This window comes from Manihot esculenta, chromosome 4 (genome assembly GCF_001659605.2).
Source record: "Manihot esculenta cultivar AM560-2 chromosome 4, M.esculenta_v8, whole genome shotgun sequence".
Classification (NCBI taxonomy): Eukaryota; Viridiplantae; Streptophyta; class Magnoliopsida; order Malpighiales; family Euphorbiaceae; genus Manihot; species Manihot esculenta.
In genome coordinates this window covers 7,289,774-7,361,862 of record NC_035164.2, presented here as the reverse complement: position 1 = coordinate 7,361,862, position 72,089 = coordinate 7,289,774, and the positions used below count along the sequence as shown (strand labels likewise).

Sequence of the window (72,089 nt, the reverse complement as noted above, 5' to 3'; positions counted from 1 at the left end):
CATTTGCTTCCCTGTAAATTTTTACCATCTTGACTTCCCAACTTCTATTGATAAAATCACGACAATTCCTCACCAAATTAGCAACTTTTAAAACTCCTGCACTTCTACCTGCAAGTAAATCTAACGCGAGTTGAGAATCCGTTTGAACTTCAATCTTCTTCCACCTGAATCCCATGCTAATATTAAAGCATAATATATTCCCCATAGCTCAGCTTCCATTGCTCCACAATTGCCCAAAAACCGTTGAAAGCCCAAAAGTCATCTACTTTCATTGTTTCGAAAACAACCTGCACAACTTGCCCTTCCTGCTGACAACATTGTACTACCATCGAAATTCACTGCCACCCAGCCTGTTTCTGGCGGCTTCCACCCAACATACTTCAAAGACCGGCCTCTCGGTCCAGACCCAGCCTGCATCAAAAACCTCCATACATGAACATATTCTTTTGCTCAAAGCTGAATAAAGGACGCATCAATAGTATCCTGGTCATTATTCTCATTAAAAACCAACAAGTTTCTTCGCTTCCATAACCACCAAACAGCCGAACTAAAAAGCACATCCCATGGTATTCCATTAGCCAATAACCCTACTTTTTTTATATTAGCAGATAGTTATAAAGGCATTCAAAATATCAAAAAATGGAGAAACAAAATTGGTAGGTAAAAGGGAATTCCAAATTTGTTTCACATGTTGGCAATCTCGTAGAGCATGTAAAACAGATTCATTTGCAACTCCACAAGGAGGACATAAATCATAATCAATTAATTGATATATATTTAACATAAGAAGATTAAATAAGTAATTATGCTAAATTATATAAATTAAGGATGCCTTCTTTTTTATTGTGATTTTTTTTATTTGATAAAAATTTGAAAACATGTTCAGTGTTTTGTTTTTATTTTTACTACTTATTAGAAAGTATTTTTAAAATTAAAAAATTACAAATCGAAATTACAAATATTAGTTTTCTGGTTAGAAATTTTATCAAATCATTATATTTTTTTATAATTCTTATTAAATTATTATTAATAATTTTAAAATTTTATTTTCATCAATAAAATTTATTTTTTAATATATGTTCATTTAAGTAATTTACAAAATATATTTTTATTTCATCATTATAAGAAAAATTAACTATTTAATTTTTATACTATGAAAAATTCATTAATTAGTTTATTAATTTTGAAAAATAAATTAAATATTATTCAAAATTTTAATAAATTTATTAATTATTTTATTAATTTTAATTTTTAAATATTTTACTATTTAGTTTTTATAATATAAAAAAATTATTAATTGATTTTTCAGTTATATAAAAATATTTGTTAATTATTTTTTTATATTATCGGTATTTTAAGTTTTTTTTAAAAAAAATTTATTATTTAATTTAAGTGATATAATAAAATTTATTAGTTAATTTCTTAATTTTTAAAAATATATAATAAAAAAATAATAAATTAAGAAAAATCTAGAACAAAAGCATTCTTTTTCTTATAATTTTATAATTTTATAGCAACAAAGGTTAATACTTAACTTTTAAGTAGGGGTAAATATTAAGAAAGTTAAAAGTTAATCTATTCTGTTAATAGCATTTAAATGATATGTGTAATCGTAAATTTTTGAAATAAAAAATTGAACCGAAGCGAATTAAAATAAATAAAAAATTAAATTAAAATTTTAAATTAATTTGATTCGATTGATTTTTTTGATTTGAACCGAATACTGCATACTTTTTTAGTCACAAGATACATCAATATCAATTTCCTTCTTTCTAAATCAGTTTTTAAAGGCAAGATACCCTTAAAACCCCTCCACAAAAAAAATTTTAACTTTCGACGGGTTCTGGAGTCTCCACAAATGTTTCCAAATAAAAGGAGTTGAGCTAGCTTCATGTTCTCTAAGAGATTTAAGATGGTGTAGTGCCCAGATTTATCAATATACCTCCCATACTTATTAAAATGTCAAATTCTCTTATTCTGCTTGGAGCTATTGAATAGAATTCTGCACCATTGAATCCCCTTTATTACTCCAATAATTTGGATAAAAAGCTGGGTTCATGCTATCTGGGACATGAGTCTTATGTAGATGCATTTGAAAAATAGCATTTTTAAATTCTTATGCAGAAGCAGCAAAGTTGGCATAGCCTCAGAAGAAACTTTTGAATCAATAACATGCAAAAAGGATCATAGGAACCCATAGAATCTGAGAATAAACAATGAAAATAGTCAGCCACAACTTTACCCATGCCCTGCTTATCTCAACACCATCGTTCCCCAGAATCCTAGAGTGTTTCGATAAAATTTATTTGTCGTCTCACTGATGCCTGAACCTGGAAAAATGGGTATTGTGATCACCCTCCTTAAGCGAAAAATTCTTTGCCCATTGTTTCCGAACAATCTCCTCCTCTGCCAGAACTCTATGCAAATCCTGTTTCAACCCATACTCTGCATGAGTTGAAATATCATCTTCTTGCCCCTAATCACAGCAAAGTCGCTCTCAATTCACTTACCCTCTCTTTGGAATAAAAAATTTTGCAAGAATTCGTTTTAATTGATTTCCTTTTCTACGATTCTCTTATTTGAAATGAAAAAATAATTCAATTCTTTTTAACTTAAATGTTTTTTTTTTTAAGTGATAAATTCTTATATAATTTTATAAGAATTCATTTAAATTCTTCCCTTATAAAATAAATTCCACAGAGATTTAATGTGTTCCTGAAAAAAACCTCTAACCGTTTTTTTCGATGGAGACTGGTTAAACTCAATTTATATTTTTTTTAAACATAATAATTTTAATTTTTTTTTTAATTTCTATCTTTAACAAATTAAAATTAATATTAACTTCCTTTTTCGCCACACAAGGCTATTTAGCTAGGGTGTATAAAATAAGATTATTTGTAAATTATAAATTATAAGGGTCTATATTTTATAACATTTTATGGTATGAAGTTTTTTTTATCAATATTATAGATGAAAGTTTAAAAAATTCTGATATTACAGTCATAAAAATATAAATTTACAATTTGAAATTACAGATAAAATTTTTTTATGAAAATTGAAAATATTTAAGATATAATTTCAGAAATTTAGATATTTATTTAAATATATTATATCTAACATTTATAAAAGGAAAAGTTCCTCTTTAAACCCTTAAGTAATTAATCAAAATTTTTATATCCATAAAATTATCCATTTAGACCCTTAAATTTTTAAAAATTACATAAAAAAAAGTCCAAAATCTTCGGGATAAGGCGCATAACATGATAGTCTATGTTCCAACAAAAAGTCTATATTCAAAAAAAATATATTAAAAAGAATAACAAATATCATGATAATCATTAAGTTTAATATTATATTTTAATAATTAAATTTATAAATAAACTATATTAATCTGTATTATTATAAATGGATACAATAATTTTACAAAATTCATAAAATAAATAAAATATTATTTAAAATTTTAAATTTATTAAACAATAGATTAAAAAATCATTTACATTCAATTAAAATTATAAATAATTTATATTTTTTATTTTTTTCATTAATTAAAAATCAAAATTTAATCCCATAATATCCTTTAAAAAATTTTAAAACATGGTTCAAAACTATACAACTATTACAATAATATATATAATAAAAATAATGATGTAACTGTATGTATTGCAATTGGTCAATTTATAAGAAAAATAAAACACGTGCAAACATTTTAATACTCAAGTTAATAAATTAAAGGAAAAAATGAGTGCAATGAATTGTTTTGGACTCGAGAGTATTTATGTAAAAATGCGTATCTTAATTTATATATTCATAAGTTTTTAACTCCTTAAATTATTAAAAATACAAAAAAATCTAAAATCTAACACCTACTTAAAAAAATAAAATCCTTAATAAATGTCATAATAATCATTTAAATCTCTGAATAAATAATTTTAATATTACATTTTAATTATTTAGTTTATAAATATTTTATATTAATTTATATTGTTATAAATGAATAGAGTAATTTTATAAAATTTATAAAATAAATAGAATATTATTTAAAAGTTTTAGAAAAATTAACATTTAAATTTAAATAGTAAATTAAAAGATGTTTTACATAAATCAAAACCATAAAGGATTTTTTTATTTTCTTATTAACTAAATAAATTTTAATATTAAAAAATCTCTTAAAAATTTTTAACATGTTTTTTAAAAAAATCCAATTATTACAATATGATATATAATAAAAATAATAAAATATATTAAAAATTTAAATATAATTTTCTTATATTTAATAGGATTTAAATAATATTATAAATTAATTGAGAAAATATTTTATAATTTTTATTAGCTTTAATGACTTTAACAATTCTTATATTTTTATAGTTTCTATAGTTAAGTTTTATTAAGAAAATATTAATTAGTTTCTTATAAATTAATAAATTTTTTAAATTTTTAAATGAGATGTTAATATTAAAATTGATATTTAATTAAAGAAAAAATAAAAGGTAATTTGATTTTTTTAAAACTAAATTATTCTTTTATATTTTATAATAATTTTAAATTTAAATATTTATAAATTTCTATGATTTTTATTTATTTTATAAAACTATTATTTTTATTTATTAACAATATAAATATAAATATGAATAAGTATATTTATAAACTAGATAATAAAATTTAAAAATTAAATTTATTTATTCAATAAAGATTTTTTTTTACTGTTAAATTATTTTTTAGGAGGTTAAATCTTTAATTTTTTAATTTTTAAACGAAGAATTAGCAGTATTACGGATTAAATAGCTATTTTTAAAAATTTTAAATAGTTATTAAATAATTTTTAATTAATTTTTAATTAATTTTTCACAGTTTAAAAGGCTTTTTTTTTTCTTTATTAAAATATAAAATTGATATTAAAAAATCAATGTAAAACACATTAAGACATTTTTTTCTGAAAGTCAATCATTTTAGAAATTTGCTATTACTTACCTATTAATCATTTTGTAATTTGAAATTACTTATAACTAATAGCTTGTTAATCTTAGAGTCAATTGGACGCTGCCACTTATTAAAAAATTGTCCAAGTAGAGAAATGGATAATCCATGTAGAAACACAATATAATATTTAGAGGTTAATTAGTTTTTACTTTAAAAAGTTTATTATTAGAAATAAATAATATATTATCGAAAAAAATACACTTTAATTATTTATATTTTCATACTTTTACACTTTATAATTTTTATTGCATTTCAGTGTATTAATTTTCGCCACTGTTAACAATTTGAAAATCTAATAGCTAACGGTATTAGATATATTGGTATGGTATGCCAATATTATCGCCATGTCTAACGTGGCGTGCTGATGTCATTATCATGTCTGATATGAAATGCTGATGTCATTACCACATTATCAATTTCTTAAGTGTAAAAATTTAAAAGTATAAATATTTGAATTGCAAATAAAATAAAATTTTAACTCTTAATAATAAAAGTGTATAACTTTCAAAATGTATAAAAAAAATAATAAAATAAAAAAGAGAGTGAGAAAGAAAGAGGGAGAAGAGAGAGAGATATATAGTGAGATAGAGAGGGAGAAAGAGACAATTACAAAAAAAAATAATAATAAATCTCTCTTCTCTTGTACCTGTTTATCTTACTTTGTATTTTTTTTTTATCAAAATTCTTCATTTATTCCTATAGATAAATGTTAGGAGAAGATAATTGAATAGAGATACTGTAAAATTAGTAAGAGAAAAAACTAAATAAAAAAGTAAAGTGAGATAGATAGATACAAGAGAAAAGAGAGTAAATTTTTTGCCCTTGCCCCCAACTCCCTCTCTATCTCACTACTTTATCTTCTCTCATTCTCTCCCTCTCTTCCTTATTTTCTTATTTTTTTTCATACATTTCGAAAATTACACACTTTTACCATTAAAATTGAAACTTAATTTTATTTGTAATTTAAACACTTATACTTTTAAATTTTTGCATTTAAGTCATAAAGAGAAAAGTTGATGACATGGTGATGACGTTAACATTCTACGTCAGACAGACGTGATAATAATGTCATCATACCACATCAGACGTTGTAATGATGTCAACATGTCACATCAGTATATCTAATATCGTCGAACAATAAATGCTCAAATGTCTGACGGTACAAAAGTTCAGATCTTGAAATACAACTAAAGTTACTTTAGTCACTAAGATGCAAAAGCGCAAAAATATAGATAACTAAAGTGTATTTTTTCCTATTTATTTTATAGATTAATATATTTTTCCTTCAATGTAGTTTAATTCTACTAACTTCTTGTATACATTGTACAGTTACCTTACTACAGGCCTTAATGGTCTCTTAAGCCTTATTCTACGTAAATAGATTCAAATGAGAGATCAAATAAGGCTCGACTACGGCCCGGGTACTAGTGGCTCGGCGGTTATCAAGGGCCCTTTACCTGCTCATTAGTTATTCTATGATTATAGTCAATGTTCTGTATGAAAAGTTTCTATGAAGTCATGAGCTCAAGAACAATATCGTTCTTCTCAGAGCAAGAAAGGTGAAACTCAGGTTGAGGATAGCCATAGTGGCGTGGTTGCCTGCCTCTGATTCGAAACGGAAACCGGACGGCTGGGCCGTAGATCCCACATCTCATTCTGTTGCAATCTTCAAAACATAATCCATGATCTGCAAGGAATACAATCAACCAAAACAAGGAAGTCAAAGAAACTTTCATTTCTTTTCAATTACTCTGCCATTGCTTTCTACAATCTGTTTTTTGAAATTAGATATCCACAATCTTATTTGCTCGCTTTTGCTTCTTAGCCGAAGCTACCAAAGAATATTTTCTTTTAATTTATAATCTTTTAAAAATGTTTGAATTATAAAATTAAATAAGTTTGCCATTTCAAAAAAAAATTAAATAAGTTTTAGTTAATATTAATTAAAATAATTATTAATATTAAATTTTGAGCTTTATTATCTAATAAAAAATTATAATAATACAAACATAAATTTATAAATACATCTAAGTATTCATGTCTAATAAGACTTAAATAAATAATACTACAATAAAAGCTAACTTATTTCTGAGATAAAGATTAGTACTGGAATTAAATTAAATAGATTAAATTATTGCTTACCATAAAATTAAATATTTGTATTCTATTACTTATTTGAAAAACAGGAGAAGGAATGGTTTCTTGGTATTAAGATTTCCTTAAGTTTGAATAAATATGCACCAATTTGGAATAAACAAATTTAGAAAAATTCAAATTAAATAGCAAATTAATATATCATACAATTGATTATAAAATTTAACAATAAGTTTATTAAAAATAATATAATCTTATTAATAAATAATTATCAATTAATTAAATACAAATATGTAAGAACTTATGGATAATAGATGGAGGGCTTGATAACTTAGAATAGCAAGTTAAAATGTGATGATATGAGATTCAAAAGAGGGTAGAGTAAGGGCATGTGTGCGTAAACTTAGTTTTGTTTGCCCTCCCTCCTCTTCTTATTCCTTTTCTTTATTGTCTTCTAGTGACGTATTACCATCGTCCTATGCCTCTATAGCTTGTCATGTTTACATGAGATCATACATATGGACATACTGCTCCCCTTCTCATTGTGAGATGGCCATTTAATATCTCTCAATATCATGCGAATACGATCTCAGAAACTCGGGGTCCGCTGCTTCGCGCATCTATTACCTCTGATGAAGTAGACCTCTTTCTCATGGACCTGTTTCTTGTTGAGTCTGGTTCACTTGAATCAAGTCCGGGCTGTAAGCTGACAGCTGGGCCTACCTATTGAACTGGGGTGGACTACGTATAGATTTTTCAGCATGGACCTATTAACACAGGCTCAACCGCAGCTCGAATGTAAGAGTCCAGTGGTTATTAGTCTAACGGTTATCAAAATGATTTATATTAAAATAGAATTAAAATTAAGTATTTTGTTAAAATAAATTAAGATTGAGTGACAGAAATAAAAAGAATTCAAAATTAAATTACTATAGATGAAAATTATCTATTGTTCATATGACTTTTCTTTTCATTCTCTTTTCTCATTCTAAGGGATAAACGGTGTTGATAGAGACTTACCGAGAAAGATGGCATGTTTGAAAAGTCACGATGACTAATTATAAGGAGATGGCCAATTTCTCTCTCACAGTGTAGGTCTTTCTATTGGAGGGATGCTATACACGTTTTTCTTAGAGAAACTCTTTAAAAGAAGGGTAAACTGTAATTTAGTCCATCTAGTTTAGTGAAATGCAACCTTTCGTCCCTCTGTTTTAAAAAACCTTTAATTTAGTCACTGTGATTTTTAAAAACTATGCCATTGGTCCCTCCTGTTAGATTTTCAGTTAAACCACCGTTAATTTTAATTAAAAGACTAAAATATATATTCTCTCTCCTTCCTCTTCCTCTTCTTCTTCTTCTTCTTCTCCTTCCCGATCTCCTTCTTCTTCTTCTTCTTCTTCTTCTTCTCTTTTCCTCCTCCTCCTCCTCCTCCTCCTCCTCCTCTGTTTTAAAAAACCTTTCGTCCCTCCTCTTCCCAATCATACAATCTTCCACAAAGTCTCTGATTGTTCGCCATCCTCTCACTGTTGATACTTCGAGTTTTACCAAAGGTCACATCCTTGATAGGGTGGTGGTCAAAGATGCTATCGCTTACGGTGGCAGTGGAGACATTGACAGTGAATCACAGAGAAAGAGTGGAGACACAGACAGCAATTTTACATCTGAGGATGAAGACCTAGACAATCCTTTTGAGCTTGCAGTGGATAATGAAGGAGATAATGATGATTTTGTAGAAGAGGGTATGAACAATCCTATTGGGCTTCTTGTGGATAGAAATGCGAATGATTTCCCATCTGGGAACGGGATGCACAACAATGGGACTTCTTCGCTGGAAAGTATTGAAAATCAAGAAAGTGATTCTATAATGGAATTTACCAGTGAAAGCAAGCATGAATTTCCTCTTGATCAAAATGGAAAACTAAATGATGAAATTTCAATAGACAATAATCTGCCACTGAAAGATTTGCAGCGCATAAAAGTTGGTGTTAAATCCTATCCACTAGAATCAAAGGTGGTAACTTCATCAAAAAACATCAGTTATTCGAGATCAAATGAAAATTCCTCTATTGGTTCTGCTATCCTGAAAGATGACTTTGCAACTTCAAAAAATGATTCTGCAAAGATGGTTAAACATGCAAGGAAAAAGATGAGATGTGAGATGCCTCCAAATTCAGTGACATCAATAGATGAGATGAACCGAATAAGCTAATGAAAGCAACAACCTAACGGAAGGAGAAGAAGAAGATCGGGAAAGAGAAGAAGAAGGAGAAGAAGAGGAAGAGGAAGGAGAGAGAATGGGTATTTTAGTCTTTTAATTAAAATTAACGGTGATTTAACTGAAAATCTAACGGGAGGGACCAATGGCATAGTTTTTAAAAATCACAGTGACTAAATTAAAGGTTTTTTAAAACAGAGGGACGAAAGGTTGCATTTCACTAAACTAGAGGGACTAAATTACAGTTTATCCTTAAAAGAAATATGTTGATTTTTTTTATAAAGTAGCCATCAAGAATCAATGTGAATTCATGTGAGAAATCAATCCAAAAAGAGATACTTCTATTGGAGATACAAGTATCTCTCTTTTTTCATTGAGTCTCTCATCTCATGTGGCATTACTAGAATCACAAGAGAGACTCAAAAGGGTCTCTCCTTTATTGGAGACTATCTTATACAGTTCTATCCCTTTCAGCGGGCACTTGACATAATATATATATTTGTTTGAGGGATGATTTAGCTAAATTTCTTTTAGTTTTAATATATTTACTTTAATTTTCTCATTTAATTGTCTAAATAGTAACAAATATATTTTTACACTTAATTTTTTATTTTTATAGTTAAAATGTTTTTTTCTTTTATTTTTTTATAAGTTTTGTTTAAAATAATTCATTTTATCAAAAAATAATTTAAATAATTTTTTTTAATTATGTATGATTTATATTTTCTTTTAAAGTGAGATATTTTTAAACTAAAAGAAATTAAATTACTAAAATCAATTTAATTGAATTTTTAGAGAATTATTAATTTCAAACAAGTGTATGTACTTGACTAGCTAACTGAGACGTAGACGGGTGTGGTGGTGAAGACTTGATGACTTCCTGCAAGTGATGAGTAATGGCAAGTTTGAAACGTCAAACTGGGCCAATTTACTCCATTATTACAATTAGGGCTCCTAAATTGAATGAAAAATCTCACAACTTTAAATAACATAGGGATAAATAGTGGTCCAATAAGTTCAATTTAGTTAATTTGTTAGTATCAAATATGCTACGTAGGGATAAATAATTAGATCTCCTAGTAGGCTAGGATTTCATTTAATTTAAATAACTTTGAGTTTACTTAACAATTTTTTTTTTTAACTGAAAATTGAGATTGGAGAGTAGAACCTGAGACTTCATTTACTCAGATACACTTACCACCAGACTAAACCTGTAAGTGCACTTAACAAATTATTATAAATTAAATTAGATAGATAACATAATTTATCAATCACATCTCAGATCAATTAGGGACAAATCTTTGTCTTTATCATATTTTATATATTATGTTTAAACTCTTATCCTAAACTTACATGATCATGAGTTTATCCATCCAAATCGAGTAATTTAGTTAAATAGAACCATTGTTCAAAAATATCAAATATTTCATAGAATTAAACATATTCAACTGAAATTAATTTTGAATTTGCCTAACAAGTTAATAAAAATCGAAGTCTAATTTTACGCTATAACAATAGGTGATACGTGCTCTTAACATTTACTTAAAATTTTAATTAGAGATTTTAATCCTAAGATTTTTATTAAACTCTCATGCATAGACATTATTATTGTATAGCATACATATCACATACATAAACATACACCCCTAACATGTCATTCTAATTGGATGTTTATGAACATTTTAAATTCTTTGGAGACATAAAGGGAACTTGATGGTTTTAAAATATAGGTGGCAACTTCTTTAATCTTCAAAAGTCCAAAAGACTCCTCAAATGCTTCATGTAATTTTCAATATCTCCTTTTCTAATTCTAGATGCTCTCAAAAGGGTTTCTGTTAGGGAGGCACATACTATCATAATATATCCTTTTATACTAAAATCTTAGAATTTCAATATAATAATATTTATTTATTTATTTAACTAATTAAATAAGTAAATTATAACTATAATCCAGAACTTTATTAAACGAGATATATAAATCTTAGACAATTTTAATTAAATCCATACTTAATTAATTATATCAACATCATAATACTTTCAAATTACAATTTTATTTCAATCTCAATTTATATGTACTTAAGTCATACTTATTTAACTTCTCATTTTATTTTCACATGCAATTCTTTATGGGTGTGACCCATCAGATTTCAAATATATTGACAACAAAATATAATTAACTAATTAATTAATTTGAAGGTCAAGAACATAGTTTAACAATATGTTAAATTAAACTATCTAAATATTTGAAATATCAAAAAGTGGTTTTACTTAACAAAATGTTTTGACTTAACCTTTTAGTGTATGGCTTTTAAGTGTAATTAATATCTTTCATTAGAAATATCCCAATTTAACATTTAATGCATGGAACATGTCTGCGATATTCAATTATATTAGTTCTCATTTATTAGTTGTTGACCTATTAAAACAGCCGGGCCCGAATTGGTCCAAATAACTTTTGAACCCACTTTCCACTTGGCCCAAAATGGTTAACCCAAGTTATTTAGTAGTTTCGTGCTAGCTATTATATTCAATTTCAATTCCTTATCATCTCCCGATGTGGGAAGGATTTGCGCCGCAAATCCGCAAGCAAGTAGGTCACTGTTACACTCGGTCCCGTTAAATTTGCAACGTCCTCGTTGTAACTGAATCGATTACAATTGTTATCCATGACCGAACCCTTGGGTATTGTGGTTCGCTAGTGTCTCGGGCGGCTCCACCTCGTCTCTCATGGGTAGCCCTTTCCTCGCAGGCCCACTAGCTCTGCACAATTTGTCTGACCCAGGGTGGCTCTGATACCAATTGAAACAGCCGGGCCCGAACTGGCCCAAATAACTTTTGAACCCACTTTCCACTTGGCCCAAAATGGTTAACCCAAATTATTTAGTAGTTTCGTGCTAGCTATTATATTCAATTTCAATTCCTTATCATCTCCCGATGTGGGAAGGATTTGCGCCGCAAATCCGCAAGCAAGCAGGTCACCGTTACACCTATTGAATGAAATTTCAAATCTCATTTGCTTATTTCATTCTACCTTACGCAATGATTTCATGATTAATGCTAACAGAGGACAAATGGGACATTCTCTAATTTAACCTAGGGTGATGAAATCTATCTCAATCACATAAACACATTTATATAGTTTATAATACATCCAATTCATTCCCATTTATTACTTATGAACTAAGTAACTTGTAAGATGAATCATAACATAAAAGTCCCTATATAAGATTATTTATTGATTTCAAGTCAAAATATCACTTACACAACTATCACTTGAGTAATCCATATACACAGGTTATTTCCATATGGATTTCTCATGTTGGTCTGTTCAGTGCACTTATTTATGAAATAAGCACTTACATATTAATTCTAGATATTTCATATATTTTAACTTATGAGATCAGTTTTTTCCTCTAAAAAAAATAACATAGTATGTACCCGTCTCAACGGTTCTAATTATTATCAAATCATAATAAGAATATCGATTAGGAATATTTGGAGATATTATAACTTAAATGCAATTGAAATTTCACGATTATAACCACATTATAATTTGTTTTGCACATTAATATAGTCTCATTGATTTTATCTTTACTCGAAATTGAATTAAATTAACACTAAAAATAAATAACAGTTTTTATAAAATGTATTTAAATACTTAAACTACATGAATAATAATATCAAATTACAATCAACAGGGCATATTACTAATAAGATTTCCTTAAATTGGAATAAATATGCACTAATTTGAAATAAAAAAAATTTAGAAAATTTCAAATTAAATAGCAAATTAATATATCATATAATTTATTATAAATTTAACAATAAATTTATTAAAAATAATATAATCTTATTAATAAATAATTATCAATTAATTAAATACAAATAATGTAAGAACCAAGGGATAATTGATAGAGGGAAATTTGCTATAGCAAGTCAGAATGATTTCTGTTGAAATAGAATTAAAATTAAGTGATTTTATTGAAATAAATTAAGATTGAGTGACTGAAATGAAAAGAACTCAAAATTGAATGACTATAAATAAAAATTTTATTTATTGTTCATATGACTTTTCTCCTTCGTTTCCTTTCCCATCCTAAAGGATAAGCATTATTGGTGGTGAGTTCTTGAAAGAGATCGCATAAATGGATTAGTTTTTAACCTATGACTAATTATAAGAAGATAACCAATCTCTCGTAGTGTGGATCTCTCACTATTAGAGGTAGGCTACACACATCTTTCTTGGAGAGACAAGCCTTTCTAAGAAAAATACGTTTATTTTTTATACGTAGATTTTTTTTATAAAGTAACCATTACCTTTTAATATGGGATCATATGAGAGATCAATCTATGAAGAGAGACACAAATAAAAATGAGTAAATTTTTTTAGGGATGATTTAGCTAAATTTCTTTTAATTTTAATTTGTTTACTTTGATTTCTCATCTAATTACCTAAATGATAACAAATATATTTTTGATACTGAATTTCTTATTTTCATTATTAAAATGTTTTTTGGCTTTTATTTTTTATTAGTTTTATTTAAAATAATTTATTTTGTCAAAAAATAATTTAAACATTTTTTTAATTATATATGATTTATATTTTCTTCTACACAAATATCTTTACTTTTTTCTTAATTTGGAATTGAGAATTAATAGAATCTAAGACTTTATTCAAATGGAGTGCAAATATCTTTACTTTATTAGTTTGTGGAATTAGGTAAATATTTAATAAATGTTGAAAGCAACTATGATAAATGAGTTTGATGACTTCTCCCAAGTAATGAGAGAGACTGCAAATTTGAAACGTCAAAGGTAAACCAGTTTGCAAAGTGATGAATGATGAAGAGCCACCCCTCCCATCGAGAAATTTACTTCAATAATTTATTATTTATTTATTTTTAGGTTATTAATGCATAAAAAAAAAGTCTATTTGTTTGGGAGTATCGGTCTTGCCTCTCTGGTAAGTTTTCTAGGGTTTTTTAAGGCTTCTTTATGGCAACTAAAGATGATGCGGTTTCTATAGAGATGGCGGGTCTTTCAATCGACGGCGACGCGGAGGGTGACGACGACCTGGTCTTCAGAATTAATGATGGTGTACTCGACCAGGATGACCTGTGGTTGTGTCTGGTGGGCGGTTCTTAACAAGTCGACCTATCAACTTCAATGCGATGGAGCACACCTTGGCGGCGCTTTAGCAGCCATTTGAGCAAGTCCCTATTCGTCGGGAGGAGGGTGATCGGTATGTATTTCAGTTCTATCATTCATTCGATGTGCAGAGGGTTCTGGATATGCGTCCATGTACATTCAACAATCATCTCCTCGTTCTTGAGAAGCTGGAAGGTTTCTCCCACCCTTCTGAGGTTCCTCTTACCCATGTCCCCTTCTAGATTCAGATGCATGGTTTGCTGTCGGGGTTCTTTTTTGAACGAGTGGTGACTCGCATAGGGAATGAATTAGGTGGCTTCATGGCATCTGATCCTTACAATTTCCTGGGTCCTCGGAGGGCTTACGTTCGGCTCCATTACAAGGATGACCTTTCTTCTCCCATTCACAAATCCTTGAGAATGCGCAAGAGTGATGGAGCATGGTTTACTGCAACCTTTGTTTATGAGAGGGCGCCTAGCTTTTGTTTCATTTGTGGATTGTTTGATCATACAGAGAAATTTTGCAGGGAGCTTCTGAAGTTTGGGAATGCGCTAGTGGTTCAAAAATTTAGGCTGAAATTATGTGCTAATCATCGATGCCCTCAGAGTCATGGCAGCCGATGGCTTAAAGGAGGAGGAGGGGAGAATAGCATGCAAGGTCAGTTGAGTTTTAGTTCTGGTAATTCCACTGATAGCGGACTGAATCTGCCTCCAAATGTGGGGGTCTGTAATGATCATGATATGGAAGGGGGTCAAGAGGATCTTGCTATTGGGAAGGATAAAGCTATGGGCTTGGAAGTTGGTGTAACTATTGTTGATCCTAAACAGTGAAGTACGAGACCCGATCATAAGAAGGTCAATGGGGAGAGGTCCACTATGGTACACGGTTCAAGCAGTGCAGGTAGTAATCAGTCAAAAAATAGAGTAGCAGCGGGTCCTGTGATTCAGGCCCACCGATCACAATGAGTTGTATTAGTTGAAATTGTCGTGGGCTTGGCAACCCACGAGCAGTTCAGGCTCTGAAAGAGATGCTCAGGGTTAAGAAGCCGAACTTTCTTTTCTTAATTGAAACTTTATGTGATTCTGCTAGGGTGAATGAGATAAAAGATTTGTTGGGTTTTGATGATTTTTTCAGTGTGAATAGTTTGGGTCGTAGCGGAGGGCTGGCTTTATTGTGGAGGTCAGTTTCTTCTATCTCTCTCTTAAGTTCATCGCAACATCATATTGACACAGAAATCTGCATGGATGGTGTTGGTTCTTGGCGCTTGACAGGGTATTATGGTGAAGCTAACCGTGGCTCTCGCCACTTGTCTTGGCAGAGACTACATATGCTAGCATCTCATCTTGAATCGCCCTAGGTGTGTTTGGGTGACTTAAATGATATTCTTTCTCCATCTGAGAAGCGAGGTGGTCGACCTCAACCCCCACGCTTGATCAATGGGTTTCAAAAGGCTCTTTGTAATTCTGGTCTTATTGATTTTCCTATGACAGGATACCCATTCACGTGGGAGCATAGCAGAAATAGTGGTAGTTAGGTGGAATCTAAGTTGGATCGTGTTCTTACTAATGCTCAATGGCGTGCCAGGTTCTCTAATTCTTCAGCTGAAGTGATGGGTTTCTCTACGTCTGACCACCTGCCTATCCTACTTGTAGTTAAATATTTTGTGGAACAGCGTCATGCTCACCAGTTCCGTTTTGAGAATACGTGGCTTTGTGAGGCCGGTTGCCGGAACCTAATTTCTGATATTTGGCAGTTTTCTTCAGACATGGATGCTACGGGTAAGCTTGAGGCCTGTCGTTCTGCTCTCAAATCTTGGGGTATAAATCTTCGTCTTCAGCACAAAGCGGAGATGGATGAGTGTCTTGCTGTCATGTCCCGTTTACACGGCTCTCACCTACAGGAACATATAACTGAGTTTATACGAGCTAAAGCCCGCTTCTTTCACCTCCTAAACCTCCGTGAGATATTCTGGAAGCAGCAGGCCAAGCAATTTTGGCTTAAGGAGGGTGATGCTAATACTCATTTTTTCCACCAGTTTGCCAGTGCTCGAAAAAGGAAAAACACGATTGTCAAACTGCTGGATGATTCAAATGTATGGCGGGAAAAGAATTTGGGGCTGGAGGGTGTGATGACTTATTACTTTATGACTCATTTTACTTCCCACGGTTGTAATTCTGAACATGTACTGCAGACGTTGGTATCACAAGATCAGAATGCTTCTCTCTTAGTGTCATACAGTTGTGATGAGGGAAGGTCTGCAGCCTTTTCCATGAAAATTGATAAATCCCCTGGGCTAGATGGTTTCAATCTTGGTTTTTTCCAGCAGTATTGGAATATTATTGGAGATGATGTATCTAGTTTTTGCATTGATTGTCTGCATTTTAGGTCTATTCCTCTGAAGCTGAATGAGACGGCTTTAGTTCTGATTCCAAAGAAGTTTGTGCCTGAGCGAATGAGTGACTTGCATCCTATAGCCCTCTGTAATGTGGTCTATAAGATCATCACTAAGATGATAGTTAATCGGCTTAAGTCCTTTCTACCCACCATCATCTCGGAGAGTCAGAGTGCTTTTATTGCTGGTCGAAGTATTCAGGATAATATAATCTTAGCTTTTGAGGCCTTGCATGGTTTTAAAGTGCATCAAAGGAAGAAAGAATTCTTTGGGGCCCTTAAAATGGGTTCCTTCGGGATATGCTTCTTCGGCTGGGTTTTGCACAACAATGGGTTGCTTTGCTGTTCTCTTGTATCTCCACTGTTCGTTATTGGATCCTGCATGATAGCAAGGAGTTAGGCCCTATTGTTCCTATAAGGGGGTTTAGGCAAGGAGACCCATTATCGCTATATTTGTTTATTCTTTGTGTTGAGGGGCTTTCCCATCTCCTGCAAACTTGTATGAGCCATGAAAGCCTTCATGGATATAAGGTTTCTCGGGGTGGCCCGCAAATTTCTCACCTTTTTTTCGCGGATGATAGCCTGATCTTCTTCAGAGCAAATGTTCAGGAAACTTTGAAACTCAATCATATCCTTTGCATGTATGAAAATGCGTTTAGACAGGTGGTTAACTTTCAAAAATCATCTATCTCCTTTAGTAGGTACACTCCTGTGGCTCTTTGGAACTCTGTTTGCTCAGTGCTTCAGGTTGAGGAGAAATCAGATTTTTAAAATTATTTAGGACTTCCTTCTCATGTTAGGAATAATAAGAGGGAAGTGTTCAGTTTTGTTAAGGATAGATTGTAAAAAAGGCTGAATTCATGGAAGCATCAGGCGCTGTCTCAAGCAGGTAAGGAGGTTCTCTTGAAAACAGTCCTCCAAGCTTTGCCGAACTATGTGATGAGCTTATTTTTACTTTCTCAGACTCTTTGTGATGATCTGCAGTGCATGATGACTAGATATTGGCGGAGTAAGGGGGTGGATCAAAATCGGGGTATTCACTGGCTGGGTTGGCACAGAATGGTAAAGCACAAATCTGATGGCGGGCTAGGGTTCAAAATTCTTCATAAGTTTAACTTGGCCATGCTTGGGAAGTAGGGCTGGCACATTACCACCAAGCCTCAGTCCTTAGTGGCCCGTGTCCTTAAGGCCCGCTATTTTTTGACAAAGTCTTTCTTTGAAGCTCCTTTGGAAAGTAACCCTAGCTTCTTGTGGTGCAATATATGGGAAACTCGGGGTCTGATTCGAGCTGGGGCTTACTGGAGAATTGGGAATGGGGGGTCAGTTTCAGTTTGGGGGTAGCCCTGGTTGAGAGAGCTGCCTGAGTCTTTGGTTTCCACAATCCCTCCTCTGAAATGTGCTGGAGTGTTGTTTCAGATCTCATAATTAACCACAGATGGAATGAGAGTTTAATTGCACAAATGTTCAACGAAAGAGACAGAAGTTGTATTTTGAACATCCCTCTTAGTCTTTCATCGTGTTTTGATGCGTAGTGCTGGAAATTCGAGTCCAAAGGTCACTATTCGGTTAAGAGTGCATATAGGTTCCTAGATGATGGCTTTCGACATAGGGAAGGGAGCGAGATATGGAAAAGTTTTTGGAAAGCTAAAGTTCCCCCAAAAGTGCTTAATTTTTACTGGCGGGCTCTAGTTAATGTTGTCCCTTGCCTCTCATCGCTTCAGTCCAAGAGAGTCCCGGTTGATCCTTCATGCTCGTTGTGTCATGCAGCCCCTGAGAATGTCTTGCATATTCTGATTCAGTGCCCTTTTGCCCACAGCTGCTGGTTAAGCTCGCCGTTGGATTGGCCTGCGCCTTCTGCATCCTCTTTAAATGAGTGGTTTTCTTTAGCATTCTCTTCTGCTTCTGTGGAAAATGCCTCCTTTATGCTAATGATCTTATGGGCTTTGTAGCAAAACAGGAACAATGTTGTATGAAGGGTCAGGGTCAGACTGCGAGTGATGTGTTCTTCATGACTCTGAATTTTTTGCAGCAGTGAAAAGCAACCCTTGTCGATTCCTCAATAAGCACCATTGGCTCGCCCGGTCTAGTCTACTCCGCCGCACAGTTGGATGAAGGCGAACATTGACGCCTCTTTAAGCTTGCAACGAGGTTTGGTAGGGTTCGGTTGTGTAATTTGGAATGATGATGGGAGTTTTGTGGCTGCTAGAGCAGGCTCTTTTTATACCCAGATGGATGCAAAGTGTGCTGAAGCTATGGCATTTCGGGAAGCATTGAGCTGGATTAAAGAGTGTGGATGGTATCGAGTCCTTTTCGAATTGGATGCTCAGGTACTTGTGATGTCAGTTAATTATGTTTTGTTGGATGATTTATCGTCTTTTGGCCTTTTGGTGCAAGATTGTAAACTGCTTCTATCTAGTTATGAGAAAGCAAAGTGTGTTTTTGTTCATAGATCTGCGAATAATATCGTTCATGTTCTAGCAGCATCAACTCATTCTGAATCAGATCAAGAAATTTGGGTTGATGTCTCTCCTCCTCACATTATTTCTCCGTTCTTTTTGAATTAACGAAGTTTTCTTATTTTTTCAAAAAAAAAAAAATTCATTTATTTTGTGGGGATTAGTGGGAGAGACAAAAATCCTAGAGAAAGAGAAAAAAATTCTAGAATAAGACAATTGACTCACCTTCTCAGAAAAATTCTATTTCTATTTGCTATCGCTCTGCATTTACCGGTCGAACAAATGGTCGACTCTTGAAAATTTGTTCACTCCCTTATCTTTTCCCTCCTTATTCAATTTATAAGAATTTAATTATATTTTTTTTTCTCAAAATTTTATTCTACTTAAAGAGGGAATGTTAATCCAATTTTAAGTTAAAAATAATAGTTAACATTTTGTTATGTGATGTATAACCTATGTAGTTTTTGGAAATCTATTTTAATGGAATATTTCTTCAGTTTTGAATTAAAAATTTGATAAGAATTTAATTTAATTATTTTTTTATTTAAAATAATTTTTCATAATTTTATTAAATTTTTTTTTTTATAAAATTATTTATACTAGACGGTCGGATTACAAATATATTTAGAATGAAATGACAAAAATTATAAGAATATTATAGGTTGTTTGTATGAACTTCCCCTTCATTTCCTTTTCTCATTCTAAGGAATAGCATTGTCGGTACGCAGTGACTTTATAAGAGTGACTGGTGTTCAAAAAGTCAAAGTGAGCCAATTTTCAATCGATCACTAATGACTTATGTTGAACTATCCACTCCAGCGGGACACTTGAGTAAAAGAAAAAGAAGACATAGAAATATATAATATAATTTAGAGTTAATATATAATAAAATTTAGAGTAAATGATAAAAAATTTTACTTTTTTATTATTTGTAATTAAATTTTATCTTTTTTATATTTCATTAATTAAATTTATATTTTTATATTTATTTTAATTACATTTAAATTTCAGAATTTTTATTAAAAATTAATTAAATTATCATATTATTTGATATATCATTATCATGTCAGTAAAATTTATAATACAATTAGTTAAAATTTTAAAATTTATAGTTTAATTAATAAATTTTTAAGTTTAAAGTATAATTATAAATTTTTTTAAATATAGTGAGTTTTTTTATTATTTCTCATAAAATTAAAATTTATAATATTAAAAAATAATTTATATTGTTATTATAAATTTTTTAGTGTTATCAATAATTTAGTGTATTAATTTATTCCGATTAATTTCAAATCAACCCACTTCTTTATTTTTTTAAATCTATACTAATTATTATTATAGTAGTTAAAAAAAAAGTGTATAATCAACCACATATATAAATTATATTTCCTAATTTAAAATATAAAATTGGTTAAAATTATATTTCACAAGATTTAGTTTTAGAATATAAAATAATAAAATAATTTTTTTGAACGGAAAATTAAAGATTGAAAGAGTAAAATATGAAATTTTTCAAATTTACTCAAATGTACTTACCGTCAAGTGAGTGCAAAATAATAAAATAATTATAATTATTTTTAATAAATTTTTTAAATAGTAATTTTTTTACTTTCAACCCATTATTAATTATACTTTTTTAAATTATAATAATAATCGGTGTGAATTTCAAAAAAAAACAATTTAAAACGTAAGTTAATTCGAAATTACATTTGTACTAAATTATTGATGAAATTAAAAATTTTATAATAATAATAATAATAATAATATAAATGATCTTTAATATTATAAATTTTAATTTGAAAAAAAATAATTAAAAAAAATCATAATTTTCAAAAAAATTTATAATTGTACCTTGAATTTTAAAAATTTACTAACTAAATTCTAAACTTTTAAGTTTTAATCAATTGTTGTTGACGTGGTAATTATTTTAGCCTCTAATGAAAAATTTGACACTGAGATACAATTGAATTAAATATAAAAGTTTGGAGTTTAATTAGTGAAATGTAAAAAAATAGGGTGAAATTGTAAAAATAGAAAAAAATAGATTTTTTTGGCTATTAACTCTAAAATTTATATAAAATTTAAATAAAATCAATTTATTTTTATTTTTTATACTGTAATGAGCCTATATAAGATTTATCAAAAAAATATTTAAGCTCGAAATTAAATATTTCGATTATTATAGTCATGTGAATCCTTCCATGTAAAAAAAAAAAAAGAGGTACTCTTATTTTTAAATATTTACAAATTTAGTCTTATAGCATTTACATGAATTTAAAAAATTTAAGATAAATTTTAGTACAATGTATTTTCAGATTTTTAGTATCAGAGTCTAAACTTTTTTGTTATAAACGAGAATATATACTTTCTATTTTCAATATCACAAAAATAATTAACTAAATATATTAAGTTTTATTGGTGTAGCATGATGATGTTACCTCTATTTGAATATGTAACGTTGATGTAGCATGCATTTTATTATAATGTGGCATGCCACATTATCTTCATATGATATCACATCATTTTGGATGATGATGTGGATTTACAGGTAAGCTCCATTATCGCTAATTGTCATATGGTTTTTTGATAAAAAAAAAAATATCCTCAATCACCTACAAAATAAAGTGTAAATTTTGAACGTTAAAAATATTAAAATTTTAAAATATAAAAAAATAAAAAAAATTAAGAGAGAAGAAAAGACACGATAATGAAGGATTCATGCAAATAGAGAGATAAAAAATATAAGATAATAGACAAATAGAGAGAGTATGATAAAAAAAAGGAGACTTAAATAAATTTTTTGGAAATAATTACTAAAAAAATATTGTACTTTATAATTTTTACCATTCTACTCTATACTTTAAAATATTCAATTTATACATGCACTTTTAAATTTTTACTAATTGTACCAAACCATTAAAACTTCCATTAATCACTAACAAAATTTACTATGCTATGGTGCAAGTTATCACAATATAATATAAAAATTTATTTAAAAATTGTATAATAATTGATGTCATAATAGATTATATAGAGAATCATGTAAAATGTCACATCATTAACGAAACTGATGTATATAATATATCATGTCATCGTTAAAATAATGTTATTATTTCACATCAACCGTAAATATATTCGACTGAATTTGAGAGATTTTTAATTTTTTATTGTTTTTAACCATATTATCCCTTATAATTTTATTAAAAAAATTAAAAATAAATAAAAAGTATTTTTTTTTCATTTAAAAAAATAAAAAATAAAAATATTTTTCTTGTTATTTTTTCTCAGTAATAAATTTAATTAAACTTTTATATTTTGCTAAGGAATAAATAAGTTTTGATATAATATAATATTATTTTTTAATAATAAAATATTATCTTTTGAAATTTTTATTTTTTAATTAACATAAAAATTAAAAAATATATAAAAATAGTAAATAATTTTTTAAATTTTATTATATAAAAAAAATATTTTTATTATTAAAAATAATATTATATTAGATGATTACTTATTTAGCCCCGAATAAGTATACCGGATTTAATTGATAAAAAATTTAAATTGATTTTATTTGATCATTAAATAGAAATACATGAATTTCATTGGACTTATATTTTTTTTTTCATTTAAAGCTCTATTTTAGAAAAATTTACTAGTTATTTTTTTTAATTTTAAAAATACATTAAATTTCTGAATTTTTAAAATTCTAATAATTAGTATCTTCGTTAATTTTAATCGTTAATATTATTAAAAAAATATAAACTCAATATGGAGAGATTAATTAATTATCAGTTTTCTTATAAAATTAAGAGATTAACTAATAAATTTTTTTAAGTTATAGAGACTAAATAATAAAACATTTAGCGGTTAAAACTAACAAAAAATTATATAATAAATTTTAAAAAAATCAGAAATATTTTAATATATTTTTTAAAATTGAAAAATGAGTTTTCTCATAATTTAGATACTAAATAATAATTTTTTTAAAATAATTATTAATAATAAATTTTTAAATCAAATGTAAAATACTCTCTTAATTTTTTTGTTTTATTTACTTTTAAAAATAAAAATAAATAAACGATATAAAATATTTTACCTTTATTATTCTCTCTTACTTTTAGTTGGGTGAAAATAAAACAAACCAACAATTCAGATAAATAACCCACAACGTCTATGTTGTATTGATTTTTTTATACAACGTAGAATTAATCGTTCGTTAGTTTTAGCCGTCAAGTGTTTCATTATGTAGTTTGCATAGTATAAAAAAAAATTAATTAGTTAATCTCTTAATTTTATAAAAATATTTACTAAATAATTATTTCATATGAAAAAATATTTTAAATTTTTTTATAATATTTAATTTTACAGTTAAAATTTAATGAAAGAATTAATTAATAAATTTTTTTAAAAATTATATAATATTTTAATATATTTTTTAAAAATTAAAAAATTAATTATTAAAATTTTTATATTATAAAAATTAAATAGTAAATTTTAATTTTTAAATTATTTAGTAAACATAGAAAGCAGTGATAATGAGTTTGATGACTTCTTGCAAGTAACGAGAGAGACTGCAAATTTGAAACGTCAAAAGTGGACCAGCAATCGCAAGGGATGACTGATGAAGTGCCACCCCTTCCAACGGGAAGTTTACTCCAATAATTTACTAATCTGATCGATTATAATCTCAATAAAAATTTGGAAAATACTAAAATTCTAAATCAATAAAAAAACTATTTTTTTAATTATTTTAAAAAATTCACTTAAATTATAAAAAATATATATTTAAATTGAAAAAGGAAAAAACACATACACACTAAAACTTTTGAGTCACATCCTAATAATTAATCTTTAATCTTTTCGTAACAAGGAACAATGAAATATTAGGCTTAGCATTCGGGGAAAAAAAAAAAGAAATATTAGGCTTAGCTAGTGATCCTCTTGGAAGAAATACTGAAAGACTAGGAATAGGATCGTCAAAGTCGCAAAGACGGAGACAGCGAAGCAGAAGCCGTAGGCCATGGACTGGCTAAGATGTAGACAGCAGTAATGGTGATAAGCATATTGATGACTTCTTGAAGTCTTTGAAATGTCAAAAATGGACCATTTTGCAAGTGAATGGCACTGTGTCTGTGTGTCTACCAACAATAGATTAATGGGGCTTTTTGTAAAATAAAGTTAAAAAAAAAAATATTTCCTAAATTCTGGTTTGCGGAAAAATTTTTTCCAAACCAGGGTGAATAAGGCCTTTACCGCATTTTATAAGTGCGGTAGGTTTTACCGCACTTATAAAAAACCGCACTTATAAAATGCGTTAGAGAGTAAAATTAATTTTTTTTAAAATAAAAAAATTCTACCGCACTTTTGAAGTGCGGTAGAATTTTTAATAAATTTTTTAAAAAATCTACCGCACTTCAAAAGTGCGGTAAAGGCTGCACCTAGCAGATAGGGCAGAGACAAGACCCGTCTCTGCCCCGTCAGTGTGCAGCGTTCTACCGCACTTTACAAGTGCGGTAGAATCTCTGCCAGGTGCAGTCTCTACACCTGCAGAGAAACTGTCCTCTACTGCACTTTAAAAGTGCGGTAGAGGACCCATCTTCTTCCACGGTCATCCCCGGTCATCTTCCCCGATGATCCCCGCTCCCCATTCTTCTTCCTACTCCACCCCTATAAAACCCATCTTCTTCCCCATCTCCATCCCGCTCCCATCTCCATCCCTGCTCCCATCTCCATCCCGCTCCCATCTCCATCCCGCTCTTCCATCTCCATCCCGCTCCCATCTTCCCGCTCTTCCATCTCCATCCCGCTCCCATCTCCATCCCTGCACCCATCTCCATCCCGCTCCCATCTCCATCCCGCTCCATACGCCACTTTCCTGCTCCACCTTCCTGCCCTGCCAGTTCTTCCCTCCCTGCTCCATATTTGTTGCTGCATTTTTTTTTTAATTCCAAGTTTAAGTGCTTCTTGATTTTCTCTGCACAACTCATCTCACCAAATTTTCAACAAAAAAGTATGTTTTATATTAATTTTTTTTATAAAATTTAGATAAATAAAAATTTATTAATAAATGTAAATGTTGTATTTTGTAGTTTTTTCTATTCGGATACAGCCTTCGTGTACGCGTGAAATTTGGGATTAATTTTCATACAAGTAAGTAATTAAATATTATTTATAAAAATATGATATATTTTATTTATTTAATTAATTTGTAAAATATTTATATTGTTGAAAAAATTATATTGTGTATGTAATTAATAGTAAAAAATGTATAGTTGTATTTATTTAAAATTATTAAAAGTAATATGAGAAAATGAGAAAAAAATAATTTTGATTTATAGTAATGTGATAAATAAAAAAGAAATGTATGAAAAAATATGGTGGTTTGTGGGGAAATAAATTTATATTATTCATAATAAATATGAAAATTTAATTTTTTAAAAAAATAATTTACATAATTTGTTGTGAGCTTAATTGTAGGAATTAAGGTAGTATTAAAGTATGAAAAAATTTATAAATGTAAATGTTGTAAATTTTTTGTGTAGGAAAAATATTAGAAAATTAGAAAAAATTATTTAGTTAGATTTATTTTATTTAAAAAATTAATGAAATAAAATGTAGTTATTTAAGAAATTTAATATATGTAGGGTCTTGGATAAAAAATATAGGGATTAAAATATGAAAAATTTATAAATATAAATTTTGTTGTGAATTTTCAGTGTATAGAAAATATTAGGAAATGGATAAAAAATTATTTAGTTAGATATATTTGATTTAAAATTTTAAAGTAATATTATGTGAGGAAATAAATTTATATTATTTATAATAAATATGAAATTTTAGTATTTTAAAAATTAATGTAATATACATAGGTTGTTGTGATTAAAATTGTAGGGATTAAGGTAGTATTAAAGTAGGAAAAAATTTATAAATGTAAATGTTGTTGTAAATTTTTTGTGTAGGGAAAATATTAGAAAATTAGAAAAAATTTATAAATGTAATATGTATTTTCGGCTAGACATTTTGTGGATATTCCTTCATCTAGCCTAGGCACACAACCATTCTCTGCAACTTTGTACAGTACACATCGGGGTAGCAGTAATCCACTTTTGCATCCGATGATATCTATTTACCATCGCATTATACTGCAACACGAGATCCGAGCTCGGTAGCTTCTGATCTTAATATTAATCCTGCTGCTGCTGAAGGTGAGGGTACAAGTGGTGACCGTCGGCCATATAGAACTTGACGTCCACATGAACGAAGGGAACGTCCATGTGGCACAGGAAGACATTTGGGACATCATTAGCATTACTTTTTTATTTTATCATTTATAATTATATTATTTTATTTTTATTACATTCCATAATTTTAATTATTTATATATTTTTTTTCATTTTTATGATTCTTAAATATTTTTTATTTATTTATAAATATAATTTTAATAAAAATAATAAATTATATGAATAAATGTAAAATATAAAATATTATATTTAAATAAATATAATTATAATGTTATATATATATATATATAATTTTAATTATTAAAATAAATTTTTATATGATTATTATTATTATATTAAATTTTAATTATATTAAATAATTAATATTAATATTATTTTTATAATTATCTATAAATTTTATATATAAATAAATAAATATAATTAATATAATATATTTAATAATAAATCCTAATATTGCATGGTAATACGTAATGAAGAATTACTTAAATTGAAAATATAATTAATATAATATATTTAATAAACCCTACTATTCATTACGCATTACCGCACTTTAAAATGCGGTAATATGTAAATTGATAAATTAATTTAATTTTTAATTTTTTAATTATTAAAAATTAAAAAAACTTTCAATTATTATAAAATTTAACATTCTATCGCATTTTTAGCTTGCGGTAGAATTTTATTTTAATTGTTAAAATTAAATTTAAATAAACTTCTACTGCACTTTAAATATGCGGTAAAATTTTATTTTTTTTAAAAAAAATTATTTCTTAAAAAATTCACCTTCTACTGCATTTTATAAGTGCGATAAGCTTTACTGTATTTATAAAATGCTTCACCCTGGTTCAGGAAAATTTTTTCCACGAACCCGGATTTAAGACATATTTTTGTTTTTTAACTTTATTTTGAAAAAAGCCCAGATTAATGGCTATAGGCTATAGCCGCCATATGAATTTTTCATGAAAAATCAACACAGAGACAGTCTCATTCTCTGTCTACCTTGATTCCTCCATGATTGGAGACATTGTAATCTTTGTTTTCATGCTCATCTCCCAAACTTGCAACGGAAGTGATTCAAGTCACTGTGCATCTTCTTCATGTGGGAATAACCACAACATCAGTTACCCTTTTCGATTACAAACTGATCCTAAGAATTGCGGAGACCATAGATATGAGCTTTCTTGTCAAAACAATTTGACGGTGTTAAATCTTAACGGTGGAAGATACTATGTTCAGTCCATCGATTACGATAACTTCACTATCGGACTGGTGGACGCCGGCGTCCATCCAGACAATTGCTCCTCCATTCCTCGTTTTCCATTTATATACGATCTGTCGAAAAGATATTCCACTTATATATACCGATGGTCAGAATCAGAAGAATACAAAAGGGCGGATTTATCGCAGCAGATTATGTTCATAAAGTGTCAAAATCCAGTGAAGTCTCCTCCTTACGTGGGAACAGCTCCTTGTCTTAACTCATCTTATGTAAATATAGGAGACATGAAGGCAAACGATTTGATGGAGTTGTGCAGCGTGGAGATGATTAGTTTGTTTCCATTATTTCCGGCAAAGAAGAACATGTCGTTTCTTGAAATTCACAGGCAACTTGCATTTGGGTTTCAGCTTTCCTGGCACAGAATCTACTGTGAAAAATGTCATCCTTATGATTGCTATCTGGACAGCAGAAAAGGCATTCAATGCTTTTACCGGCCGTGTAAGTAATGCTTTCATCCATTTTATCATTAATAGTTGTTTACATTCACACACAAATTTATTTGATTAATAAATCACTCTGATAGTCTTTTTCCCTTTTCTTAATAATATATTCTTTCTCCACCATTCTAATTATATTTAATACAAAAATATAAAACATTTTTCATATTTTATTATGTTTGAAGTTGTAGAAAAATTATCACTGGAAAATATCTTTTCTAATAAAGATGACTGTAAAATTTTGAAAATCTTATTAATACTGAAAATTTAAATGAATAGTGTGGAATTTAGGTGCTGCAAATATTACTATTTTGTTACAGGATGATGACAAAATTTTCTTGTCTTTCCAACTAATTAATTCAATTACAGGCTAATTAAGTCTTTCTTCGTTTGTTAATAATTTTAATTCAAATATTTTGTTAATTTTTTTTAGTACAAGAGATATACATTAGGATATTTTTATCTTTTTTTATTGTCTCAACATAAAATAGAAATGAAATCTCCTTTTATTATTTTTCTCAATAAAAAATTTCGAGAAATGAAATTAATAAAAAATTTTGAATTCGAATTTTGTATATAGATAACTTTTAAATCCAAATGCTTTATCTCTTTAATGAGCATATTCAGCATAAATTCAGATTAGTCGAGTTAATAATTTTAATTATATAAAATTATCATATAATAATTTTTTTTTAATTATTTATGATTATATTTCAATTTTAAAGTTAACAATAATTTTTATTATCTTGTTTTATTTAAGTTAATTAAATAAATATTAATAAATTTAGTAATATTATGTTATAAAATAATAAGTTATTATTTATATTATTAATCATTATATTAAAAATTTTAAGTGAATAATAATTTCATTATCTAAATTAATTTAAAATTAGTAAATAATTATTTTAATTTTAAAATATATGTAAATAGTAAAATAGATATTTTGAGACAAGATTTTTAAAAGAAATTTTAATTTTAATAATATTAAATTGATAGATAAGTGTTTTAACTTAAAGCATTAATTATAAGAATAATAAAGTGATAATAATAAATGATAATAGTAATTTTATATTTACTTAAAAATATTAAAATAATAGTTATAACATTAAATTATAAAATAAAAAGTTTAAATTTATAACATTATAATTATAAGATAATAAAGTAAAATTTTAATATATATATATATATATAATCAAAATCAATAAATTTAATAATATTAATTTTATTTTTTGAAAAAAAATAGGATAATAAAATATTAAAATAATAGTATAGTTTATATCAGCACAAATTATTTTTAATGTGTTAAATTAAATTTCAAAATAATCAGGATAATTTATTTATTATTTTTATTATTTTTTATACATTTCTTTATTTTAAAATTTTTTAACATAATATTTTAATTTATAAATATTAATTATTTTTAATATGATTTATTTTGTTACTTTTATAGTTAATTTGCAAATGATATTATTAATATGTAAAAAATAATAATATTTTTGTATTATTTATATTATTATTTATATTTATCGATTATATTTTTGTATTATTCATGATATCAATAACTATTTAAAAATTATTTTATATAAAAAATATAAAAAATATAGATATATAAAAAATTACAACTATATATAATAAATATTATAATGTGTAAGGCACGTTGACTAATATTGATAAGATAAATTAGCTTTTAAACCGCAAATGAAAAATAGAGGTGTGTAATTGATTGATTTCTGTGTAAACCTGAATAACATCAGAATAAATAAAAACTGAATTCAATAAAATTTAAAAATTAAAATAAAATTATTAAAAAATTAATTAAATTAAATTAAACCGTAATTTATTAGTTGAATTTGATTAATTAAATTGGTTTCCTCGACCTGAATTGCTCGTTTTTGCAATCTCAAATTCTCAATAAAGAGTTGAACGAACAAAAAAAAAAAAGTATTTATGCATAGGACAGTTAATAGTTGTTACTCAATATTGTGCTTAGTATCTCAGTACTGTTGCATAGTATTTTTATGTTTCTATGATCATATAACTAATGCAATCCATTAGATATCTGATTTATTTTCTTCTTAATTAATGAAGGGAATTGGATCACATATATTTTAGGTAAGTTCTTTCTCACTTAAATAATATTTCCTTAATTTTATAATTTTTATCTATTTTTTTATTATTTTAAAATTATTGTGCACTTTCATTTTTATACTATAGTAATAAATAAATTATTATAATTCTATTTAATTTTACTTTATTTTTTAAAAATTTTTCAAAACATCTTTTAATATTTAATAAAATTTAATATTTTTAAAATGATATAATTAAAAAATTAATAAAAAAATTATTTTTTAATATATATAAAAAAATAAATTAAACAAAAATTACAAAACGGAGAGGATATTGGGTAGAGTGAATTAATAATAACTTCTTTTAAGAGCAGCAACATCTGTAAATTTATCTACATCAACTTCATGCAGGGTGGATCCTATGGATTTTGCTTGGACCTTTCCACTATAAAGGAAATTTGCCTTATGTCGGTAAGGAACTCCTTCCATTAATGAATCATGGGACAGAGAACCTATTTATATGCATAGACAACACGAAAATCTATGACATGAAAATTGACCAACTTAACCTTAAGTTTTCAAAAGCATATTTCACATTTCCTAGGCAAAATTTCATTCAGGAATGATTCTCTTTATGTATTCAAAAGTGTTTATGTTAATTCAATTACAGGATAATTATGTACTATTTGTTTGATATTAATTTTAAATAAACCATTTTCTTAATCATTTGTCACAGTATGAGAGACATTTCATTATTTATTCAATTTTCTATATTTTATTTTTAAAAAATGACTATTTAATGTTATAAAAAAACTTATGGCCATTTAATGCAGAGAAACAGAAAGATTTAGTACATAGTTGCTCAATATTTCATTTACATAAATATTTTCTTTCTATTATTATATATTTGATTCGGTTAATAAGATATATAAATATAATACTCATTTATTTTCTTCTTAATTAATGAAGGGGGTTTGATCTTCTCGGAAATTACATGTAAGATCTCTATCTCCAATTATATAATTATATATATGTGATCATGTTTAATTAATTATTACTTGATTAAAGAGCACTAGCATCAGTAAATTTCTCTGTATTAACTTCATGCAGGGATACTTGTATGGACGTTTGTTTATCTTGGTAAGAATTCCTTCCATTAATGAATTATAGAACATAGTTACTTATTTATATGAAGAGACAACATGAAAATCTGCAATATATGAAACCTAGCTAACTTTATCTTACGTATTTGGATGCACATCTCTCACGTTTCTTAGGTAAAATTTTAAGAGCAATAACTAATTAATGAGTTTCTCTTTGTTGAATATGATCTCATAATTTTATCCAGGAATGTGTTTTGTTGCAAGAGCTTTATGTGGGGCTCCATGTGTGATTGCGTTTCTTATTTATAAATGGAGAAGAAGGCATCTATCTGGGTATGAAAATATTGAAGAATTCCTCCAAAGTCACAATAACCTTATGCCAATAAGGTATTCTTATTCAGACATTCGAAAGATCACTAGAGGTTTCAAGGAAAAGTTGGGTGAAGGAGGCTATGGTTTTGTGTATAAAGGAAAACTTCGTAGTGGTCAATTTGCCGCAATAAAGACGTTGGGTAAATCTAAAGCTAATGGACAAGATTTTATCAATGAGGTTGCTACAATTGGAAGGATCCACCATACCAACATAGTAAAATTAATTGGTTTTTGCGTTGAGGGATCAAAGCATGCTCTTGTCTACGAATTTATGTCTAATGGGTCTCTTGATAATTATATTTTTTGTGAAGAAGGATCTATTTCTTTGAGTTGGAAAAAGTTATATGAGATATCTCTTGGAGTGGCACGAGGCATTGAGTATCTACATCAAGGTTGCAATATGCAAATCCTTCATTTTGATATCAAACCTCATAACATTCTTCTTGATGAAAATTTCACTCCAAAAATTTCTGATTTTGGGTTAGCTAAGCTTTATCCAACTAAGGGAAGCATTACATCTCTTACCACTGTAAGAGGAACAATTGGATACATGGCACCAGAGTTGTTCTACAAAAATATTGGGCGTGTTTCATATAAAGCAGATGTATACAGTTTTGGAATGTTGTTGTTGGAAATTGCAGGAAAAAGGAAAAACTTAAATGCATTGGCAGAAAATTTGAGTCAAGTTTACTATCCATTCTGGGTTTATGACCAACTCTCAAGTGGAAAGTTAACAATAGAAGACTCATCAGAGGAGGAAAATATATTAGCTAGGAAAATTATTATAACAGGACTATGGTGTATACAGATGCAACCTTGTAATCGTCATCCAATGAACAAAGTACTAGACATGCTTGAAGGAGATCTCAAAAGCCTAGAATTGCCCCCAAGACCTATTCTATATCCTGTAGAATCAATGAATATAGATGAAGGAGAATCATCAATGTCAAGTGAAGTAAAATAGATTCAGAATATTGTTTGGTTGAAAGAGATGGTAAAATGTTCTGAAACTTCTGTTACCTTTATAAATTGCTCTATAGAATTAGTGATGACTTGATATGTTGTAATAATTCTATGTGTTTAACTTGTTGAGTTTAAGCTATTCCTAGTTACATAATATGATAATGAATTTGCATATTGCTCTTTTCTGTTTATAGAGGTAGGTAAGGGAACATAAATTTTAAGGTAATTTAGTGCAGTTTAGATCGAATAATGCTCTAATCTAGTAGAAATTTTACTATTCAAACGTTGTTATACGTATGATGAATATATTAAGGTATGAGATTTTTTTGTTAATTAATTAGGTTGGATAATCATTAATCATTGATAGATCTCATATAGATCTTATCACAATTATTAATTAACATTCAATCGTTATACCTATGACGATTATAGTTATATTCTTAGAAATTTTTGTTATTATATACGCTATAATTAATATTTTACTATATAATTATTTATATTAGAGATATGCAATTTAGATTTTGATTTAGTTTGAATAATATTTGTTCGTAACCAGAATATATAGAGATATGCAATCAAAGACATGCATATATACATATATGAAGAACTGTTAGAATGCTTACTTATTGCAAAATAAGAATATAGTTTACCGCCATCAATAAGAATATGATCTTCTATATATATTTATTTCATATGATTTATTTTCACTAATCACTTATTTAAGTTAGATTTTCTAAGTTAAATTCTTTATTTTTCACCACTGATAATATCCGTTCTTAGCAAATAACATAATTTTCTCGTACTGTTAAAAAATAATAAAGCGGCAAGGAAAATAATCGTTAATTAATATTTTTATTTTAATAATTTTAAGGAAAAGTGTTAAAGTAATGTAAAATTTTTCTATTTTTATTTTAACGTCTATAATTTAATTTTATCTAAATAGTACTTTATTATTTGCTTATCTCCTCAATATTTTTTAATAGCATTTAAAAATCGTCATTATTTTTTAATGATACAATACTGAAATACTGCTTCAATAAAAATTAATTTACAAATATCCTGAAATGAAAAACTAATGAAATTAATTTTTTTTTATTTTTCTCCATAATAATATAAATGAACTTCTCATAACATTGTTTTTGAAATTTTTAATATACTTTTTATTTTCCTCCATAATAATATAAATATGTATACTATTTAATATGAAATTATGAAACAAATCAATAAATAAATTATTTATCTATTATTCGTATAATTTTTTCCTTTCGTTTCCTTTTCCATTCTAAGGGATAAGTAGTATTGATAGTAACTTTTTAAAAGAGATCGTATAAACGGATTAGTTTTCAACCGATGACTAATTATAAAGAGATGATCAATATTTCACAGCGTGGGTCTTTCACTATTGGAGATAGGCTATATAGATTTTTTTTTTAGAGATATGTCTGTTTATAAAAAATGCGTTTATTTTTTATATTTTAATTTTTTTTTATAAAATAGCCATTATCAATTGAACCTCATAGGATAGATTAATATAAGAAGAGACACTATTGAAAATACCAAGCCCTCTCATTTTTGTTTACTTTGATTTCTCATGTAATTGCCTAAATAATAACAAATATATTTTTGTTACTGAATTTTTTATTTTTATAATTATGATGTTTTTTCGCTTTTATTAAAAAAATAATTTATTTTATCAAAAAATAATTTAAATATTTTTTTAATTATATATGATTTATATTTTTTATATAAATATCTCTAATTTATTAGTTTGTCGTATTGGTAAGTATTTAATAAATGTTGAAAGCAACTATGATAAATGAGTTTGATGACTTCTTCCATGTAATGAGAGAGACTGCGAATTTGAAATGTAAAGACCAGTTTGCAAAGTGATGACGGATGAAAAGCTACCCTCCAGCGGGAAGTTTACTTTAATTATTTATTTATTTATTTGTTTTTAGGTTATTAATGCATCATATTCATTTATTTTTTAGTCTATTGACAAAAATCCTAGAAAGCGAAAAAAAATCCAAAATAAAATAATTGGCTCACTTTCCCAGAAAAATTATATTCCTATTTGCTATCGCTCTATGTTTATCAGTCGGACAAATCGTCGACTCTTGAAAATTCATTCACTTCCTTATCTTTTCTCTATTCAATTTAATTTATTTATTTTTAATTTCTATTTTTATAGGAAAATTTTTAATTCTTTTAATTTATAAAAATTTTCATTTAAAAATAAAAATTTATATATAGTTTATAAGAATTTAATTATATATTTTTTCTCAAAATTTTATTCTAATTAAAGAGAGAATGTTAATCCAATTTTAAGTTAAAAATAGTAGTTAACATTTTGTTATGTGATGTATAACCATTACATGTAGTTTTTGAAAATATATTTTAATGGAATATTTCTTTAGTTTTGAATTAAGAATTTTACAATAATTTAATTTAATTGATATTTTTTATTAAAAATAATTTTTTATTTTAAAATATTTTTATCATGATGAAAACATACATAATTTTTTTAAAATTTATTTAATTTTTTTATAAAATTATTTACACTAAACGGTCGGATTACAAATATATTTAGAATGAAATGATAAAAATTATAAAAATATTATAGGTTATTTATATGAACTTTCCCTTCATTTTCTTTTCTCATCCTAAGGGATAGTAGCGTCGATACTTGGTGGTGACTTCATAAGAGAGGCTAGTGTTTGAAAAGTGGGGCCAATTTTCAATCGATATTGTGCTCTCTTTTTTGGTGGGGCCTTGGCTTAAAAGAAATGAAGACGATAAAAATATATAATAAAATTTAGAGTTAATGAAAAAAAATTTCATTCTCTTTCTATTATTGTAATTGAATTTTATTTTTTTATATTTCATCAATTAAATTTTATATTTTTATATTTATTTTAATTATATTTAAAATTTTAAATTTTTTTATTAAAAATTAATAAAAATATTATTATTTGATATATTCTTTTCACACCAGCGAAATTTATAATATAATCGGTTAAAATTTTAAAATTCATAGTTCAATTAATAAATTTTTAAAGTTAAGAATATAAATTTTTTTAAATGTGGTGAATTTTTTTATTATTTCTCTTAAAATTAAAATTTATAATATTAAAAAATAATTTATATTACTATTATAAGTTTTTTAGTGTTATCTAGTATATTAATTTTTTCCAATTTAATTTCAAATTAACCCGCTTCTTAATTTTTTTTAAATCTATACTAATTATTATTATATTAGTTTAAAAAAATATATAATCAACCACATATATAAATTATATTTCCTAATTTGAAATATAAAACGGGTTAAAATTATATTTCATATAATCTATTTTTGAGAATATAAAATAATAAAATAGTTATAATTATTTTTAATATATTTTCTTAAATAGTAATTTTTTTACTTTCAACCATAGTATTAATTATATTTTTATTAATTATACTTTTTAAACTATAATAATAATCGGTGTGAATTTCAGACAAGAATTTCAGACAAAAAAAAATTTTAAACGTGAGTTAATTTGAAATGACATTAAAATAAAATTGATATACTAAACTATCGATAAAATTAAAATTTTTATAATAATAATAATATAAATAATTTTTAATATTATAAATTTTAATTTTAGAAAAATATTAAAAAAATCCTAATTTTAAAAAAATTTACAATTTCACTTTAAATTTTAAAAATTTATTAAATAAAACTCTAAATTTTTAAGTTTTAATCAATTCTATCTTAAATTTTATTGACATGGCAAATGACGTAGTAATTTTATTATTCTCTAATAAAAAATTTTAGTTCTGACGTGGTAATTTTATTATTCTCTAATAAAAAATTTAATATTGAGATGCAATTAAAATAAGTAAAAATTATAAGGTTTAATTGATAAAACTTAAAAGAATAGGGTGTAATTATAAAAATAGAAAAAAAATATATTTTTTGCTATTAATTTTAAAATTTATATAAAAGTTAAACAGAACCGAGAGTATGTACTTTTTCTTTTCAATATTATAAAGACAACTAACTAACGATATTAAGTTTCACTCGCGTAGCATAATAATGTTATCTTCATTTGACTATGGAACGTTGATGTGGCATGATATCTTTATATTTTATTATAATGTAGCATGCCACATAATCTTCATTGATGCCATATCATCTTGGATGATGATGTGGAATTACAGATAAGCTCTACATAATCTATTGTATTGCTAATTATTATATGATCCTTAAATAAAAAACGTTAAAATAAATATTCTAAAAGTTCAAATCTTAAATATTAAAAATTGTTAAAATTTCAAATTATATAAAAAAAATGAAAAAATAAGAGAGAAAGAGACACAATGAAAAATACATGTGAATAGAGAGATTAAAAAGCATAAAATATAGATAAATAGAGAGGGTATGATAAAAAGAGAGAGACTTAAACAATTTTTTTGAGGATAATTGCTAAAAAAAGCTTATACTTTATAATTTTTACAATTCTATCCTATACTTTAAAAATTTTAGACTCTTGATGTTAAATGCGCGAAAATACATGATACTAAAATATACTTTTTTTCAAAAATAATACGAGATATTTAAATCCTTAATCTAATGGTAAATATATTCGGCTAAATTTGAGAGATTTAAAATTTTACTACTTTTAACTATATCATCCCCTTGTAATTTTATTAAAAAAAAATCATTGGAAATAAATAAAAAGTATATTTTTTCTCATTTAAAAAATATAAAAATAAAGAAAAAAATCTGATTAAACTTTTGTATTTTGCTAAGAGATAAATAAGTTTTGAAATAATATAATATTATTTTTTAATAATAAAATATTATCTTTTGAAATTTTTTAGTATTTTAATTAAAATAAAAATTAAAAAAATGAAAATAATATAATTTTTTAAATTTTAAAAATAAAATCTCATTATATAAAAAATATTTTTATTATTAAAAAATAATATTATATTAGATGAATACTTATTTAGCCCCTGAACAAATATATAGGAACTTAATTGATCAAAAAATTTAAATTGGTTTATTTGATTATTAAAGAGAAGTAATGAATTTAATTAGATTTATAATTTTTTTTTTCAGTTAAAAAGAATAAAAATTTAAGAAAACTTACTATTTATTCTCTATAAAATTTATTAATTATTTTCTCAATTTTAAAAATATGTTAAAAACTCTAATAATTAGTTCATCGATTAATTTTAACAGTTAATATTTGATAACCGCTGGATTTCACTATCCCGGTCTAAGGCCAGGCCCATGATGACAGCCCATGATCAGAAGGCTTCTAAACCTTCCGCATGAGTCAGGTCCAGCCCGTTCAGCCAAAGAATCGAGCCCCGCTTGGGTTTCTCAATCAGTGGCCCAACTTATCCGGCTCAATGATCAGACCTCCCCTAGGCTCAGCCTTAATCTCATCATCCAGCCCACCCGCCTGGTGGGTCCATTCGCATGAGTCAGGTCCAGCCCGTTCAGCCAAAGAATCGAGCCCCGCTTGGGTTTCTCAATCAGCGGCCCAACTTATCCGGCTCAATGATCAGACCTCCCCTAGGCTCAGCCTTAATCTCATCATCCAGCCCACCCGCCTGGTGGGTCCATTCGCATGCGTGCCAGAGGAGAATTAAATGGTCGTTACGCATGTAAAAGAGATCTGATATTTTCGTACGTCCATATCTGTATGGGAGAGACACGTGGCCCAATGACAGTGAGACTGTTATACGTCACTGACGGACAAAGAAAAAGAATAAAAGGAGAGGAGCATCCTTCTCTCGGACTAAGTTTACAGAACTCTTGTAAAACCCTATTTTTTGGATCTCAGATTATCAATTGGTGCCGTCTTTGGGAACGAAGGAGATCTTTTCGTCACTGGAGTTCCACTCTTACAATACCCACTGAGATCTGCAATGGCCAACCATAACGAAAACAACCTTGTCAACACCCCTAATGACCTGAGCTCTGCTCAGGAGGGACAACAGTTCTCTTTTTCCAGTCCCACAACCCCAAACAACCAAACTCCAATCCCTTTCAACCCCTCACCAAGCTTAGCAGGGAATGTGCCCGGAGCTGCCATATCCAACCAAGACCTTCAAGCCATGGCCCTTCAACTACAAAATACTGCTCACTGGTTGGGGCAGATGATGCAACAGAGGGGCCTCAGCACCCCAGTGAATGTGTTGCTGGTGGTAGAAGAATCTTGAACCAATGAACCCCAGCCTACCTTCAACCATCCCCAAACCAACAGTAGAGAAACTGGAGGAAAGGGGAGAAGAGCGAAAGGAGAAGAAGAACCAGAGGAGAGGGTTCATGGAAGAAGGGTGAGGGAGTTAATAGAGAACGACGAGGTCGATAGTTACTCAGCCGGAACGACCAGAAGGACGGAAAGTGAAGCATGGGAGGAGGAAGGCCACCTGGAGAAAAGGCCTAAGCAAGAGGAGGAGAGTATAGACCAAAAGCTACAGAAGATGAAAGAGCAGCTCCTAGCCGAGCTAGGGACAAAGGATCCAAACCAAGCTCTCCTGCCCACCTCTTCACCTTTCTCGAAGTGGGTGCAGTAGGAGACCATTCCTAAGAAGTTTATGATGCCACCTATGGCAGCGTACGATGGAGCTGGCAACCCGAGGGAGCACGTCCTCAGCTACAAGACTTTTATGGAGTTGCAGACTTTATCGGATGCCTTGATGTGCAAGGTATTCCCGACAACACTTTCAGGACCGGCACGGGCGTGGTTTAACAGCTTGGAGGTGGGAAGTATAAGGAGTTTTGGGGACCTGGCCATCGCCTTCATTAGCCGGTTCATAGCCAGAGTGCCAGCAGATAGGAAGACTAGTTACTTGGAGACGGTCAGACAAAGAAGGGATGAGTCGCTCAAGGAGTATGTTGCCCGTTTCAACACGGAGGCCCTGTAGATCCCTGAACTGGATGAGGGCAGAGCGGTGGAGGCTATGCAGAAGGGGACGACCTCCCTCGAGTTTTTTGGCTCATTAAGTAGAAAGCCCTCTACCATGTTGGCAGAGCTGATGAAGAGGGCAGAGAAGTATATAAGGCAGGACGACGCCTTGGTGATGAGCCGATTCGCCAAAGGTGCGGTAGATAGGGGGAAAGCCCCGGAGGAAAGGAGGCCAGAAGGGCAGGAGAGAAAGCAAGGCAAGAGGCCTGAGCAGTACAGGCAGCCTTGGGACCGGAGGGACCGGAGACCGTTTCCTCCTCAAATCCCTGAACAGAGACCGCTCCCACCGCAAGTTCCGGAGAACTTAACTCCTCTTAACGCCTCTAAAGCCGAGGTGCTCATGGCTGTTCAGGACAAAGAGTTCCTTCAATGGCCCAGGCCTATGAGAGCATAAGCAAACCAGCGAGATCCTGACAAATACTGTCAGTATCATCATACACACGGCCATGACACCAACAACTGCTATCAGCTGATCAGCGAGATCGAGAGGCTGATCAAAAGGGGTCACCTGCGGAACTTCGTGAAGAAGCCAGAAGGAGAAAGGCCTCGGCCAATCCCTACAACGCAAACACCCAGGAGGACGGGTATGGGACCGGTGAATGATGGCTCCAGTGGAACCATCAACATGATTGTAGGAGGAACCGGAGGTCGGATGAGCCGAAAGGGAAAGAAGAGAGGGCGAGAAGGGGAAAGCAGCAGCGCCGAAGTCATGCAGGTAGTCGAGCACTCTCCAATGACTATCACCTTCTCTCCGGAGGATGCCCAGGGTGTTCAGATGCCTCATGACGACGCCTTGGTTATTAAAGCCGTCATCCATAACTACCGGGTTAAGAAGATCTTGGTGGATGACGGGAATAAGGTGAATTTGTTGCCATACAGGGTCTTCCAGCAAATGGAAATTTCTGAGGAGCAATTAGTTTGAGATCAGGCCCCGGTCAAAGGGATCGGGGGAGTCCCAGTGCCTGTGGAAGGGAAAGTGAAGCTGGCCCTCACTCTAGGGGAAGCGCCAAGGACTCGCACTCACTATGCGGTGTTCTTAGTGGCTAAACTCCCCCTGAACTACAACACCATATTAGGAAGACTTACACTATTTGACTTCGAGACCGTAACCAGCATCAGATATCTGACTATGAAGTTCCCAACCGAGGCAGGGGTGGGAGTAGTCAGAGGAAGTCAGGAGGAGACGAGGGCAGTGTACCTGGCCATGGTGTCAGGGCCGAGCTCGGCGGGGGAGAAGCTTGACTCGGAAGTTTTGGAGGTCCGAGACGAGAAAAAAGAGGCCAAAACAGAGTCAGTCGGAGAGCTCGAGACCTTTCCCTTATCAGAAGCGGAGACAGATAATGTCTTCAGTCTTAACGCCAGCCTGACTGAGGGGCAGAAAACTGAAGTCATGGCCCTGATCCGAGGTCATGCGTCAGGCTTCGCCTGGAAGCCTTCTGACATGCCCGGAATTGACCCTGAAGTAATGACGCACAAGCTGAATGTCCTCCCGGAGGCTAGGCCGGTGAAGCAGAAGAAGAGGGTAGTAGGAAGGGAAAAACAACAGGCCATCAGGGAGGAGGTGCAGAAGTTAGAAGAGGCAGGCTTTATCAGGGAGGTTATGTACCCACAGTGGTTAGCAAATCCTGTAGTAGTCAAAAAAGCCAATGGCAAATATAGGATGTGCATAGATTTTACTGACCTGAATCAGGCCTGTCCCAAAGATTGTTATCCGCTCCCTGATATTAATAAAATGGTCGATTCCACGGCCGGTTTTGATTACATGTCGTCTTTGGATGCTATGTCTGGTTATCACCAAATCCCAATGGACAGGTCGGATGAAGAAAAGACCTCGTTCATAACAGAAGATGGGACTTACTGCTATAGAGCCAAGCCTTTCGGACTGAAGAATGCCGAGCGACATACCAAAGACTGATGAAAAAAATTTTTAAAAATCAGATCGGCAGAAAATGTTGAAGTATATGTGGATGATATGATGGTGAAGAGTCCGACCTTTCAGCAACACTTGGCAAATCTGAGGGAGGCATTCGAGGTGCTAGAGCAGTACAGAATGAGGCTAAACCCGGCTAAGTGTGCATTCTTCATCAGGGGAGGAAAGTTCTTGGGATATATGGTGAGTGAAAAAGGCATTGAGCCCAATCCAGAGAAAGTAGAAGCCATCCTGAATATGCCCGAGCCAACCTGTGTGAGGGATGTCCAGAGACTTACTGGGAGGGTGGTGGCGCTCAATCACTTCATGTCAAGGTCGGCGGAAAGATGCTTGTCGTTCTTTAAGAAGTTGAGAAAAGTTTCAAACTTCGAGTAGACGGAAGACTGCCGAGAAGCCTTCAAAAAGCTCAAAAGCTATCTTAGCTCGCCTCATGTACTTAGTAGCCCGTTGGAAGGAGAAGAGCTTTTGATTTACTTATCAGCTTTAGAACAAGCTGTCAGTGCAGTGTTGGTAAGGGTAGAAGAAGGAGAGCAGAAACCAGTGTTTTACATCAACAAGGTGCTTAAGGACGCTGAGGTTAGATATCTGAACATCGAGAAAATGGCATATGCTCTACTATTGGCAGTCCGGAAGTTTAGGATCTATCTGGAAAGCCATCAGGGGATAGTCACGACAGATCAGCCACTGAAGAAGATTCTCCACAGGCCGGAAACCTCAGGTCGGATGCTGGCCTGGTCTATTGAGATTAGCCCTTACTGTTTAGAGTACCGACCTCGGACCACCATAAAATCCCAAGCCCTAGCTAACTTCATAGCAAAGTGCTCATTCAATGAAGAATGGATAGAACGGGGTGAGTCATCTTTGGGAACGTTGGGGAATGAGAGAGAAGAGCAGCCCTCCCAAGAATTCAGCTGGAAGCTGTATGTAGATGGGGCATCAGGCGCTGGGGGTAGTGGTGCAGGAATAATGTTGAAGGGACCTGGAGAATTCAAGGCCTCTAATAATGTGGCAGAGTATGAAGCCCTAATAAATGGAATGCTAGTATCAATGGAGGTAGGGGCAACCGACCTCGAGGTAAACAGTGACTCCTAGCTGGTGATTAATCAGATAACATGGGCATATCAAGCTAGAGACCCTACCATGCAGAACTGCCTAGCAAAGGTAAAGGCCATAGAAGCCAAGCTCAAGGGTCGCGGGATCACTGTGAGATATTAGAGAATACCTCGGGAGGAGAATGAGGAGGCAAACTTGCTCAGTAGATTGTCTAGGGAAGAGCTGGAGCAACCCCCAAATGAAGTGTACATACAGTAAGTCAGCACACCCGCTTTTAATAAAACGGCCACCGTATTGCAGGTAGAGCAAAGCCGAAGCTGGATGACCTCCTACCTGGAGTACTTGGAGAAGGGAAAGCTTCCCGAAGACAAGGATGAAGCAAAAAAGATAGCTGCCCGAGCTGCTAATGACCAAGCAGTTAAAGGGACTTTGTACAGAAAGGGGAAATCCAGCCCGTGGCTTTGGTGCGTGAGCCCTGACGAAGCAATAAAAGTAATGGAAGAGATACATCGAGGGATGTGTGGAGCTCATGAAGGAGCAGGAACGCTGGCAAATAAGATATTCAGGCAAGGGTACTACTGGCCCACTGTTAAAAGGGAGGCAGAAGAGTTTGTTTGAAGATGTGATGTATGCCAGAGGTTTGCCAATGCGATAAATACTCCAACCACTCCACAATCCAGCATATCCAGCCCGTGGCCGTTCTCACAATGGGGAATAGACATCCTGGGACCTTTTCCTAAGACCACGGGGCAGAAAAAGTTTGTAGTAGTGGTTGTAGAGTACTTCTCAAAATGGCAAGAGGCAGAGGCAATCCCCACAATCACAGCCCGCAAGATGATAGACTTCGTATGGGGCAACATCATCTGCAGGTTCGGAATACTGAGGGTACTCATCTCAGATAATGGCAGACAATTCGACTGCAGTGCCTTCAGAGCATTCACAGCAAATATGGAAATATGGCGCAAATTCTCCTCGGTAGCTCATCCTCAGACCAACGGCCAGACAGAGGTCACTAATAGAGCTATCCTCCAGGGGTTGAAGAAGCGGCTGGATGGGGCAAAGGCGAACTGGACAGAAAGCTCAATAGCATACTGTGGGCACTCAGAACCACCCCCAGGACGTCCACCAAAAAAACATCTTTTGCACTTGCCTTTGGCACTGAGGCTGTGGTCCCAATCAAGCTGCAAATCCCCACTCATCGAGTCCAATTCAGTAGTGAAAGCACCAACGATGGTAAGTTAAGAAGTAACCTGGATGCTCTCGAAGAAGTCAGGGAGGAAGCTCAAGTCCGTACTGCCGCTTATCAACAAAGAGCAGCCCGTTATTACAATCAAAGGGTCAGAGAAAGAAGCTTGAAGATAGGAGATTTGGCCCTGAGAAACCTAGAAGCTACTAGAAAGAGAGCGGCAGTAGGAAAACTGGCTCCGACCTGGGAGGGTCCTTTCAGAATAGCAAAAGTGGTCAGGCCAGGAGTATATCGAATTGAAGACATGCAGGGAAACCCTGAGCCCCATGCTTGGAATATCCAGCATTTAAAAAGGTACTTCCCCTAAAGATGTCATCAAATGTAAAAAGACTGATTGTACTTTAAAACATGGCAATAAAATAGACGTTTTTATCATCCAAATTCTTTATTTGTCATAACTTACATTGCTTCCATTGAAGGAAATAGAAAAGAAAAATAAAACAGGCACAAAGGCCCAAGATCTCAGGGAGGTAGGTGACCAGGATCCCCAAGATCTCCTAGCACCGCGAACCGAGCTGAGACGACAAGACCTCAGGGAGGTAGGTGACCAGGATCCCCAAGATCTCCTGGCACCGCAAACCGAGCTGAGAGGACAAGACCTTAGGGAGGTAGGTGACCAGGATCCCCAAGATCTCCTGGCACCGCGAACCGAGCTGAGACGACAAGACCTCAGGGAGGTAGGTGACCAGGATCCCCAAGATATACTGGCACCGCAAATCGAGCTGAGAGGACAAGACCTCGGGGAGGTAGGTGACCAGGATTCCCAAGATCTCCTAACACTGCAAACCGAGCTGAGATGACAAGACCTCAGGGAGGTACATGACCAGGATCCCCAAGATCTCCCAATGCCACCTGGCTGGAATTCCCAAGATCTTCCGGCATAAAAAAATCAGCCCAGAAGACAAAAGCAACATAAGGCCAAAAGTGCCAACCTGAAACGTGCAGAGCTGAGCCCAGAAAACCAAATAGAAGAAGAGCCGTACTAAGAAGGTCCAAAGGTGAACTGAAAGTTACGAACCTCCTTTGATCCAATAAAGAATCCGAGGCATAAGCAGACGGCAGAACTAAAAAAAAAAAAAAATTTTGAAAAGGTACATGATCTAACTTATCATTATTATGTGAAGGCTTCACGCCCGAGCTTACATCTTAACCAATTGTTAAAATTTTGAACTCATGGTGGAGATCTAATATGATTGAACCATGGGGAAGATTAATTAAACATATAGCTTAAAGATTTTCATCCATAGGGCCGGTCCAGTTCGGAAGAGGCCTGCAGATAAGAATGCCTTTGTGAAATTAGAAAAGTTCATAAGTTATAAGCCAAGTCCCTTGCTAAACTTCTAGACCTGATTAGACTTAGAGCAAGGAATAAAGGACAGTAGGCTCGATTCCTTAGGAAAATTATTGGACATGGCTTAAGTATTTTATTCTTAAGTCCTTAACCAATTGAACAGGTTAGGCCTTTAACAAATTAAGTAGCTTGATAAAACAGGAAAACTAAACAAAGGTAAAAACAACCCAAGAGTAAACAAAAAGTAGAAGTCAAATTTCATTAAAAGAAAAATAAAAATTACAAACTTATCACCTATTCCACTGAAGGGAAAATTATCCTTAAAGGACTTACATGCTCAAGAATATCGTTATTTACATCATCAGTACCTATGCTATTATTTACAAAGGGAACTATTTCCCCCCCTTCGGGCCCTACTTCCTCTCCACCTCGAGGTCCAGCAGCTTCGACAGGCTCATCACCCCCTTCTTCTAGCTCGGCATCCTCCTGGGAAGGCCCAGCTGCAGTCCGAGAAGCCCCTTTGGGCAAGGGTCTGTCATCCTCCTCGTAGAGTACCTCCTCGCCATCAGAGTCTTCCTCAGCAGCTCGGAGTTCAGCCAACGGGGTGGAGGGGGCATATCTGGCATCCCTTAAGCCTCGATTGTATCCGGAGATGAACATGCGAAAGCTCTTATTCCATACGTCAGTCTTCATTTCGCCAGAGCCTTTGAACTCCGCAAGTCGCTCCTTGCAGGCCTCAACTATCCTGGCTTTCAGCTCCGAAGAGTTTTTATAGCTCTGAAGATGAGCCTCACAGACCTGATCAATCTCTTTCTTGAGCTCAGCTGACTCTTTATACTCCCGCAGGCGCTCTTCGCACTCCAGCTGGACCCTATCTTTTGCAAGCTTGGCATCTTCCAGCAGAGCTGAGCATCTCTTTTTAAGAGCCACGACCTCCTAGCAGGGATTCTGATTTTGGAGTTTAGATGCTTCTACTGCCAGGGCCAGGTCCTTCTCGTTATCAGCATGCTTACTCAGCTCCTGCTCAAGAACCATGACCCAAGCTAAGGCCTCACTCTTTTGAGCCAACACGGCATCAAAATTTGCCTTCAACTGCTCGTGCTGGTGCTGGACCTCATCCCTTTCACGCCGGATCTCCTCCAAGGAGGACAGCTGCTTTAAAGCTTCGTCACACTGATCCTCTGCCACAGCTATCCTCCCATCAGCCCTTTTGAGGGCCTCCAACGCAGTCTGCAGCTCTATCTGGAGGGACCTCGAATGCTCCCGGGCAATACAGCTGTCCATTAAGTCCCTGAGGGCGCGATTCCGGGCATCTATCTCCATGAAAACACCCGTCGCCTAGCAAAAGAGAAAATGATTAAAGTCATAAGGTAAAAGAAGCTAAAAGTAACTCAAAAACAGAAAAGAGACAGCGAGAGTTACCATTAAGAGCATCTCCCTGAGAGTGTCCCCCAGCTGCTCTCTGAATCGAGCCCAGAAGGCCACCAGCTCTTGGGTAGAGCTAGCCAAGAGGCCAGAGAGAGCCAGCAGGCGAGGATCTGAGGCCTCCGCGACCCCACCGAACATCTGCTCCTGGATTATTTCAGCTACCACGCTCGCCGGGGATTGATGGGTGATGTCCTCTGTGTTTAGAATGTCATTGTCTGGGGCAGACAGCAGAGGCACCACAAAAGCTTTTTCTTTTCCCAGAGGAGGCAGAGGTGGCGCCGGCCTCCTGGAAGCCCAAGCCTTCTTGGAAATAGGAGCTGAGGCTGGAACTTTGGAAGGAGGGAGACGCTTACTCCCAACCCCCTCTGCAGGGTCCTTAGAGGCAGCCAATGACTTCTCTTGGGGAGGAATGACCTCGACCGACCCAGACTCAGCCCTTTCCACAACGCCCTGGGAGACAACTCCCTCAACTGGTCTAGGTTCCCTCTCCTCGGTAACTAAGCCGAGCTCGGCAGGAGCCCCCTGAACACCCTCGTCAGTGGGGGCAATCTATGTTCCCCCTTCAGGGACCCACTCCTAAGTTGTGGAAACCTTGGGCCTCTCCTCGGAGGCACCCTCAGAAGGCAAAGCAGGCCTCGTCCTCTCCAGCCCGGTATCTTCAACCTGCCGAGGGGCAACCTTAGGAGCCTTTTTTGCTCCCTCGGTAGAAGCTCGCTGGGACCTAGGGGCCTGAGTAGATTGGGAAGTCGAGCTCGACCAGCTGCGGCTTGCGGGCCTGGTAGACCTGGTGCCTCGAGAGCCCGGTCTGGGAGCCTGTGAAGTAATCGGAGGAGGAGGGGGAGGTCGGCTAGCTGACCTGGAAGAAATAACTTCAGCCACCTTTTAAGCAGCCTCCCCCACCGATTTCCCAGCCAAAAGAGCGTCCAAAGCAGCGTTCATGCTCTCTCGGGACAGCGTGAGGTTCTTGGGAGGTTTGATTTGATCCATCTTCTTTTCGAAAGCTGCAAAAATCCAAAATCAAGGCAAGTCAGAGCTGAGCTCAATAAAAATCACAAAAACAAGATAAAGCAGGCAAATGGAATAAAGTACCTGCGTCCTTGATATCCCGAAGGTTGGACGCATACAGGCACTTCTCGACGTCGTACTTCTTTTCTACAAAAGTCAGTCGAATGAACCCCACCCGATCGGTAAGGTTCAACTGAGGCAAGTCATTGTAACCCAAAAATACCTCCTACCAGGAGAGATCGAGCTCCCAAGCTAACCCGGTCTCCTTCTTTAACTCCATCACCACAAACCCCTCTACCCAACCCTTGATGGAGTCTTTATAACCCGTAAAAATTGACAGCTCTCCGCGAGGGGCAAAATAATAAAACCCTTGGCTCGCCTTGACCAGCCTGAAGAAAGTGATGAATAGACGCACCGTGGGTGAGAACCGCCAGCTCAGACACACATATTCAAAAGAATACATGAAGAGAACGGAATTGGGAGTCAGCATTTGAGGAGTAATCTCGAAATACCGAAAGACCTCAATAAAGAAAGGAGAGAAGGGAAACGATAAGCCAAATTCCCTCTGCTTAACGAAGAAGACCAAGCTGACGTCCTTCTGAGGGTCGACTAGACCGGAAGGAGGAGGATCGGGGAGAACAATCCTCTCATTCCGAAGGAGAGTGTAATACCCGGCTAGACTCTGATATCGAAATTCCTACCGCCTGGTGGAATCTCGGATGTCGGAAGCCTCTAGTAGGGTAGAAACATGTTTTCATAAAATGTTTTAAAGCATTTCATGGTTTTAAGTATGAAAATTAAATGAGTTTTTCATGAGAAGTCTTTGGAGGAAAACCCAGGTTTGGCCGCCGAAAGTCAAGTTCGGCCGCCGAACATGCATGCGTTTTGGAGGCACGTTAGGCCCCCGAAAGCATGAGTGAGGGAAGTTCATATTCGGCCGCCGAAAGTCAAGTTCGGCCGCCGAACATGGCATGCATGCGGAGGCAAGTTCGGCCCCCGAACGTGGCCTGGCCAGCCACTATAAAAGGGTCACTTAGCCGAAATGGGCGAGCTTTCTCCCATTTTCGGCCACAGCTAGCTTCCGACCTCCCTCTCCCCAGATCTAGTGTTCTTCCTTCAAATCCCCACCATTTTCTTGAGTTTTAAGCTTGCATTGAAGGTTTTGAACTTTTGAAACAAGTTTTGGAGCTTTGGGAACTCAGGAGCTCATTTTCGTGGATCTCCAAGTTTAGGTCGTCTTCCTCTCGATCTTCAAGAGGTAAGGGCCGATCTTAAGCTCCTTATGTGTTTTAAGTAAGTTTAAAGTTGTTTTATGGGTAGAAATGCATGTTAGGCTTTAAGTGGAGTTTATGGGTTTTGATGATGATTTGAACAATGTATGTTGATTTTGTGTGTTTGAAGTGTTGTAGTTGGGGTATTTGATAGTTTGAGACCCCTAGGTGTGATGTTTGGTGTTTATGCATGTTTTAGAACAAGTTTATGCATGATTTGAGAGTTGGGAGGCAAATGTGCATAGAGGAGCCAAAGTTTCTGCCCTTTGGCAGAAACCAGGTTCGGCAGCCGAAGGCACTTTCGGCCGCCGAACATGGCTGGGGAGGCAGGCCTTTCGGCTGCCGAAGTTGCCCCCGAAAAGAGACTTTCGTCTCTGTCTGGGACTTTCGGCCGCCGAAGGTGCCGCCGAACCTGCCTGACTTTCGGCTCTGAAGGGACTTCCGGCCGCCGAAGGTGCCGCCGAAAGTGCCCTGTCCAGCCTTTTCTTGCATGCTTCCTAGGAGTGTTTTGAGGTGTTTTTAGGAGGTTTTTGGGGGTATGTTTAGAGTTATGTTCTTGTTGTTTGGTGCCTCATTTGAGTCCACCTGTGTAGGTTCGGACCCGAGGAACCGAGACGCCCGGTTGTGAGATAGTCGTTCAGAGTTCGTTGTCAAAGCTTCAGTCACCAGGTGAGTGGAACAATCCCCTTAAGTTTTAAAGCAAAGTAATTGAATAAATGAATAAATGAATGAATCATAAAGCATTGCCCATGCATCATTATGCCATGCAATATTTCAGGATGTTTGCATTAGAATTCACGAATATGCTGCATTGCATAAATTGATGTTGATGTGGATGGTTGTTGGGTGATCCATAGTCCTCTGATGTTATGTTATGATGATATGTTATGGAAGGTCAGCGAGGCCCATTCTACGCCCCTGGCACTATGTAAGAGAAAGACCAGTGAGGCCCATTCTACGCCCCTGGCACTTTGGAATGTTATGTTATGTAAGAGAAAGACCAGTGAGGCCCATTCTACGCCCCTGGCATTTGGAGATGTTGAGGACTAATGGTGACAATACCATCCTTTATGTGATTAGCTGTGATGTGTTGCATTTCATGAAAGCATGAATAAGAAAAAGAAAGAAAAAGTTAATTAATAATATACCTAAAAATGGAGGAATAATAATAATAATAATAAAATGAATAATAATATACCTAAAAATGGAGGAATTAAAGCAAATGTTTTTAGTTTCTGCTCATTGGGATTTATAGCTCACCCCCTCTCCCCTAACCCCAGTCTTGCAGGTGCAGAGTAGATAGAGAAGTCAGCAGAGTAAGAGAAGTTTATGTAATAGTTTAGCTGTGGACATGGTTTGTTGGTAATGTAAAAGTATGAGATGTAATGTAATGTAAGTTTGATAATGTGCTTGACTAGAGTCTGTTGTATTCCCGGTACACATGGTCTTGTATGAGATTTAATGTTTTTATGATGCCTATGTAATCCAAGCCTATGTTATGTTATGTTACCCCATTGGAGCAATTGATGAGGACTCCAATGAGAGGTTTATGTTATGTTTGTGCATGCACAGGCTAGGCTTGGTAAAGAAATGTTGAAATGAAGGAAAAGTTTTAAATTTTTATGTATGATGTTGACCATGTATGGGATGAAACAGGTTCACAGGATGTATGTTTGGCTTGCTACGGGTTCTGGCGGCCTTAAGCCGACCCGAGTCCTAGCGCCGGTAGCGGTCCGGTTTCCGGGTCGTTACAGAGAGCCCGAATGAGATAAAGTGGAGTGTTCTGATACTCCCGAGGGATATAATTTTTCAAATTGGCAAGGGTGATGCTAGACTCTAGGTTGACGACATCGGGGAGATTAGAGCTATCCATAGTGGGAGAAGAGGCGTACCTGGAAAGCAGTTAGAGCGGATGATTAGAGGAAAACGAAGATAGCAGAGAACGGAGGAGAGCAAATGTTTTGAGAAGACAGAGAGAATTTGAAATTTGAAACTGTAGTGAAATGAAAAAATGTTTTGAGGCAGACTATACTTAGGCGGCGCGGTCATAATGATTCTCGGTATTTACCCCCTCATTAGTCAGGCAATAACTGATGAGAAGGTAAAGGGGCAATTGATGACCGCTGGATTTCACTACCCCGGTCTAAGGCTAGGCCCATGATGACAGCCCATGATCCGAAGGCTTCTAAGCCTCTTGCATGAGCCAGGTCCAGCCCGTTCAGCCGAAGAATCGAGCCCCGCCTGGGTTTCTCAATCAGGTCGGCCCAACTTATCCGGCCCAATGATCAGACCTCCCCTAGGCTCAGCCTTAATCTCATCATCCAGCCCACCCGCCTGGTGGGTCCATCCGTATGCGTGCCAGAGGAGAATTAAATGGCCGTTACGTATGTAACAGGGATCTGATATTTTCGTACGTCCATATCTATATGGTAGAGACACGTGGCCCAATGATAGTAAGACTGTTATACGTCACTAATAGACAAAGAAAAAGAATAAAAAGAGAGGAGCATCCTTCTCTCGGACTAAGTTTACAGAACTCTTGTAAACCCTATTTTCTATATCTCAGATTATCAATATTATTAAAATAATATAAATTTGTTATAGAGAGATTAATTAATTAATAATTTTTTTATAAAATTAAAAAATTAACTAATAAATTTTTTTAAATTATAGAAACTAAATAATAAAATATTTAGGGGCTAAAACTAATGGAAGGATTGTATTGTAGATTTTTAAAAAATAGGAACGTTTTAATATTTTTTTAAAATGGAGAGATGAATTTTTTTCATAATTTAGATATTAAATAATAAATTTTAATTTAAATGCAAAATATTCTCTAAGTTTTTTTATTTACTTTTAAAAATGAAAATAAATAAATGATTTAAAATATTTTACCTTTATTATTCTCTGAAAATAAAACAAACCAACAAGTCAGGTAAATAACCATAGCGTCTATGTTGTACTGATATTTTTATACAACGTAGAATTAAACCAGAAATGTTATTTTAACTCATTTATAATTAAAAAAATTATTATTTAATTTTTATAATATAAAAAAATTTAATAAATGATTTTTCAATTTTAAAAAATATATTAATACATATGAATTATTAAAAAATATATTAATTAATCATTTTATTAATTTTAACTATTAAATTTTTATTATATAGTTTATATAATTAAAAAAATTAATTAATTAATATTTTAATTTTATAAAAATATTTATTAAATAGTTATTTCGTATAGAGAGTATTTTAAAATATTTTTATAATATTTAACGGTTAAAATTTAATAAAAAATTAATTAATAAATTTTTTAAAATTTTAAAAATATTTTAATATATTTTTTAAAATTAAAATTTTTTTTATATTATAAAAATTAAATAATATTTTTTCCTTTTAAAAATTTAGTAAACGTAGAAAGCAATGACGATAATGAGTTTGATTACGTCTTGCAAGTAACGTGAGAGACTGCAAATTTGAAACGTTAAAAGTGGACCAGCAATCGCAAGTGATGATCGATGAAGTGCCACCCCTTCCAACTGGAAGTTTATTTAATTTAGGTTAGGGATTCAATTTTATTTTATTTTAATAATAATTTTAATTTTATTTAATTTATAAAAATATTTATTTACATGTGATGATCTGAGATCCAATGGAATAGGGTTTTACAAGGGTTTTGTATTACTGAATAAGACTTGAGTTTCCTGAGGAGGGGACTCCTCTTTTATACATTGTCTTGCTTGCCGGTGACGTGTAAAGGTCTCTCCAGGATTGGGCCACGCGTCTCTGCCATGCGGATTCGGAGGTACTAGGGTATCAGCCGCCTGCTCCATGCGTAACGGCCTCTGATTCTCCTCGTGCGTATGTTCGACCAGATCTGCCAGGCTGTCTGGTGAATATTATTCCGGATCCTGGGCTAGGCTGAGAGTTGGGCCGGATGCTAAGCCTGAGTGGAGAGGGTCTGCTTCATGCGGGCCGGGCCGGCTTGAGTGAGGAAGATGGGCCGAGCCCGGCCTTGAAGGTTGGATGAGCCAGGCTTGTTATGTACATCAGGTGTGTGGGCCCCTACGTCGTGGGCCTTGGGCTGTGGTCAAGCCCCTGGTCCGGGGTGAAGGAATCCAGCGGTCATCAATTGCCCCTTCACCTTCTCGGCCGTTATTGCTCCAACTGCCGAGGGGGTGAATATCAAGAACTATTATGATCGCGTCTGTTCGGGTTCAGGTGCCTTAATAACATCCTTTCATCTTTCAGTCGTTGCGCAGTTTCTGAATTCTATCTGCTCTTTCCTCTTTCTGTCTTTTCTCTATTTTTCTTGTCCTCTGCCGCCTTTACTTTCTTGTCATCATTATCCGGACATCTCCTTTCTTTCCTTTTCTGTGAATATCTTTTAGAAATCTGACACCATTAGCTTAGAGTCTAGTGTAGTTCTGCCCCGTGCTAAGTCCTCAGGCTCCGAGTATATATCAGCGCCAGCTTTTCTTCATTCTTGAGCCTTCTGTTGAAGCGAGAAATTCTTGTTTTATCTGTGGCAGGTCTATCCAACGCCTTCTTCAAACAGGTTGTCTTGTGCCCCAGAGGTTTGCCTTGATTGTGCTCTTATCATCTTAAGGGAGAACTGTTTCTGACTTGTCCCTGTTTTGAAACTTTTTGCAGCTCCTGAGATAAATATGGGTCAGTTCAAAATTCTTGGAAATTTGATGTTACCTCTAAGGCGTCTGGAGGGTGCATTGAAGATCTTTCGGGTATGGCAGGCGAAGGGCGGGACCATTCAGCAAGCTGCTGAAACTGCTTTACCCAGGTCGTCTGGTCGGCCTCCTCCTCTGCTTGTTGTCCGGGCTCCAGAGAAGTTCTGGACTGTTGAGGGGTTCGCTCTAACTTCGCCTTTTTTCGCAGAGAAACAGGGAATTTCCTCGATGCCCCTGTTGTCCTCTTTTGATATAAATGGGAGTGGCGCCGGCGCTCAGCTTGTTGTTCTTTTTGGTGTGAAGTACCAGTATTATTATTCCCTTTGGTGTGAAGTACCAGTATTACGTGAGACTGGGATCTGCTGCACTCAGTCAGGTCTCCAGCGATTTTTTCGAATGTGTACTTCGCGATCTCTTCGGGGCCATAGCCTCGAAGACTTATGTTTTTCATGTGTGATGCACGGCCGGCATACCATATCTGAGCTTGTTCGAATGTACCGTGCATCACATTTGGGTAACCGGACGTTCGCCCAGGGGAACAGTGAGAAATGCTTATGGGAATCAACTTGTTCAGTTCCCCTGTAATAACGAGACAGATCTTGGCCTTTTCTGAAAAACTCTCATTCCGAGCTACGAGAAGTCCTCCGAGCTGAAGACTAGAATAGTAGGGTAGGTGATAGTCGTAGATGAGGAAGTATCTGGATATGTAAATTCTTTAAGGATAGTCTTTCATCCCGTAGCGTAGGCCTTTGTAACGTGCTGTAATGTGCTTTTCTTTTAATGAAGTTCTTGTTCTGCTCTCATGCTTAAGCTGTTCTTCTTTTATCATGTGTGAAATACTTTAGATTGCTCGCCTTATAATTTTAACCAACTGAGCTCTGTCCTGCTTTTTCCCGAGCTAATCTAACCTATCTGCGAGCTCTGATGAGTTGAACTCCGGATCCACTTAGTCAACTGGGCTTCCAAGTTTTCGAACTGGACTGTCTGACCGACCTGTGAGCTCGGTCTTTACTTCGATGAATTGAGCTTTGAGTCTCCTTCATCCGATCGGGCTCTCAGGTCATGTTGTCCGAGCTGAATTGACCGACCTGAGAGTTCTATCTTTGCTTAGTGAAATGAGCTCTGAGTTTCCTTTAGCTGGCCGAGCTCTCAAGTCATGCTGTCTGAGCTGGACTAATCCGACCTCTGAGCTCGGCTTTTGATGAGTTGAACTCTAAGCTCTCAGCTTTGTATGACTCCGAGGTGCTTTTGGCGCCTCTTTCCGATCTCCCACCCTTTGTTTAGTAGCGGTAAATCAAATCTTATAACTTTTTAAGTGATGCGCAAGTCTGACCTTTATCATGCTCCCATTTGCTTGTACTTTTGAGTCTTTTCATGACTTGCCTCTCTGTTTCCTCGGCATTTACCATAGGGATGGTAAAGTAGTAGGCTAAGTTGCTCTGACTGATGAGTTGGGCCTGTATTATGTGAATGGCGAATGGGCTTTTAAATGATGGACTGTCATCGTATACTTGGCCCTTGATAGATGTAGAGAAGCCCAGCGATCATCCTTTTGCCCCTTTACCGTCTGGCCGGTTATTTCCTAACCGTCGAGAGGGTAAACTTCGAGAACAATTAATGATCGCGCCGCTCCAAGACAAAACTGTTCAGTATCAGCGCTTTGCCTCATAATAGCCTTTCTTTCTTTCTTTTCGAATTCCTTCTGTCTTTTGAAGAACTAGCTCTTGGTTGCTCTCTGTCTTCCTGCAATTCCTTCTACGTCTCTTTTTTCATCCCATCGTGTTCTCAGGTACGCTTCCTTGTTCTTCCATGGCAAGTTTAAAGCTTCCTGATGTTTTTGATCTTGAGTCGCATATTACCCCTTCCAACATAACTAATCACATTTCCCGGAGGCTTTTAGATACTCCGTTGTATCTTATTCGAGCACCTCTTCCGAATGAGAGGATAGTTCTTCCTTACCCTTGCCCACTTGGTTTAGTGGATCCCCAAGAGGTTCGTAGCATAGTGTTTTTCCTGAAGCAGAGAGAATTTGGTCTACCGCTTCCTTTTACCCCTTTCTTTGTTGAGGTGTTTGAATACTTTGGGGTAACTCCTCAAATGTTATCCCCAAATTCCATTTTGTTCATGTCCTGTTTCGAGTCTATCTGTCTGGGTTGGGGTTTCGCCCCTACGGCCTGTCTGTTTGTCACTTTTTTCCGCCTGGTTAGGGCGAAGCAAAACTTCTATTACTTTTCCCCCCGTAATGGGCTGTCTCTTCTTACGGGCTACAAGGATTCTATAAAGGGATGGGTAGAGAATTTCCTTGTGGCGGAGTTGAAATTAGAGTCCTGCCGATCATGGGATGTGGACCTAAGGTGGGGGGAGATCTTTCCGGGCTGCAACGATCTGCCCGAATTGAGTCTTATTGAGCAGGTCGGGCTGCTTCGACTGACTTCCGTTGAGAGGAAGTATGATGTCGAGAAGTGTATGTTTGCGTCCAACCTTAGGGATATCCGGGACACGGGTATAGTGCTTTGTCCGGCTATTCTGTTTCTTCTTTGCTCATGATATCAGGAAGTATGCTGACTCTTTATAACTTCTTGTTTCTTGAAGCTTCTGAGGTTAGAATGGAGGGCATCAAATTCCCCAAGAATTTTGACCTGTCTCGGGAGAACATGCATGCCATTTTTGACGCCTTTGGGGATGGGCGTTCTGTAACTGAGATTGCTGCAGAGCTGGCTCAGGCCGCTTCCTCCAAGAAGATCAGCCGACCTCCCGTCAAAGCCTCTTCTCGAACTTCCAAGCCGAGCTCTCGCCGCACCCAACCAGCTCGGTCATCTAGCCATGGTGGGTCGAGCTCGACCTCGACGCCTGCTGAAGGGTTTAGATCCGTTCCAGCCTCCTTAGAGGTCGTGAGGGAAGCTTCCCTAGCTGTTGTGGAGCAGACTCAAGCTACTGAACAAGTGGGGCAGGGTGCCGTTCATTCTACTGAGGAGGTGTTAGGGGGGAAATTTAAGTCCCCTGTTGAAGATAAGGAGATCGCTGGGACAGGGATGGAGATCATCCTCCTAGAGGATCAAAGCCCGAAGGTTTCTGGTGAAGGTGCCCCTGCCCCTGTGAGGACTGAACCTGAGGGATCTGAGGGTGTCCCCTCCAAGACTGGGGGCAAGCGTCCGACCCCTGCTGGAACGCCTGTCCCATCTCCTGCTCGGAAGAAATCCCGTACTGCTATGGGTCCTTCCGCACCTCTTCCTCCCATGGGGAAAGGGAAGGGTGTTTCTGCTGTTCCTTCGTCGTCCCCTACTGACAACATTCTGGACTTGTCAAGCCTTTCCTCGGAGTCTCCGGCCTCCGCTGTTGCCGCACTTCTCCGGGAACGGATGTTCGGCGGGATAACAGAGGCTTCGGATCCTCGTCTTCTGGCCCTGACTGGTCACTTGGCCAGTTCTACCAAGGAGCAGGTGTCCTTCCAATCTCGCTCTCATGAGGAGCTCGGATCCACGATTGGAGAAATGCTGCTGATGGTAAGTTATTTTTTCACCTCTCTTTGAGTTTGCTTTGTTTCTTTTCTTGACAATTGTTCTTCCGTACTAGGTGTTAGGCCTGGTTATGGAGGTGGATGCCCGTGACCTCTCTCTCCGGGAGTCCGTGGACCGCCGGATCGAGGAAGCGCGTCGCGATGAGAACCTGACTGCCACCAGCGACGCGAGGGGCCACCTGGCAGCCGCCCGGGAGCAGGTCCAGTCTCTCCGAGTGGAGTTGCATTCTTCCCTGGAGGCCTCTAAAAGAGCTGAGGACAAAGCAGTTGAGGCGGCAGAGCATAGCAAATCCCTGGAGTCAGAGCTGTCTCGTACTCGCAGAGTTCTCCAGGAGTCTGATGAGAGGGCAGCTGAAGTGGAAACTCGTTGTGTAGAGGTTGTAAAACAGCTGTCCTCTATGACGACGGCCCTTCAGGAGAGGGATGAGGCTGTAAGCCAAAGGGCTGAGGTCCAGCGCCAACATGAGGCCTTAAAGGCTGATTTTGAGGGGCTTCAAGCTCACCTGAGTGAGGTGAAGGCTCAGAAGGAAAGTGCCCTAGCCCGGGTGGAGGTCCTTGAGCAGGAATTGGGCACAAGTTCTGAACGTATCAAAGATCTGTCTTCATCGGCTGAAGAGTTCAAGCTTCGCCAACAACAGCTGAAAAATGAAGTCAGGGCTTTGGAACGTAAATGTTTAGCCCTGCTTGAGGTGGTAAAGTATGCCGAAGGGAAGGCTCAGCTGAAGCGTGAACAGTATATAGCGGAGTATCAGGAGTCTGATGAGCTGAAGGTTAAAATTGATCAGGCCTGTGAAGCTCATCTTCAGGACTACAAAGACTCTTCTGAGTTTAAGGAATTTGTAGCTGAGGCTTGTGAAGAACATCTTGATGAGTATAAAGCTTCTGGTGAGATGAAAAAGGCTATCCTTGATAAGGCCTACCGCATGTATGTAACTGGCTACAATCGCGGTTTAAGAGAAGCTAGACAGGCTCCTGATATTCCTTTGGCCGAGCTTCGTAGGCGCGAAGTGGACTCAGATGGCGAGTCAGTGCTATACGGGGAGGATGATTTCCCTTTGCCCCGAGGAGATTCTCGGAGGAACATAGACCGGCCATCTGAGTCTTCGTCAGAGGAATCCGAGGTAGGGTCGGAGGAAGATGATCTTGATTCTGAGAAGGACGGCCTCCACCTTAGGTCAGAAGTTGCCCCTACTATTAATGTTGAGAGCTCTGGCCCCAGGGACACCGAGCTTCCTTCGGGGGTGGCTGTAAATAGAGATAATGCAGGCGAGGGTGTACTTACTGATGTAAGTCCTTTAAGGACTATTTATCCTTCTTCCTCGCCGGAGAAATAAATTGTAATAGTCATTAATGAAATATTAGTTTCCTTCTTGTTTTTCATATTTCTTGACATTTATCTCTACTCTTCGTATTTGTGATGTAAACTACATATTTTCATTCAGAAGCTCTGAATTAAGCTTAAGTTGCGAGCTCAGCTCTTAGCTGATAATCTGAGAGATCAAGTCTCGTACCTTTTTAATGACAACTATCATGTCAGTTTTTGGCTTTTAGTCCTGCTTTCTTTGTTGTAACTTCGTATATTTGTTTCAGATAAACTGATTTAGGTTGTAATTTAGGCTTTGATTATAGCCTTTTTATCCTCCTAAGGATATCGTCATTTATGAGTCCTGCTATGGAGAGAGCTCGGCCTTTCTCTTTGGCCTTCGTATCTTGATCCCTTAAGGATATGAGCCAACCTGAGCTGAGAGCTCGGTCTTGGGCCTTTGTGGACATCGGTCCGAGCTGGGAGCTCGACCTTGAGTATTGTAAGGATATAAGTCTGTTCGAGCTGGGAGCTCGGCCCTTTTTTTTTTTTTTTTTTTTTTCGGGAGGCTCTTAAGTCCTTTACCGACCTATTTTCGATTCTAGGAGATCTTACGGGATCCTGGTTTTCTTTCCGGGACGACCTCGGGGCCTCGCCGGTAGTTTTTTGTCTCCAGGAGATCTTACGGGATCCTGTTTTTCTTTGAATTTTCGGGACGACCTCGGGGCCTCGCCGGTTGTTTTTGTTTCCAGGAGATCTTACGGGATCCTGTTTTTTCTTTGAATTTCCGGGACGACCTCGGGGCCTCGCCGGTTGTTTTTGTTTCCAGGAGATCTTACGGGATCCTGTTTTTTCTTTGAATTTCCGGGACGACCTCGGGGCCTCGCCGGTTGTTTTTTGTCTCCAGGAGATCTTACGGGATCCTGTTTTTCTTTGAATTTCCGGGACGACCTCGGGGCCTCGCCGGTTGTTTTTGTTTCCAGGAGATCTTACGGGATCCTGTTTTTTCTTTGAATTTCCGGGACGACCTCGGGGCCTCGCCGGTTGTTTTTGTTTCCAGGAGATCTTACGGGATCCTGTTTTTTCTTTGAATTTCCGGGACGACCTCGGGGCCTCGCCGGTTGTTTTTGTTTCCAGGAGATCTTACGGGATCCTGTTTTTTCTTTGAATTTCCGGGACGACCTCGGGGCCTCGCCGGTTGTTTTTGTTTCCAAGAGATCTTACGGGATCTTGTTTTTTCTTTGAATTTCCGGGACGACCTCGGGGCCTCGCCGGTTGTTTTTGTTTCCAGGAGATCTTACGGGATCCTGTTTTTTCTTTGAATTTCCGGGACGACCTCGGGGCCTCGTCGGTTGTTTGTACAAAATTCAGGCTCATTGGCCTTACTATCGCTTCGTCATCTCAGCTGGTTTTTGTGCCTAACTGAGGTCTTGTTTGCGAGGGATCTTTCTGAGCCCTGTTCTTTTCTTTATCATGAAAAATGTTTTTTCACAAAGATAATCATATTGTATAAACAATTTTCATTTATTCACATTTGTCAAAATACGATGTTTTTTCTTTACAAATATTTCAAGGAAAATACCTTTTTAAGTGCTGGATGTTCCAAGCATGGGGCTCGGGGTTTCCTTGCATATCTTCAATTCGGTATACCCCTGGCTTAACCACTTTTGTCACCTTGAATGGACCTTCCCAGGTCGGTGCTAGTTTGCCTGCGGCTGCTCTTTTTCCAGTAGCTTCCAGGTTTCTTAAAGTCAGGTCTCCCACCTTCAAGCTTCTTTCTCTGACCTTTTGATTGTAATATCTTGCTGCTCGTTGTTGATAAGCAGCAGTTCGGACTTGGGCTTCTTCCCTAACTTCTTCAAGAGCATCTAGGTTGCTCCTTAATTTGTCCCCATTAGCGTTCTCACTAACGAATTGAACTCGATGAGTGGGGATCTGCAATTCAACTGGGACTACAGCCTCTGTGCCGTAAGCAAGTGCAAACGGGGTTTCTTGAGTGGGCGCTCTGGGAGTGGTTCGGAGTGCCCATAGAGTGCTATTGAGCTCTTCTGCCCAATTCTCCTTTGCGCCATTCAGCCGTTTCTTTAATCCTTGAAGGATAGCTCTATTAGTGACTTCCGTTTGGCCATTAGTCTGAGGATGAGCCACGGAGGAGAACTTATGCCATATGCCCATGTTCGTCGTGAAGGCTCTGAAAGTGCTGCAGTCAAATTGTCTGCCGTTGTTTGAGATAAGTACTCTTGGTATGCCAAATCTGCAGATGATATGTCCCCATACGAAATCTATCATCTTGCGAGCTGTGATTGTGGCTATTGCTTCTGCCTCTGGCCATTTCGAAAAATATTCCACAGCCACCACTACGAATTTCCTTTGCCCCGTAGTCTTGGGGAAAGGTCCCAGGATGTCAATTCCCCATTGTGAGAAAGGCCATGGACTGGATATGCTTGCTTGAGGAGTGGCAGGGGTCCTGATGGCATTAGCAAATCTCTGACATACGTCACACCTCCGGACAAACTCTTCTGCTTCTTTTTTAACAGTGGGCCAGTAGTATCCTTGCCTGAATATTTTGTTAGCTAATGTCCCTGCTCCCTCGTGAGCCCTACATAGGCCTCTATGTATTTCCTCCATTACCTTTGCAGCTTCTTCCGGACTTACACACCGGAGCCATGGGCTGGATTTCCCTTTTCTGTATAAAGTTCCCCTTATTACTTGGTAATTGGCAGCTCGAGCTGCTATCTTTTTGGCTTCAACTTTATCTTCGGAGAGTTCGCCCTTTTCCAAGTATCTCAAGTATGGAGTCATCCAAGTTGGGCTCTGCTCCACCTGCAGTACTGTGTTTATCTTCTTGAAAGCAGGTGTGCTGACATGCTGTATGTAGACTTCATCAGGGAGCTGCTCTAACTCTTCTTTGGTCAGCCGACTAAGCAAGTCTGCCTCCTCATTTTCATCTCGAGGTATCCTCTGAAATCTCGTAATAACTCCTCGGCTCGTGAGGTCGGCTTCCACAGTTTTTACTTTATCAAGATAACTCTGCATGATGGGATCTCTGGCCTGATATATTCCCGTCACCTGGTTGATCACCAGCTGAGAGTCACTATTTACTTCGAGGTCGGTTACCCCTATCTCCAAAGCTACCAACATTCCGTTCACCAAGGCTTCATATTCGGCCACATTATTAGAAGCTTTGAATTCTAGCTGTAAGGCATAACATACTTTAAAGCCCTCCGGCCCCTTAAGTATTATCCCAGCGCCACTGCCCTCAGAGCCTGATGCTCCGTCTACATATAGCTTCCAGCTGGACTCTTGGGAAAGCTCTCCCTCTCCTTCTTTGTTTGGTATCTCCGAGGATGATCCTTCCTTCTCCTCGTTGAATGAGCATTCTGCTATGAAATCAGCCAGTGCTTGAGATTTTATAGCTGTCCGAGGTCGGTACTCCAGACAGTAAGGGCTGATTTCCACGGACCATGCTAACATCCATCCTGAAGTTTCCGGCCTACGTAGGATCTTCTTTAACGGTTGGTCCGTCATCACAACTCCTTGGTGGCCTTCCAGATAAACTTTGAATTTCCGGACTGCTAACAACAAGGCATATGCCAATTTTTCAATGTTCGAGTATCTGACCTCAGTGTCTCTGAGTACCTTGCTGACGTAGAAAACAGGTTTCTGCTCCCCTTCTTCCACTCTTACTAGTACTGCGCTGACTGCTTGCTCTGAGGCTGCCAAGTATATCAAGAGTTCTTCCCCTTTTATGGGGCTGCTGAGCACGTGAGGCGAGCTGAGGTATTCCTTAAGCTCTGTGAAGGCTTTTTGGCAGTCTTCTGTCCATTCAAAATTCGGGACCTTCCTCAATTTTTTGAAGAATGGCAAACACTTTTCTGCTGACCTTGACATAAATCGATGAAGTGCCACTACTCTCCCGGTTAATCTCTGAACGTCCCTTATACAGGTCGGCTCTGGCATATTCAATATGGCTTCCACTTTCTCCGGATTGGGCTCAATGCCTTTTCCACTCACCATGTACCCCAAGAACTTTCCTCCCCTGATGAAGAAAGCACACTTTGCTGGATTCAGCTTCATCCTGTATTGATCTAACACCCCAAATATCTCCCTTAAATCCGTTATGTGTTGTTGAAAAGTTAAACTTTTAACCACCATGTCATCCACATATACTTCTACATTCCTACCAATCTGGTTCTTAAAGATTTTATTCATTAATCGTTGGTAAGTTGCCCCGGCGTTTCTTAATCCGAAGGGCATAGCTCTGTAGCAGTAAGTCCCGTCTTCAGTTATAAATGAGGTCTTCTCCTCATCCGTCTTTTCCATTGGGATTTGGTGGTAACCAGACATAGCATCCAAAGAAGACATATAATCAAAACCGGCCGTTGAGTCGACCATCTTATTAATATCGGGGAGGGGGTAACAATCTTTAGGGCAGGCCTTATTCAGGTCGGTAAAATCTATACACATCCTGTATTTGCCATTGGCTTTTTTGACTAACACAGGATTTGCCAACCACTGTGGGTACATAACCTCCCTAATAAAGCCTGCCTCTTCTAGCTTCTGCACTTCTTCTTGGGTAGCCTGCTGCTTTTCTCTTCCCACTACTCTCTTCTTTTGCTTTACTGGTCTGGCCTCGGGGAGGACATTCAATTGGTGTGTCATTACTTTGGGGTCAATTCCCGGCATGTCTGAGGGCTTCCATGCGAAGGTCGGCGAGTGACTTCGGATCAGGGCCATGGCTTCACCTTTTTGTTCTTTGGTGAGGCCGGCATTGAGACTGAAGATCTTACTCGTTTCTTCTTCTGATAGGGAGAAGGTCTCCAGCTCTCCAACGGGCTCTGTCCGGGCTTCCTTTGTCTCATCCCTGACCTCCAAAACTTCCGAATCAAGCGCTTCTCCGGTTGAGTTCGGTTCCGTCACTGTGGCCAAGTATACTGCCCTTGCTTCCTCCTGGCTTCCCCGGACCATTCCCACTCCTCCTTCCGTTGGGAACTTGAGTGCCAGATACCTGATGCTAGTGACAGCTTCGAAGCTGAACAACGCCGGCCTCCCCAAAATCGCATTGTAGCTCAGTGGGAGTTTGACCACCAAAAACACCTCATGATGGGTGCGAGCTTTGGGTGCTTCTCCCAAGGTAAGGGCCAGCTTCACCTTCCCTTCTACAAGTACCGGTGCTCCTCCGATCCCTTTGATGGGTGACTGGTCCCGAACCAGCTGTTCCTCTGGGATTCCCATCTGCTGGAACACCCGATATGGCAATAAGTTGACCTTACTCCCATCATCCACCAGAACCTTCTTCACCCGAAAATTATGAATGACTGCTTCAATGACAAGCGCGTCATCGTGGGGCATCTGAATGCCCTGTGCATCCTCCGAAGAGAAAGCGATGGTCATGGGAGAGTGTTCAACGATCTGCATAACCTCGCCATTACTGGTCTCCCCTTCCCGGTTTCTCTTCTTTCCTCGACGGTTCATCCGTCCTCCAGTTCCTCCAACAATCATATTAATAGTCCCACTGGACCCATCATTCACTGGTCTAGCTCCAGTTCTCCTGGGCATCTGGGCTGCCGGACCGGGTTGAGGCCTCTGCCCCTCCGGTTTCTTCACAAAATTTTTGAGATGCCCCCTTTTTATCAATCTTTCAATCTCCGCGATTAACTGAAAACAGTTATTTGTATCGTGGCCATGCGTCCGGTGGTACTGACAATACTTGTCAGGATTCCTCTGATCTGCTTCCGACTTCAAAGGTTGGGGCCACTGGAGAAACTCTTTATTTTGGACAGCCATGAGCACCTCGGCTCTATACGCATTTAATGGAGTCGGTTTCTCCGGGACCCAAGGAGGGAGCACTCTTGGTTCGAGAACCCGAGGAGGAGGAGGCCTTTGATCCCTTCTTTCCCAGGCCTACTTGTACGGCTCAGGCCTCTTTCCACGCTTCTTCTCGTGTTTCTCTGACCTCCCCTCCTCCGGGGCTTTTTCTTTTCCTTCCACCCCTTTGGCAAATCTACTCGTTACTAAGGCGTCATCCTGCCTTATATACTTTTCCGCCCTCTTCATCAACTCGGCCAGTGAGGTCGGAGGTTTCCTGCTCAGAGAACCAAAGAACTCGGCAGAGGTTGTTCCCTTTTGCATGGCCTCTACCGCCCTTCCTTCGTCAAGCTCGAGAATCTGCAGGGCCTCCGTATTGAAACGGGCGACATACTCTCTGAGGGATTCACTAGTTTTTTGTCTCACTGTTTCCAGATAGCTCGTCTTCCTATCTGCAGGCACCCCGGCTACGAACCGGCTAATGAAGCGGGTGGCCAGATCTCCGAAACTTTTAATGCTTCCGGCCTCCAGGCTGTTGAACCATGCCCTCGCTGGTCCCGAGAGCGTTGTTGGGAACACCTTGCACATCAGAGCATCTGACAGAGTTTGTAACTCCATGAAGGTCTTATAGTTCATGACATGTTCTCTCGGGTTGCCAGCCCCATTATAGGCCGCCATCGGCGGCATCATAAAATTTTTGGGAACGGTCTCCTGCTGCATTAACTTTGAGAAGGGAGAAGAAGTAGGCAAGGAGGTTTGACTCTGATCTTTCTTACCTAGCTCGGCTAGGAGCTGCTCCTTCAACCTTTTCAGCTTTTGGTTCATTTCCTCGTCTGCCGGGCTGGATCTTTTGCCCAAACTACATTCTTCCTCCTCTGTTTCAGTTCCCGTTTCTCTGGTTGTTTCGGCAGAATAATCGTTCACCTCTTCATTTTCTATCAACTCTCTTGCCCTTCTCCCATGAATTCGGGTCTCCGGTTCTTCCTCTTCTCTGGCATTGTGGTTGTTAGTTCGGAGGCGGGCAGAGGTAGGTTGGGGTTCATCGGTTCTGGGTTCCTCCACTACTGGGAGTGCGTTTACTGGGGTGCTAAGTCCCCTTTGTTGCATTATCTGCCCAACCAGTGAGCAGTGGTTTGTAGCTGGAGAGCCATGGTTTGAATGTCTTGGTTAGACAGGGTCATGGTGGGAGTATTCCCTGCCAGGCTTGGCGAGGGATTAAGAGAAATAGGTGTTTGGTTATTCAACGTTGTAGGGCTAGAAAAGGAGAACTGCTGCCCATCTTGGGCAGAGCTCAGGTCATTTGGAATATTAAGGTTACTGTCTTGGTGGTTTGCCATCGTGGATCTCAGTGGGTTTTGAAAGTGAAAACTCCGGTGATGAAAAGATCTCCTTCGTTTCCCACAGACGGCGCCAATTGATGATCTGAGATCCAATGGAATAGGGTTTTACAAGGGTTTTGTATTACTGAATAAGGCTTGAGTTTCCTGAGGAGGGGACTCCTCTTTTATACATTGTCTTGCTTGCCGGTGACGTGTAAAGGTCTCTCCAGGATTGGGCCACGCGTCTCTGCCATGCGGATTCGGAGGTACTAGGGTATCAGCCGCCTGCTCCATGCGTAACGGCCTCTGATTCTCCTCGTGCGTACGTTCGAGCGGATCTGCCAGGCTGTCTGGTGAATATTATTCCGGATCCTGGGCTGGGCTGAGAGTTAGGCCGGATGCTAAGCCTGAGTGGAGAGGGTCTGCTTCGTGCGGGCCGGGCCGGCTTGAGTGAGGAAGATGGGCCGAGCCCGGCCTTGAAGGTTGGATGAGCCAGGCTTGTTATGTACATCAGGTGTGTGGGCCCCTACGTCGTGGGCCTTGGGCTGTGGTCAAGCCCCTGGTCCGGGGTGAAGGAATCCAGCGGTCATCAACATGCATAAAATTTTAGGAGATTTATAATTTAGTTTTTGAATATTGCTATTATTAATAAATCAGTCCTTATATTTTTAAAAACCTATTAAAACGTACTTATATTTTCTTTCTGTCAACAAAATAGTCATTCTGTCATATTTTCCATTAAAATTAGATAAAGAAGAAAAGATAAAATTTTTAAAATCCAATTTTACTCTCAAATAAAACTCCTTATTTAGTTCTTGGATATTGCTATTATTAACAAGTCAGTCCCTACATTTTCAAAAATTTATTAAAACATTTTTATCTTTTATCATATCTATTAAAACGTTCTTATCGTTTCTTTCCATCAATGAAATAGTCCCTATCTTTTATCATATCTATTAAAACGTCCTTATCGTTTTTTTCTGTCAACGAAACAATCCATCCTCATTGTTTCTTTTTGTCAACGAAATCGTCCCTCCTTATATTTTCAGAAATCTATTAAAACGTCATTATCTTTTCTCATATCTATTAAAACATCCTTATCGTTTCTTTTTGTCAACGAAATAGTCTCTATCTTTTCTCACATCTATTAAAATGTCTTTATCGTTTCTTTCCGTCAACGAAATAGTCCCTATCTTTTCTCACATCTATTAAAACATCTTTATTGTTTCTTTCCATCAATGAAATAGTCTCTCCTCCTCCTCCTCCTCCTCCTCAAAAAAGAAGAAAAAGATGATGATGATGAAGGAGAAGAAGAAAAAGAAAAAGAAAAAGAAGAAGAAGAAGAAGAAGAAGAAGAAGCAGAAGAAGAAGAAGAAGTAGAAGTAGAAGAAGCAGAAGCAAAAGAAGAAGCAAAAGAAGGAGGAAGAATTAATGAAGAAGAAAAGGAATGAGGAGGAGGAGGAGGAAAATAAGGGGGATAATTTGGTCATTTACTATATTTTTAATGGCAAAAATAAACGGAAGGACTATTTCGTTGATAGAGAGAAAACATAAGAACATTTTAATAGATTTCTAAAAATATAGGGATTGACTTGTTAATAATAGCAATACTCAGAGACTAAATTATAAATCTCTCTAAAATTTTTAAGGTAAAATTTAATTTTAAATAAAGAAAAAATATTATATGTATAAAATTTTATAAATTAAATTAATTTATTTACTATTAAATATTGAATATAAAATTTTAAATTTTTTTAATATAAGTGATTTAACTTATTATTTATTAAAAAATATGATGTGATTTTAATATTTTGATTTATACTTAAAAGTTTTTAAATTTAAAATATAATGGTGAACTATTAAAATTATATTTTATTTATATTAAACTGTAGTATTAATTGTGTTTTAAGTTTTTATCATTTAATTTTATCAATTTATAAAAAATTAAAATATAACTAGTAAATTTAAATCACAATTAATAATATATTTGATCAATTTAATATTTTTTTATTGTATTTAATTATCATAATATTTATAATTTCAATTGTTCAATAAAAATAATAAGTGAATAATTTATTTTATAAATATTTTAAAAATAAAAAAAAGTAGTGAAGTTAAAATCTTAAAAATTAAATTTAAATTTTTTAAATAAAAAAAAGATAGAGAATAGAATGGCTGTTTTAAAATTGTATTAGTATTAAGACTTTATTTACAAGAGAATTATTATTAGATTTTTAAATTTTAGAAATTTTACTAATTTTTATCTTTATAAAAATTACTCAATTAAAAGATTTATATGTTTTATGAAATCAAATTATTTAGTCTATTTGTTAAAATAACCGTTAGTCAATTTATTTTATTTTTGATTAAAAAGAATAAATAGTATAAATATTTAAATATATAAATATTAAATGATACATATAATTAAAATTAGACTAAATAATATAAATATTCAAAACATGTTAATAAATTTATAAAAATTTAAAAATTTATAAAAATTTAAAAATATAAATATTAAATGATACATAAACTTCATGCAGGGATACTTGTATGGGCGTTTGTTAATCTTGGTAAGAACTCCTTCCATTAATGAATTAGAAACATAGTTACCTATTTATATGAAGAGACAACATAAAAAACCTAGCTAACTTTATCTTACGTTTTTGGATCGCAACTCATCGGCATCCATGGCACACTCCTTGCTGGGCTCACGTCTTCTTCAGATCGTCTATTAGAATGAGCAATGTGTTTAGCTTCATTCCCTGCACCTTCTCCAAACTCATTATATATAATAAGTTTTTCACCTGAATTGAATACTGTTTCACTTGGACTGAACTCCCAACATCATTGGTTGTTTTCCTCGAATAGGATATCTTTGTTCACATGCACCCTTTCTGCCTTTGGATTATAAACTTTGTAGGCCTTAGATTCGGGTTCATAATCAAGAAAGACCATTTTATTACTTCTATCTTCCCGTTTCTTGAGATGTGGAGAGGTGTTTTTCACATGCCCCAAGCATCCGAACACACGCAGGTGTTGCACATTGGGCTTCTTTTCTGTCCAGGCTTGATACAACATCATCCCTTCTACACTATTCATTCGAGATGTGTTTAAAAGGTAGACAGCAGTTCGTGCCACTTCTACCTAGAACATAGCAGGCATCTCCTTGCACTTCAAGAGACTTCTTGTCATCGCCATGATTGTTTGATTTCGATGCTCAACGACACCATTTTGTTGAGGAGAATATGGTGCCGTCAAATGTTGCTTGATCCCAAACTGCTCACAATGTTCAACAAAAGCTTTTGACATGAACTCGCCACAACGATCACTACGAAATACTTTTAGCTTGTGCTCTACTTCCCTTTACTCTTAAGCATCTCAATCCACATGTACCTGCTGAAATCATCAACCAATAATAAAAAATACTTGTTACCTCCTGGTGTTGTAGACGTGATTGGCCCGCACATGTCACTATGCATGAGCTCCAATGGCCTGCTAGCTCGATAATTAGCTGACTGAGGAAACGAGAGGCGGTGTTGCTGAGCAAGTACACACCAGCTGCATAACTAGTTCATCTATTCAATGTATGACATTCTATCCACCATTTTTATAATAGTAAAATTCCTGTGAGCTTGAAAATTTGAGTGACCACAACGGGCGTACCGAAGCTACACATCCTCCTTATAACTAATCATAAGACACATTGGTTGTTCATGTAGGATGTTCACCACATACAATCTGTTCTTGGATCTCCTCACTTTTGCAACTAATCTTCTCTGCTTGTCAAAGAGACGTAGAAGCGTCCCTCAGGTCATCGTTTTTCCTCCATATTCATCCAACTTCCCAATACTCATAATATTATTTTTTTTAATTTTGGTATGTAATAAACATTTGTGAGTGCCATGTGTTCTCCATTTTTACATTAAAACAACATGGTTCTACGGCCACAGATGTTCACAATTGATCCATCACCAAACCTTACCTTGCCATGGACAACTTCATCAAGTTCAACAAAGTTTTTCTTAAAGCCTGTCATATGGTTGCTAGCATCAATGTCAAGGTACCATACACTACTCTCATACTCTTCACTCCTAAACTCAAGTTTCACCTTCTCTTCATTCAACAAAACATCAATCGATCCAGGGTCATCAGAATGCACTAACTCACATGTCTTAGCCATTAATAGTGTAGGCTCATTATCATCTTGTTTTTCTGCAAGATAAACTTTTTTTCCTTCCTGTTTGCATTATAGTTAGACGCAAAATGCCCAAACTCATTACAATTAAAACACCGTACCTTTTTTATGTCAAATTTCTAAGATCGCCAATTCTTATCATTGTCGTGTCCTCGTCCACGGCCACCATTTGAACTACCATGGCCATGCCCGCGACCGCATCCACAAGTACTGCCATTATCATATGCCAACCGGCATGTTCTCCAGGTGAACTAGTTCTCGAGCTCACTGCCTCCTTGAGCACCTTCCACTCCGTGCGTGTTAGGAGTACATGTTCTCCTTTTTTCATTTTGCGGATGTATAGACGTTCTTCATGAGCCTTAAGTGAACCAATCACTTCCTTCATTGTCTTGCCCCTCAGATCACCAAACTCAACTATAGAGGCAATTTGGATGAATTTTGGTGACACCACACGTAGCATCTTCTTCACTATGTACTCTTTGTGTATCTTTTCATCAAGGCCACGCAGTTTGTTGACGACGATAGAAAACGTACCGGCGAAATTATTAATAGCTTCATCATCATCCATGCGAAGGCTCTCAAACTCCCACCTGAGAGTTTGTACTTTCACCTCCATCACATGAGCCGTGCCAAGGTGCATGGTTTTCAAGGAATTCCATGCTTCCTTTGCGATCTTCTTCACACCTAGCTGCAGTAGTCTCTCTTCAGTGATTCCTCGATAGATGTCTACCAACACTATCTTATCTTTGCACGGTTCTACAGGACACCTCCATTATCACCCATGTCAGATAGTTGCTCTTAGTGAGCAACGAGTACTTGAGAGTAACACTCCCTTCTCGCGATATAACCTGCAATGTCACCGCATTGGTCAAATCGCCGCTGCCGGTCTTGGCAAACCTTGATAGCGAATTGCTTCTTCTTCTCGGCATGTATTTAGGCATACAAGAGCAAGACTTTGATATCAAATGTCAGATACACAACCCATGCAAAGACTCTCTAAAAACAAACACTCCTATCGGATGAAGAGGATGAATAAGATCACTTTGATCAAATTATTCTAGTGTTGGAACAACAACATCGCTTTTCTCTCAACTCAATTTTATTCAATAAATTTTAAGAATAAAAAAAAAAAAAAAGCCATGTAAAGCTCCACGTTCCTAAAGATTTGCTCTAACAAAACCATGACTAACCAACACAAATGCACTTAACAAAAAATGCTATACCAAAAAATCAAACTAATCAATATGAAAACGTGCAACTAAAAAACCAGCAAACAGGCAACACAAAAAAATAGCAACCAACAATAAAATTAAATACTACATAAAGATCTACAAGAAAATTGTTATTATCATGCATACACATATGAATATACTGGAAGTTATTTCAATAACTTCCACTCTCCAACTACTATCCCAAAGAATCCAAATCTTACTTGAAAACCCTTGAGCTTCGAACAGATGTGAGAATTGAAAGTCAATTTTCTTGATAGCGTCCTTTGTTTTAGGACCATTAACATATAGGGTTAAGCAATTGGTCAGTTTGATTTAAATCGCACCGAAAAAATTAAAAATTAAAAATTATTATATTTAAAATTGAACCGAATCGAATTGCATAAACAACCAAATTGAATCAGTTCGAATTGCATAGTACGTTTGTGACTGAAGAAGAACAATATAATTGAATACCATTAATAACACCTAGAGTTCTACTTTACAAAAGGAATCTTTTATATATATTCATATATATGAATGTAGGTAAATCAAATTATTGATGAATTATTTAAGAATTAAATCAATAAAAGCACTAACCAAACTCGATTTTACTTAACTTTCTAAATGAGTTAATTTCAAACTCAATTTTTAAATTTATTTAATAAATAAATCGAATTTAAATTTAATAATATTTAATTCATTAAAATTTATAATCTCAGCTTATTTCTAAATTTATGGGCAGATTTATTAATCAAATTTGTTTATTAAATTCGTGAGTTACCTTGTGAGCAAACTCGAAAGCACAATCATAAACAGATTTAATAATACACTCGTTTATAAGCTCGTTACATAAATCAAATATTTATATTAATTTTATATTTTATAAATTTAAAATTATTTTTACTTTAATTATGATTTTTTAAAAAATAATACTATTTTTTTAAAAAAAATGAAAATTAAAGATTGGGAAAGTAGAATCTAAGCTTTCAAATTTATTCAGATACATTTACTATCAAGTTAAGTCTGTGAGTAAAAAAAATATTATTTAAATTATAGTATCATTAAAAAATATAATTATTTATAATTTAATTTAATTTAAATTTATAATAAATATTTAA

The 72,089-nt window shown here is 35.1% G+C and overlaps 2 protein-coding genes across 2 annotated transcripts; both read left to right on the top strand.

The window, feature by feature from the left end:
* Nucleotides 1-27,493: 27,493 nt before the first annotated feature.
* LOC110613185 (LEAF RUST 10 DISEASE-RESISTANCE LOCUS RECEPTOR-LIKE PROTEIN KINASE-like 2.4) lies at nucleotides 27,494-32,912 on the top strand. The gene is made up of 5 exons (XM_043955583.1): nucleotides 27,494-28,236; nucleotides 30,713-30,772; nucleotides 31,271-31,297; nucleotides 31,412-31,441; nucleotides 31,650-32,912. Exons 1-5 carry the CDS (start codon nucleotides 27,531-27,533, stop codon nucleotides 32,738-32,740), a joined length of 1,914 nt encoding a protein of 637 aa, XP_043811518.1. The 5' UTR covers nucleotides 27,494-27,530; the 3' UTR covers nucleotides 32,741-32,912.
* Nucleotides 32,913-39,348: 6,436 nt separating this feature from the next.
* LOC110612540 lies at nucleotides 39,349-40,101 on the top strand. The gene is made up of 2 exons (XM_021753316.1): nucleotides 39,349-39,643; nucleotides 39,773-40,101. The coding sequence occupies exons 1-2, from the start codon at nucleotides 39,349-39,351 to the stop codon at nucleotides 40,099-40,101; spliced, it is 624 nt and encodes a 207-aa protein (XP_021609008.1).
* The last annotated feature ends 31,988 nt before the right edge of the window (nucleotides 40,102-72,089 follow it).

What these genes read in the sequence shown, in the direction of transcription:
- LOC110613185 (XM_043955583.1), top strand. Translation starts at nt 27,531, where the DNA reads ATGATTGGAGACATTGTAATCTTTGTTTTCATGCTCATCTCCCAAACT. An exon ending in AGGAAATTTGCCTTATGTCG is followed by an intron (nt 30,773 to 31,270) that starts GTAAGGAACTCC and finishes TAATTAATGAAG; the next exon opens with GGGGTTTGATCTTCTCGGAA. An exon ending in GATCTTCTCGGAAATTACAT is followed by an intron (nt 31,298 to 31,411) that starts GTAAGATCTCTA and finishes AACTTCATGCAG; the next exon opens with GGATACTTGTATGGACGTTT.
- LOC110612540 (XM_021753316.1), top strand. Translation starts at nt 39,349, where the DNA reads ATGGCAGCGTACGATGGAGCTGGCAACCCGAGGGAGCACGTCCTCAGC. An exon ending in GCTCAAGGAGTATGTTGCCC is followed by an intron (nt 39,644 to 39,772) that starts GTTTCAACACGG and finishes CCATGTTGGCAG; the next exon opens with AGCTGATGAAGAGGGCAGAG.